The 72,089-nt window shown below is 33.0% G+C and overlaps 1 protein-coding gene across 1 annotated transcript; it reads left to right on the top strand.

The window, feature by feature from the left end:
* Nucleotides 1-39,199: 39,199 nt before the first annotated feature.
* LOC149223849 (proline transporter 3-like) lies at nt 39,200-63,353 on the top strand. Its single transcript, XM_089385944.1, has 7 exons — nt 39,200-39,707; nt 40,418-40,642; nt 50,147-50,241; nt 50,957-51,146; nt 51,300-51,424; nt 62,574-62,789; nt 62,882-63,353. Exons 1-7 carry the CDS (start codon nt 39,584-39,586, stop codon nt 63,260-63,262), a joined length of 1,356 nt encoding a protein of 451 aa, XP_089242070.1. The 5' UTR covers nt 39,200-39,583; the 3' UTR covers nt 63,263-63,353.
* Nucleotides 63,354-72,089: the final 8,736 nt, after the last annotated feature.

Below are 72,089 nucleotides of genomic sequence, written 5' to 3'. Positions count from 1 at the left end.
ACAATATGCCCCATGTAGTAATGCATTAAATATTTTCCTGGGTGAATATTGCAGTAGCTACAGAATCAGCAGGTTGCAACATAAAATATTTTGGGAGAACTACAGTGGTTTTGGTGATAATGGGTCGATTTAGGTGTCTAATGTTTGTTGGAATTAGAATGGAGATATTTATCTTCCTTCTCCTTATTGGTATGGATCCTTAAAATGGTGTGAAAGCTTGGGGAAATGAAGGACATTATTCTATTTGTAAGATAGTTGAGGTAGGTGTTTGGCCATTCATGGACAAAAGTGCAGAGTTTGATGTAGATTTTTGGGTGTTGTTTCCGTAAGTGGAATTTTCAAAAAAATAGAAATCCATCGCTTTTGTCTTCCTCTAGTTAAATTTAAAGATACGACTATCTAATTTAATTTATAGACCAAACAATCTAGCGAGATTTCCTTGCGGGGGGGGAGGCCATGTGCCAGTAGATACTGAGTATATCCCCATCATCTTTGAACTCAACTTCTCGACTTTGTCTATAATTAACACAAAGTCTCCTATAATTATTAGTTTCATAATGGTCTAATCTTTCAATAGAATCAAACCTTTGCTAAGGGTTATTATTACTACAAATTGTTGTCGGTTTTCCTATACTAGCCCTGTCAGAATTGCCTCTCGAGGCTCTATCAATGGTTATTTTAATTAATAATTTTAATTATCTGATTGCATTTTGTTTAATCCATGACCCTTATTACCAAGTGTGTGCTTTTTAATACTTTATATGTTACATATTCTTTTATAGGAATTGCATTTTCATTCTCATTCTAGCTATTTATTGTTTCTCATATACCTAGTAGTCATTTCGACCTATTTATGATTACTGGTTGGATGTTATTAAATTATTGGATCTTATATAATACCCCTTTCAATCTTCTTCTTGTGACCTTCTTTAAATCTTTTTTTGTCAACCTTCTTGATATACCGAACAATATTCGTAAAGATCTTATCTTGGATATACAATAATGATTTGTTTTTAATATGTAATAATGATTTACTTTTCCAAAATTTTATAGAGTTTCTTTCTGATCATTTATTCCAAGCCACCATGTTCGGGATTCTTGCCCGCACTTTGTCCCTTACTTTCTACTTGAAGTTTCCTTTAGGCCACCTGCGAAGACTATTGCTGTATTATCTTGGGAGGAATGTTAAATCATTTCTTGATGAATTCATCTGAAATTGACTGTTTCAAGGGATGATGGATAAATAATTGGTCTAGGGGTGTCAAGCTTCTCGAACACATTACACATTTCGATGGGCCTAAGAATTCTCCCTTTCATATGTGTAATGCCCCACTTATATAGCATTGGATGTTTTGTGATGCTTCTTCTGTAGCAGTTTGACTAGTATTGAGTTAGACTCGGACATGTAGGCTTGTAGCACATTCTAACAAAATTGATACCAAAAGAAAATACAACACTTCTGGTAAAGAAATATATCCTATCATTCAAAAACCTTATATTGGCAGCATTGTTTCCTATGTAAAGAATTTGTTTTGTCTGGATCATCAAGAACTACGGTATATAAATTCCCAAGAAAAATTATCACATGGACATGGCAATTGGTTCCCATTATTTCAGATTGTCACTTTTGTTATTCAACATATAATAAGCAATACAATGTTGTTGTGGAACCTTTAAGTAGGGTTGCATTTAATTATAACTATGCAAACTGAACCATGGGCTTTAATGTAATTGAAGAGGCACAACTAGAAGCACTTTTGGAGAATATTTGTTGGTGGATGGATTTTGCCTTATGCTAGACAATTGGCTTAAATGTAACAGAAAAGGATTACGTGAATTATGCATATTTTGAAAGAAAACAAATTCGAAACTTACCAACCAATTCAACACTAGAAGCAATTTTGAAGAATATTTGTTGGTGGATGGATTTTTGTCTAAAGATAGAAAATTATGTATTCTGGCTAGATCAATGAGAGAGAAATTGATCCAAAAATTGGATTCAAGTGGGTTGAGAGGAAGCTTTCGGCAAAATAAAGCATTCAGTTAAGTGAGTTGAAGGTTTCATTGGCCACAATGAGAGATGTGAGTAACTTATTGTTGCTCGCAAGATTTGTTAAATTGCAGAGGATAGAAAAGCACTAGTTTGCATAAGCCTTTGCCTGTGTTGAATAAACCATGGGTTGATGTTACCATGGACTCTGTTTTGGGGTTGCCTCAAACACAAGAGGATGTGAACACTGAAAAGCTATTTACAGTTGAATGTGATGTTGCTGTTGTAGCAATTGGAAGAGTATATATAATACATTTTAACGAAAAGTTGAAAGAGGCCAAAGAGAAAATACAATGATGACTTTGCTTTAGCGTTATCATGATCCTGAGACCACACTAAAGCCTAATTCAATTCAGTCAATGTATTTGTAGTTAATGTTTTGTGAGTAACTGAGTTGTTCATTTATCAATATGGATTTGTCATTCAATAATAATAGTAAACGTCCTTTTTTTTATATAGGATATATACCAGCCAATTTTTTTTTTGGAAGGCTACAACTGTGAAGGTACTTAAAAACTCTATTTTTGGCATAATATGTCTATTTAGTTTTCTTGGAAATTCATAACCACTATCTCTATGTACACTTCGTTGTTCAACAATGTTGCAACCCTTTATAATATAAATTCTCTAGTTTCTGTTATAAAGAAATAAACATGTACCTATGGTTTGATCTTCCTCATCACCTCCATCCTATGCATTGGAAAATGATGCCAATGGGGCAAGGCCTTTCCTTCCTCATCAGAGACAAAACATTGGCCAACAGGCATATTGATATTGATCTTAAGTTCCCCCCACCCCCCCCCCCCCCCCCACAATTTTTTTTTGAAAATTCTTGTTACCAACTTGTAGCTTCAGTGTCCCCATCTTCAATTGGCCTTTTTTTGGTCAGAAATGCATCATCCACTTCGTCCTCATTCCTGGATCTCAATTTCTTATAATCTCGGGACAAAACACTGGTATCCTTATTTCTAGAGTGATGATCTAATTTGGAGTATTGTTTTACTTGTTTTGACTTTCCATTTGTAACCTTTCGTAAGAAGTCCTCATCTGCACCATCTACACTGCCATCTTCATTCTCACTTCCTTCACTGTCTGCAGGCTTGTGTCTGTGCTCAACACATAGAGTGTCCATATTTTTTAGTTTGTTTCCACTCTTTTTCAAGAAATGTATCTAGAGAAAGGTAGAATTTGATGATGAGGAAATATCATACGAATTTTACCTGAATTTTACGAAGTTCTATTCGAGAACTACTTCCTTGAATATACTTGGAAGTGGCTATTTTCCGTTCTCAACATTTTTGGATGAGAATCCATTGAATGTTTGCCAACGATTGAGTTTGATGATTAGAGGGTTAGTAGATCCCTTAGCCTATGCATTTGCTCATTTTGTAACTATGGGTAGTTAGGATCATCCACTTGATTGTTGGGTAGAGGCTTAGTTAGAAGGGTCTAGATATGTGTTTCCTCACAGATTCAGCCATTTAATATTTATACACAAGTCAAAAAAAAAAGTCAGCATTATGCTAAATCGAATGTTGTTTCCTTCATCATTTTTTTCTTCATAGATTCGGTAGTATCTTCTCAGCCTATTGCAGAACATCACGTGGAATAAGTAATGTAATCTTATCATTGCAGCTGAATTGACACAGAACCTCCAGGTGATAAATAGCATAGCAATTTAGGTCAGAACCTTGAATAAGAATCGTTTTCAAGCACAGTTATGCTATTTAGTACTGACTTTTGTAGTAAATAATGCCACATAGATTTTTATAAGAGACTAAAAATTTGGACAGAAGAATAAAAGTGGACTCGGTTATACTGGTAGTTACTATTCTGGTGCCCAGAATTAAAATCATATCCAACTGAATGGATTTAGTCTTCACTATCTACTTGTCCCACTGTATCTTGCAATGTTTGGAAGACACATCTAATTCCGTTGAGCACTCATCTTGAAGTTTTCATATCATCAGTTTAAGCAAGAAATGAACCCACTTAATAATCATATATGCTCTCTGTCCAAGTTATTATCTCTTTCATGTGATTGATCACGGGAATGTGCACTATCTTTCTTTGTTCATATTGCTGGTAACACTGCAGGTTTATGAGTATAGTGAATGACATCATTTCTCTAAGGAACAAAGTTTGCATTTGTAACATCTTTGATGTGTTCATGGCATACTTGACTCATTGATGTGAATGATTTCCTTTGCACACAAATCGTACAGTTATGGATACATAATAATTTGAAATCTGCAATCTGGAATTGACTTTACAGTCACATAGATGACTCTCTTGACCCAGTGCTACATTTGTTAATAAAACTTGCTTATGAATGAATTGTATTACTGTAAATTATCATTTAGCATTGAAGCACTATCTTGTGATTGAAATTCATGCCAAAGTTGTCATAATTCACTTTATATTTCCAACATATTGTGTGTATGATTCTCACTTGTTATATCTCAAACACACTCATCCTTTCACATTTCAATTGCTAGTAATAAAAAAAATCTTGGAGCTTGAAGTTCTATGTCAGACTTTGTTGTATTTGATTTGCACTCATGCTTTTGGATAATCTAATAATTTATCTGCACACTATATCACACTTCCTTCACATCTCTTAAAGGCAAATCAATTGACTGTGTCGATCATATATGTTATCAACCTAAGCTAAGATCACACCCACACTAATGAATTGGCTAGATTGAACCTTTAGGGACATCCCACTGGGCTAAAATTTCCATTTCCTTAGTCTAAAGTGAGGAACAAAGCCACTGAGCTGACATTGGGCGGTTTTCCTACTAGTTGCCTCTAGGCTCTCATGCTTTCCTCGTATGCAACTATGGATGGTCCAGATTTGCACTCACAGGATCGGCTTGATTAATTAGGCCATCTTAATTTTTTTGATTTTGCGGCAGATAATTGTGGTCGGGGACTTTCTATGCTTTTATTTTGTCAGGAAGGATAATTGTCGCTGGGAAATTTTCTTTGTCTTCATTTTTTATATTAAAATCAGTTGACAAATACGCAGAATTGAGGTTTCCACACAGACATGGCGGGGAGGAGCGTAGGTCGGCAAGTTTGGATGAAGCAGGTGGAGGACACCCGGCACAAAGAGGAAGAGAAGAAAGCACCCACGGCCAAAGCTGCCTTCGAGGCCACATTTAAGTCTCTGGGTAACAATGCTCAACAGCAGTAGGATGAAGATGGTGAGGAAGCAGAGGAGGAGGAGTCCAATAAACCCATAGGACCAGTTGACCCGGCTAAATGTGCCGTTGCCAGCACGGGAGTTAGAGGCGGAGTTGTGAGCTCGGCGGTTTCCTTTATGGTCGTCACCAAGGATTCCGATGGGCAGTGCCTTCCTCACAGTGGGCTCGAGATCAAGGTTCGAATCTGGGCGGCCACAGGGGAGACGAACAGCAACAAGAATCCCTTTTCAAGGACCATGGTGATGGCACCTACACTATCAGATACGTTGTTTCCAAGCACGGCGACTACACTGTCAGCATGGAATGCAGTGGCCATCCCATTTCCAGCAACCCATTCCCCATCTTCTTTAGTGGCAGCAGAGGGGTTCCAGTCGGAGGAGGGACTTCAGGGTTCGTCAATGAGGTTTCGTACATGAGTTTCCCCAATACGACGATGATGTAGCCGGGCATTTTTCCTGGTATGTTGGGGATGATACTGGGAATTCTCCCTAATGCCAATGTTGGAGCAGTGTTTCCTGGTCTCGGGGCGGCATTTGGCGAGATTTGCAGGGGTTATTTGAATGGGCGGTGTGGCAGGAATGATTGCAAACATAATCACCCTCCTTATTACCAGTTGATGGCTACTCTGTCAGCTGGGGACACCATGGGCACTCTCAGTCATAATCCAATGGGACCTTCTGCAACTGCAATTGCAGTGGCACAGGCTATTGTCGTGGCGCAAGCACTTTAGGCCCATGCTTCATCTGCTCATGGATAGTCTGCTAGAGAATCAGCAGGTTCTTATCATTGACTTGGATCTGACCATTTTCCTTTTTGCCCCTCTGGTTTTGAGGTGATTAAGGCTTTTTGTATAGTTGGCTTTGATTATGGCCATCTCTGGATGTTAATATAATGTTGCCTGTGACTTTCTCCCTGAAGCACATCAGCTTCAGTCTAAGGATTATTGTAGTACTCTAAACGTTGATCATCAATATTCTAATTGTAGTATACGTAAAAAATAATAGTAGTTACTAGTACAGAGACAGGGGTATTGAGTGTAGAAGAGTGATGACAACCTTAAACATAATTAAACTTATCGAAACAATTGTCATTCATATATCAATCGGATCAATAATAGTTCAGTTTCTGGTTTCCTTCGATACTGCAGGTGTCTGAGAGGCGACCCCCTTTAACAACAGGGTTATGCCATCTTTGATGACATAAAACGGAGATTTGACATCCTTGATCCGGCATGTGCAGTTGTAATTGAAGTAACCTAATTGTTTGGTTTCTGGCATGTGTTATTCGGCGTACACAATGGTGATAACATAAAACATACTTAGACCTATAGAAACCACCACCAAAACAATCACCGTGCATATATTATTTGTATCACTTGTTGTTCAGTTTCTGGTCTTCTTTGATACTTCAGATGTATGATAATTGACTCCTTTACCAGTAGACTTATGGGCATACGAATAAACCAAAATTCATTCCAATTCCTCATGACTACTTTCATAGGATGGGAGGACTCACCGCTTTGGTTTGAAAGAGTGTTGGTCACTCAAACAAATTAGATCTCATTGTTAATCCCTCAGGCTTGCAAGATGCATAGCTCTGATACCACGTGTGAGGACCCAACTATAGGGTCCTCTAACTACCGCTCCACTCATTCAAATAAATTTCGCTAAAATTCATAACAAGGAAAATTTCAGGTTTATAAAACATCATAAGCATGAACATAAGTTAATTTAATCTACAGCATGTATAACTTGTAACAATTTATCTAACATGTATAACTTGCAATAATTTACATAACTAAAATAAATGATTGATAATACATGTTCCAATCACTTAGTTGAGATGCTCCTGAGATCCATGCTCTTCTTGACTACCCAACCGGAATTCCCCCCCTAGCCAATTAGGAAGTATTTCCTAGCCCAGGGAACCTCTACAGGTTCCCTAGCCCTCTGAACCCAAGTCCAACCAGATGTAGTGTGCCTAAATTGAATAAACACTCTCCTTCTCTCCTTTCTCTTTTCTCCACCTTCCTCCCAAAACAAAATCCTATAAAACCACCACAAAAACCAAAACCAAAACCAAAACTAAGGATCCCCCTCTCCTCCCATCATCCTTCCCCTTTTATGCCTCTTTCTCCCATCCACCTCAACCACCTATCATTAATGTCATAACTACCCCCCTCATCCTTACATTTGACTTTTCTTATCATATCTTCTTGCAAGTAAATTTGAGAGGACATTTTGAGGATGATTTATGAATATATAATTTGGTAATTAATTGGAGAGGACCATATCTTCTCCCAAGTAAATTTGAGAGGACATTTTGGGGATAAGATATGAATATATAATTTGGTAATTAATTGAAGAGGACGATACCTTCTCCCAAATAAATTTGAGAGGACATTTTGGGGATGAGATATGAATATTTAATTTGGAAATTAATTGGGGAAGACCATATCTTCTCCCAAGTAAATTTGAGAAGACAAGTTGGGAATTGAATAATAACAATAATAAATTTTATATCAGTAAATAAAAATTACAGTTTTCCAAATGTAGGTATTTACCAATATTTCTTGATAATTATAAGTGAATATTTTTAGGTAATTTAAAAACTAATAAAATTTGCATGATAAGATTAAGTGGGGCATTACATTCTCTTTCATTTTTGCTATGTCATTTAGTAGCTCCATGGTTATTACCATAAACTGTCTAGAATTTGAGAAAAGAGAAAAGGTGCTTCTATATTGTGTAATCATACTTTTCTTGATAATTGACCTTCTAAATATAGTTTGTTAATTAAGAACTTATTCTAATGACAGTTGAAGCATAACAAATTTTACTCTATCATTAAGTGTTAATCTCCAGAGTCTAGTATTAGTTCTAGGAAGAAAGTGACTATAATACTTATCTATTCCACTTGCAATTTCCAATAATTCTAGAAAGTCTCTCCTCCCAGCCACGAACCTGGAAATTACGTCTAGGCTCTCCCTCGAGCACTTTCTCTGTTGGAATAATTTCCAATTACAATCAGTGCCTTGGGCCTCCGAACTTTACTGTCCAACCTCAAGTCATGCACTTAATTTGACTGTTCATGAGCAACTTCCCATTGGTCAGACTTTCCAAGGATAGTTTGCCCTTCTTCATCTTTTCCCCTTATATTTCCCTTTCCGAGGGCAGGGCATAACTATTTCTTGTAATTGTAATAAACAATTTCTTTTAATTAATCATGTCTCAACTCCTAGTCACTCACAATTAGGTAACAGTTTATTACCTGGCTTTCAGTCTTAGTAATAACATAACATAAAATAAATGCAGTAAAATATAAACCAAATTAAATAACCACAATAAATCATTTCAAAGAGACACGGGTGTGTTGGTTTTGCAGTAAAACATAAACCAAATTAAATAACCACAATAAATCCTTTCAAAAAGATACAAGTGCGGGTGTTACAGTAAAATATATTTAAAATTTTCATGAAATTCAAATTCCTCTTTATCATTATCAACCTACTAAAAATAATAAAGCACATTAAATTATGTTGAGAACATTAATCCAAATTTCCCTTAATCATTATAAATATTTCCTCTTACAAGGATAAGGGGATTAAAAGTGATAAGACCTTCTAAAATAGGTTTAAAACTTATAAGGATAAAAAAATGAAGCGTGATTTAATTGGTTAACTTTTTTTTTTAAATAAATTGAATTATAATTATAAGTTATTGAATGTATAGAATTTTAATATTATAATTTGTTTTTAAATAATGATTAATTTATTTTATATTTTAATTAACAAAAAATATTATTTCACTTGAAATTTCACATTTATTCTTGTTCTTTAAAAAATTGCAAATTAAGATTTATTATTATACTTCTATTTAAATTTATATATAAATTAATAATTGGTAAATTTTAAATTTTAAATTCATAAATATAAATCTTTAATAAATTGAAAAACCCTATATTTTGATTTTTCATTTTGATGATAAAATTATTTTAATAATAAAAATAAATTGAAATATATTGTGGTTTAAAAAAACATCTTACTTTACACAAATCTCAAAAAGTTAAAAATTTGACAAATTTTAATATGTTTTGATTAAAAATTTTACTTCATTAATAAAATTTAATTTTACAAGTAAAATTTTTGAAACTAAATTTAAATATAATAATAATACTAGTAATTTAATTTAAAATCATGAGCTTAATTCTCTTGCACACTTCCGAGTGTCGGTAAACTATATTGAAAAAAAACATATCAATTAATTGATCAATAAAACTATATATATATATATATATATATATATATATATATATATATAACAAATTTAAAATAAATTTATAAATATAAAATAAATATAATAATTATATTGAAAACACACCAATATGACAGTACCATAATTAATATATTAATAGGAAAAGTTCATGAAAAATAAAAAAAAATTGTGCGCAAAGATTGTAACCACTGGACTCCTAGTACAACATCAAGAGCACCCATTAGAATGGAAGCATTGGACTATTCAATACATATTCCCCCATGGTTAGATTGATATTATAACGCTTCCCTGAGCAATTTAAAGTTCCTCCATTTGCAACCACCACTTGGCACTCTGGTGTTGGATATATAAATCAATTCAATTCATTGGTTATTTTACAATGAATGAAATTATGGGTAATTCTTGAGATTTTGAGGAGTGGTAATTCCTACAAATTACAATATATGGTCGGATTCATTTCTTCTTTCTCTAGGGTTGGTTTGTGGTGTAGATCCTCTTATTTTGATGTTTCTTGTTCTTTCTCTTCCTCCTCTTCACAATCTATGTAAAGTAATTTCTTCTCAGCACACTTATGACCCTTAGTGTATTTTCTATCACAACTATAACAAACCCTTTTTTCTCTTTTTTCCTCTAGTTTTTGTGGTGTCAACCTTGTAGGTTTTGGGATGCTAGGAGAAAAAACACTTCCATATTGATAGTTTTGAGTGGTAGACTTCCTTGTTTCCATAAGTTTTCTTTCAATATTTATTGCCACCTTGAATGCCTTCTCCAATGAATCAAGTTCCCAAAGGTGAACTTCCTGTTGGGTGTTATCCTTTAAAGCCTATATGAAGACATCAATGTTATGCTCCTCTGGAATATCATCTACCTTGATATTTAATCTTTGGAAGTCCTATATGTGCTCTGCCATTAAACCATGTTGTTTGAGATTAATCAATTCGCTAAAGAAGGTGTTTATCTTTGTATCCTCATAATCTCTACCAATTCTTCCACAAATATTGTCAAAGTGGCATTTGACTTACAAGAAAAAAGTCATCAATGCCACAAAAACTAATTTTTTTCTACATATAAAGATTCAATGTGCACCTTTTGTATGTGTGGTACATCATGTAGATCAAAGAATTAGTCCATCTGAAGTATCCATGTTACCAAATCATTGTCATCAAACTTAATCATGCTGATCTTTGGAATGTGGTGGTTCTTAAACCAAATGGTGAAGTATCTAAAATCATAATTGATATTCCTTTTGTCTTCATCATGATTTTCATGGATTACCTTATCACCACTCGGAAGCCTTTCTTGCAATAACTTTGTCAACCCTTCCAATTTGGCATTCATCGCATCCAAGTCTACTTTAAAAACTCTCATATATGCTTTTAAACAATCCTTCAAGCCTTCTATGTTTCCTTTTATTTTTTCTTCTAAACCATCCATGTTAGCTTGTAGTTCATTTTTGGTTACTCCTTGTGAGAGTGAAATTTGTTGCACTTGGTCTAGTAATTTTGATATATCATGTTGCATTTCTTTCTCTTTTTCATGTGTCATAATAGAGCTTTTTGGTTGCTTACTACATGTGTCCATTTTTTTGTTTTGAGGAATTTCAGAATCAAACAATGATATATATACTTCATTATTCCCTTTGAATCACTTCAAACTAATTTCTCAAACAAAAGTTATGCAAAATTTAAAAAAATACACACATTTTTCTTTCTTTTTAGGAGCTTGATATTGAAATTGTTGTATCTCTGTAATTTCATATCTCAAATTCTAAAATTTCATCCTATGGTAGCCCTCCAAGTCTTCTTTCCACTGCCACTAGTCATACCAAGATTGAATTCTTCAAGAAAACTTTATGCCCAATCTCCCACGATATCTTGATTATAGACTGGTTCAGTAGAGATGACTTGTTCGGAATGTCGTGTGTATTTTTTGACCTTTAGCTCTGAAAATGAGATACAAAAATATAAAGTTTGTGCCTTTTTAGTCATTTTTTACAAAATTTAAATACAATGCTCAGAGACAAAGTTATGACGAGTTTCCCTAAGTCACTTGTTTGAGATTGAATCTTGGAGCCTACAAAAACCTTTAATACTTCAGACCATATCTTAGAAAATATAGTGAACCAGGATCTAAAATTTTTACATGAAGTGCACCAACATTTCGGCTCTATGTGATTGAAGTTTCTGCTTCTAAAGCCTTGTATAAAAAAACACATAGCGAAAATTCCAATATGATATGTTTGAAGTAGTGAAACCCTAGAATCCAAATCTCTCATACCAAATGTTATTCAACCAGATCACAAAATAAAATAAAAGATAGATCAACAATTTGAGAAATAGCCTCTTCGTGGGGGAAACCTAATTTACATCAAATAAATAAACAATTCTTAGATGATAAAAATGACAAGACTTCTTTCTATATATAGGAGTCTAAGGGGTCACAATATAATCAGATCCTACACAAGAATAATAATGTAAGGGCACAAAAATCACAATATTGTGGCTACATTAACAATAACAATAAGGGGGCTACACTAACAATAACAATAGGAGTGCTACACTAGTATTATAGGGACCTAACAAATAACAAATGAAAATAATATAAAATACAACTATCTTTTTTATCTATATTTTAAATGCATTATACAACTCCATGTCTATTTACTTTTGTTATTAAATATATGAAATTTTATTGAAATATCCCAAGCTAATGAACTATAGTATTGGTTAACTAACAATATTATAATTTATTACTTGGAATATACTATTTGATTTAATAAAATTTAACTAATACTATTTCCATTATCAGTTAAATTCTACCTTTCCATTATCAGTTAAATTCTACCTTTGTGCACAAGAACATAGGTAATATTCCATAACAAAATAAATCATCATAGAGTTAACATTACTTTATGAGTGAAAATCATACCTCTAAATCTTTGCATGAATTTTTTTAATAGTGCTTTTCATATTGGATTGGGACTAATTATGCACAAAGGAACCAACCAACACAATTAGCCATAAAGAATCCAATAGCTTGGGGTGACAACTTCATTATTTATTTCTTAGGACGAGGTTTATTATTGCCTTGTCAATATTCTTTCCCGAGGTCATTGCCCATAAATTCTATTACAAAATGAGCTACCAATGAAATATGGACAAACTTTCCATTCAATAAGAGGCATTAACATCTCAAAATATATAGTGACAATATTGGCCACTTTGCTCAAGATTACCACAAAAGAAATTTGTCTTATGCACCAAGTTTGGAAGAACCTGTCGAGTCTTGGAATGTGTTATTTGCTTGGGCCTAGAACATTCAAAATATGCAGCTAGAAATAAATCCTCGACATTATTTCCTCTAAATATGTTGCTAGTAATAAGTACCTAAGGTCGTGAAATATTTCCTTTTAAAAAATATTTTTTTTTTTGAGAGCTTAGGTGATTATCCCACACACAATGCCCGAAAGGTCGTGAAATCTTTCTTTCTAAAAAAAGATTATTTTTGTTGAGAGTTTAGGTGATTATCCCACACACAATGCCCAAAAGCTTGATATTGTAGCTTAGATCATTTCTAGAGGTTGGAAAGTTAAATTATATTTACCAATTTGATCCCTTTAGCACCCGACAGTAAGAAGTTGGGGGAGAATTAGTCACCCCTCTTATATTTATTGAACCAAATAATTTATGTTGAGGACGTGAGCCATGGCAGGTAAGACTCTTGCAACCTTTGAAGAGAGGAAAGGCAAGATATATGGTGAAGGAAGAATGATGTCAGTTGGTTAAACGTCCTCCCCCCTTCAATATTTGAGCTTGGAACAAATAACCATATGGTATTTATCAACTGTTCTAGAATCAAGTGGGGTTTTCTATAGATTTTTCAACTCCATAATTAATTATTGATGATAATCGAATGAAACTAACCATTTCAAAACACATTAATCCAAAATTGGTTTTCATATTATTAAAATTATAATGCTCGGTTCTATGGATTTTACATGAGGCCCATTTTTGTGTTTTTTTGGGGGCTTTATTAGGCCTCTTTACAACTATTTTGAATTTTTTTCTTGGGTCAAAATTTGAACCATAAACTAAATTTCATGTGCAACTTGAGAGGGTCGAAAGGGACACATTTCTTAATATTGTGTTTGTAAGAAATAACGATTTGGACATTAGGTTGTTCCTTCCTTTGGGTAGGAGTGTTTTCTTCTCTCTAGCGCTCTTGCTTCTTGAATAGCACTATTTGAATAAATTGATATGGTTGAAGGAATTTTCCTTTCCATTGGAATCCTTCTTTCTTGAGTGAACTTTTTCCTAAGGGTATTCTATCTAATGGTTTGTAGAGTCTTTTCAAGATTGAAAATGGCTAAAAAATACTTTTGATAGGAGCAATAACATACTTCCTAGTTTGTATTTTGATATATTGCAAGCATTTTTTTTTCTTTGTTTTCCTTTTTTTTGGTTTGGCCCACACAGAAATTGAACTTTGAATCTCATGATTTACACAATACCTCATAACAAGGTGATCACCAATTGAGTTTCCCCCTATGGTATTCACCTATTTAATTGTTATATATATATATATATATATATCAATAGGGCCCATTTTTACTCCAACTTTGTTTAAATTTATGGCACTTTCAGTTCATTTGGGTAATATTAAAGAAAACAAAAGCCACAGTTAATGTTAGCCTTCAGAATTATTAGGCTGAGTTTAAATATATGTTTTAAATTCTAAATTCTATTGATAGGTTTATATTTCCTTTGAGCTTTGAAGGGGTGTATATGTCTAATTTAATCTCCTAGTGTGACTAGTTATGCTACATATTCTAGAGGAGTTTTAAGTGAGAGGCTGTTTAAAAGTAACTTGTTTTGGGAACCTTGTACTAAGGGAAAAAAATAAACCTTGAGCTAATTAACACATTTTATTATGAGGTTGTTCAAGACAAAGCATGGAAGCATGAATGAATTTGGGATGAAAGAATCTAGTTTATTCAACTTTCCTATGTTCAATGCTATAATATTAATCTCATGGGATTTTTGAAGCCTAGATAGACTACTGACATTTAACAAGAACTTGATTATACTTCAATATTTAGATAATGTTATCATTCTCGTGATCATATAATGTGAATGGGATTTCCTCAATTGGAAGCAAGTTGTTCATTTATATCATAAATAACAAGTTATTTATTTAACAGTGAGATATATATGCACTTACAAGATCACAAGTGATGGCATGCCCATCCTTCAAGTCAAAGATTACTTTAGGGTCATATAAGTGGATGTGTCAATAATAGATGCAATAATATTAAACCACTATTGTAATTTTTTCCAATAAAATTAGCCAATCAAATAAATAAGTTATTTAAAAACAATGATATGATAGAAAACATGAAACTTTACCCATTAGTGATGTTGGGGTTCCATGGAAACATAATATCAATATCAAGATGCATTAGAAAAAAATATATATGTTTTCATCCACTTGTGGAAATACAATAACTCGATTGAATAATTAGAACATATTAGCATTACTTGCATTAGCGAAAGATACAAATTACATTCAATATTCACTATTGTATTTATATCAATTAATGGAGTGGGTTAGGGAAGTTCTCTACGTGATGGAGGAGTATCATCAATTACCAATTGAATATGTGAAAAAATATTTAAATGATAGTAAAAATCTATTTTAGAAACAAATCTATGTGAATTTTAAATAAGAAAATATGTAAATATTGATGGACTTACACACTGAAGAAATCTATCCATAGGAATTCTAGGGTAAGGATTACAGGAGATTCTCCCACAATATATATTGGATATGGGAGAAAATGATTCTTGTTAGTCCTACCCTATGTGATGGTGGATGGCTCCTCCCTACCATGAGCTGCATTAAATGACTCCTCCCTCCCATGAGAGGTATCATATGAGTTCCCTTATCATGAGAAGTGTTGGATGACTCCTCCTTAGATGTACCTGAATTGCATGATTGTCAACAAATATGAAATGACCAACCATTATTTGTAACACTTATAACAATGTGCCATATATTATCAAGCAACCTAGGTGTATGAGGATATATATAGGGAGTATTTCTTGTGTGAGGAAGGTGATGTATATAGTTTGGATTAAACCTAGCATTATGTCTATATTGGGGAATCCCTCACCAACTCCTTAGAACTCTAAAATATCAAGATATTTGACATGTTTATGTAGGATAACATTGGCATACAATTTCCTAAGGAATTACAATATCATGACTCTATTGTCATGATAATATTCATTAAACACCATTTACCATAGAGTCCACATACTATCCTTGATATTTTTTTCTTTGCATTAATCAATGTAATATGTGGTTTATTAATCTCAAGAATCAATTCAATGCTAAGGTCTTGAAAATGGTGAAACGTCATGGATTTTGTTATTTTTTTTTTCACTTCTTTATAACTACGCTCATTTGCATGAAAACCCCTTTTCATGTCTCTATAAGAAGTAACGTTGTGTAATGCTCATTAGGAACTAGCAATCATGAGAATAATAAAGTCAAATATTAACCCAAGTAAGTAACAAAAATGGTCTCCCTCTATATGCAAATAACTTATTAGGGGTCTCAAAGATGTCAATTTTCTTAACAATTTTTCAATCTCAATGAGAATTAGGATTTTGAGCTTATTAGTTTGCAATTTCTATCTCTTATATGGTAAAACTTTGGTTTTCATTTCTACACTAAGAATTATAGAAATTCTCATCCTTAGCATTTTTAGGATTTAGATATAAATATTTTAATTTTGAAAATGAATATTTTGATAATCTATTAAAAAAACAATATAACTATTAAAACAAAAACTATTCTTATTAAACCCAAAACTTTATTTAACCAAAAAAAATATAAATTAAAAAGACTTTATCAAGATTGAACATTTCAATCATTTTAATCATATCCTCACTAATAGTAAAGGTATCTAGTGAACATAATATCCTTTCATCACTTGTATGAAAAGCATTAATAAACCTACTATCTTACGAAGGTTTATTAAAATGGTTATATCAATATAATACAACATGTGCGTTGTTTGTTGTAATATATATATATAATTAATTCCTGAATTTTTTTAATTATTTTAATTTATTTTAATTAAAGTTTACTGAAATGAGAATCAAATCTGAAGATCAATTTTTATATAATAGTGTCACCTGAATCATTGAAAATTTCAAGTTGAAGTACCTTGTATTTAAAAACCATATTAACACTTATCGCTACGTTAACACTTATCAGATTATTGTTCTGAAGGTATTTTAAAACTTGCAATGATTAGGGCAATTTTTAAAATATATTTTAGATGAAGGAAGAGAGATAAGCTTTGACTTTGAAAGGAATGGAATCACATGCTAATGTTGAATTATGAAAAAGCAATCCATAATTTTGAAAGGAATGGAATCACATGCTAACGTTGAATTATGAAAAAGCAAACTGTGATTAATATAATATTTTAAATATGTTATCATTATTCTTATTCAAGCATAAATTTGATGTTCATTAAATTTGTTGAATTTATTGTTTATTAAGAGTGATTTTATCTCATATAATTATAATTGTTAATTTATCTTTCACTCAATTGAAAAATAATAAGTTAAAAATATTAATTAATTATTTTTATTTAATAATAAATTATGATTATTAAATTATTAAAACCATAAAATTGGATGAAGAGTTATTTTGAAATTTTAGCTTTGCTCATACAATAATTTTTTTTTTTTTTTTTTCATTTTCATGATGAAGGATTCACATTTATAATATGTTTACATGTAGGTTAAGAGTATTTAGTTTCTATATATAAGTAAAATATTAAGTTTATATTTTAACAATTTTAATACGTTAAATATAGTTGGCTCCCAGCGTTGCAAAGATAGCTGCTAGTTCAGTTTCGTCCGCCTCTGGGGGGCAAGCTCCTGTGATGGCGATCCCGAGACGATTGTGTGGCAAGACTTACGTGGCAGTTGGCCCGTCCTTGGTCCTTCCTGTGCTGGCACACACCGAGGTTTGGTGAGGGTTTATGGCGCCTTCAATGCGCATTCGGCCCGAGGTTGGTCTCATTTTGTGTGAAAACAGTGTCTATGATATGGCTCGACTTGGGCTCATTTGCATTGTTGTTTGTCTGAGTTATGCTTCCATTCCTTTGTGGCTCGTCTGGTTTGGCTCTGGAAGAAGATGGGTCTATGTTGCCCGCTATCCTCTTGGTTCTTCTCTGGTTCCGGTCCTCTATCGTTTGCTAGTTATATGAATGTTTTTCATTGGACCTGGTGGCTGTTGTACACCTGGTTTTCCGTGGAGGTCTCAGGTTTGGTTTGTCATTCTGGGTATGCCTTATTTCAATTGTCTGTGAACGATTCTTTTACAACTTGTAGGTGATGTTTTCTAACTGGATTTTGGTCGCATTTCACAGGCCCTCCGCCTGTTATTCTCGTCGATGGCTTGGCTGCTTATTTGACAGGTAAAAACCCTGTTCTAATTCCACTGTTTCACCTTCCTGTAGTTTTTATTAACGGCCTTGCTCCTAGTGAGCAGGTTGTGGTATCATGGCACTTCAGCTGTTGGTTGCGCTTAGGTTGGGGTTTCAACTCGTGGCTCGGTTGTGGAGTCTAGCCTCCCCTTCAGGTATTCGCCGTGGGTCAAGTTCCTTGTTTTTTCTCTGGTGTTGTTGTGTGCTATATAGCTATGCTTCCTCTCTGACAATCTTCTTGTCACTGTGCAGGTATCCCTCTCCTCTTTGTTGTGGCTGCAAGGGGCTGGCTCTCGGGGATGAAATGTCATGGTCTCGTCCTTGAAGATTTGGGTCCAATGTGCTTAAATCGGGTAGGGTCCTTCCTTGACTGCGCTCTACGGTTGCATTTTGGTTTCGGGCTATAGTTGTTTAACCCTTGGGGTTTCAGTTTGTTGGTCTGTCGATACTTGGTTGCCTCCTGTGCAACGAGCCCATCCTGTCGATTTTGTTTTCTATTTTGGGAATGTGTTTCGGCCTTCTGCTGTTGGTTGTCGTGTCTATTGTTTCATCTGTGTATTGCTTTGTCTATTTGGGTTGTGGAAACCCTCCTTGGCCTATCTTATTTGTATGAAGGGCTGTTGGTTATTTTTTTGAGGGCTCTGTGTCTAGAGGCCTATGTGGAATCTGGAAGTTTTGTCCTGTACTTCCATGGACCTGATGAATATATATATATATATATATATATATATATATATATATATATATATATATATATATATATATATATATATATATACTGTAAATTTATAATTTAAATCAAATAGTATGTATTTGGTAATGTACCTAGATGGTTTGGCTCTATCGTATTTGATCCTTTCAGTGTCGGTGTGCAGTTTGAATGTTAATCACACAATTTGTTGATTAATTGCTTTGCACAGTAATTTATACTTGTTTCTTCTGAAACAGTGAATACCTGTAAGCTTTCTTTAAATTCATAAAAATAAATAAATTGTGCAGAGTTATGCTTTCTTTCCTTTTCTTTCATCTAGATGGCAGCAACCCCTTTTTGATTCTGGGTTGCCTATTGATTCTTGCTGGCAACCTCATACTGTTGAGGAACCACCCTCAATTACATTATAGTTATTTTCTAGTTTCATTCAGTTTCATTTCTAACTTATTTTAAACAAATCCTATTCTAGCTACTATTCAATTTATAAATAAAAACATTGGCTATAACATCCTTCATTTAAAAATTAAAAAAAAAAAAAACTAATTATAAGTGAACTTAATCAAAACAACTTGTCCAGTTGTTGCCTCCCTAGTCGGATGCTCCTACATCAGGCTCCCAGGGTGAATGAATCTCATGGCTCCTGTCCATGAGCTCTTCAATCGAGTACCCAGCACTTTGAATCTGGCCTGCATCTAACCAAGAATTGTCCTCAATTGGATGGTCCTTCCATTTGGCCAGGTACTCTAAGTACTCTTGTCGTCGAGTCCGCCTGGCCACCTGAGTATCCAAGATTTGTTCGATCTCTAGAGGCTTGGCTGGAGGCATCTGTTTGACCCATGACTCAGTCTCTCCTTGGGTGTCCCGTGTGTGTTCTGTCGAACTGTCCTCCACATTAGCAGTAATGTAAGGGTACAGGTCTGCCACATTGAAGATGGGCGAGATCCCTATGTCCGGGGGTAGTTGCAGTTCATATGCATTTGCAGAGAACTTTCGCAATATCCTTCAAGGTCCTATTTTTTTTTAGTTTCAGTTTGTTATATTCACATTTAGGAAACCTTTCTTTGCGTAGATGTGCCAGTACCAGGTCCCCTACATTGAATTACACTTCTCGCCATTTTAAATCTGCCTTCTGTTTATACCTTTAGCTGTTGTCCTATAATTTTGATTTCACTTGTTCATGAAGTTCGTTGATCACATTCGCGAAGTCTTCACCATCAGCACTCCTTCGTTCCAACCGATCCAAATCCCATAACTCTGCACACCACGGGGGTGCATCCTGTATAGGATCTGGAAAGGACTTCTACCCGTACTCCTATTGGGTTAATCATTATAAGCAAACTCTGCTTGTGCGAGTACGTGATCCCATTGTCATGAATTTTCACCAACCAGACTACATAATAGATTCCCCAAACTTCGGTTTACCACCTCAGTCTACCCATTAGTTTGTGGGTGATAAGTTGAGCTGAAGTTTAGTTTGGTATCTAGATTTTTCCACAAAGTCCACCAAAAATGACCTGTGAACTTCACGTCTCGATCTGAAATAATAGACTTTGGCAAGCCATGTAATCTGACAATCTCTGTGAAGAACAAATGTGCTACATGTGTGGCATCATTGGTCTTCCTACAGGGAATGAAATGTGCCATCTTGGTGAAGTGATCCACCACCACCATGATTGAATCGAACCCTTTCTGTGTTCTTGGCAAACCTAAGACAAAGTCTAAACTAACTGAGTCCCATGGTCTGTACGGAATAGGCAGGGGTGTATATAATCTTGTATTTTGACTATGTCCCTTCCCAACCTGACACATCTTATGCCTAGCCACAAATCTGTGTATGTCTCTACGCATTTTCGGCCAATAATATAAGTGGCTCACTTGACCCAAATTGTTATCAATGCCAAAATGTTCGACTAAACCCCCACTATGTTTCTCCTGGATTAAGTTTTCCCTCATCGAACATTCTGGAATACACAACTGTCCTCCCTTGAATAGCAATCCTTCCTGTATGTTATAGTCTAGCCATGAATTGTTGTCTCTCAACAACGGATTCTGGCAAGCTTCGTATGCTTCCTTAAAGTCTGCATCTGTTTCATATAGATCCTTAAGATGCTCAAATCCTAACACTTGCACTCTGCTTTCCTGTAAAATCAAATTTCTCCTGCTTAACGCATCTGCCACTTTGTTGGCTTGACCACTGATGTGTTTCAATACAAATGTAAAACTCTGGAGGTACTCCACCCACTTCGCATGTTTATGGTTCAGCTTGTGTTGTTGCATAACATACTGCAATGCAGAATTGTCTGAAAACAAAACAAATTCATTTGCCATCAAGTAATGTCTCCAATGTTTCAGTGCTTGGACCACTGCATAAAATTCCTTATCGTAAGATGTATACTTCTACCTACTCTCATTCAACTTCTCACTGAAATAGGCCACTGGCTTGTCCTCTTGGCTGAGTACTGCTCCAATGGCTGTCCCACTGGCATCACAATGAACTTGAAAAAGTTTGTTGAAATCTGGCAACCTCAAAATTGGTCTTTCGGTGATATTCTTTTCAGTAACTGAGAACTCTTTTCCGCTGACTCTGTCCAATGAAAAGGTTGATTTTCCTTTTAACGGTATCCACCATGGGTGCACAAATCCCACTGAAATCTTTTATAAATTTTCAATAAAAACTCGCCAACCCATAAAAACTCCGCACTTCAAACAAACTCCTCAGGGATGGCCAGCTAACTATGGCTGCAACCTTTTCCGGATCCATATTTAATTCATTTTCTGAAATCACAAATCCTAAATAAATCATTTCTTTCATAAAAAAGTACACTTCTTCAAATTTAACAGTAATTTGTTTTGCTGCAACTTTTCCAGGACATACCTGACATGTCAGAAATGTTCTTCCTCCGTCTTACTGAAAATAAGGATATCATATAGATATACAATCACAAACTTTCCAATGTATTCCTTTAGCATCTCGTTCATCAAGTGCATGAATGTGATAGGTGTGTTTCTCAGTACAAATGGCATGCCTAGCCATTCATACAGGCCTTCATTGGTCTTGAAAGTTGTCTTCCATTCGTCCCCTTCACAAATCTGAATCTGGTGATATCCGCTTTTCAAATCAATCTTCGAAAAATATGCCACTCCACTCAAACAGTCCATCATGTCGTCTATCCTTGGTAAAGGAAACCTGTGCCCAATAGTGATCTTGTTAATTGCTCGAGAATCTGTACACATCCACCATTCACCTCCTTTCTTGGGAGCTAAAACAGTTGGGACCGCACAAGGACTTAAACTCTCCTGAATCAACCCTTTATCCAACAACTCATGTACCTGCTTCCTGATATCTTCATTGTCCTTTGGACTCATCTGGTAAGTAGCTTTGTTTGGTAAACTAGCCCCTGGAATGAAATCAATATAGTGAGTGATATTCCTTTTTGGTGGCAATTTATCTGGTAGATCATCCACCACAATGTCACTAAACTCCTACAGCATATCTTGTATCTCCTCAGGTAAGTCAGTAATCTCAGTATGGATTAACACCGCTGTTGGCCTTCGCACAATTGTGTAATTTACCTTATCATCTCTAATCTGATGTAGAAACGTTTTTCCTCTTAATAGTAATCTTTTGTTCCATCGTTTTCTGTCGTATCCTCCTCTTTCATGGGTACTAGTGTATGCTTTATCCCATCCTTAGCAAACTTGTAACAATTCTTCTTCCCATCGTGGACAAATTTCCTAACATACTGCCATTGTCTGCCCAACAGTATATGGCATACATCCATCGGCATGATATCACAAGTTACTTTATCCTTATACCTACCAATGTGAAACTGCACTTCGCACTACTCATCAACTAGCAGTTGGTGTCCTTTTTGTAACCAAGACACCTTGTATGCTGTTGGGTGCTTCAATCTTTTTAAACCCAGTTTTTCTACCATTTCAGTGGCTACCAAGTTGTCAGTGCTCCCGCTGTCAATAATCAATTTGCAGCATTTCCCATGTGATTTACACACAATTCGGAACAATGCTTTCCGCTGTGTCTGGTCAGCTAACTCTTTAGCCAGTTTCAACAATTCCTTCTTTAACACTAAGGCTTCTCCCATTTCAGGCATGTTCTCCACTTCTTGTGGCAATGCCTCTGCTTCTTCTAGTTAAGCAACATATGCTCCTCTTTGCCTTGCTTGATCACTTTCAGGACATTCAAAAGACCTGTGTCCCCACTTGTGACACTTGTAACACTGATAGGCATTTCATTTTCCTCTACCATTACCTCTTCCTCATTGGTAAGGCCTTCCTCTTCTAGTGTTACCTTCTTTTTCAGTTGGTCCTGCAGTTTTTGAACTGCTGCCCTCTTCATTGCTGTTGACAGTTCTGCGTCTGCTAAAAGACTGTCTTCTTCCTCTGGCAGATCCACGTCCTCTTCTGGTATTTTGCTTTCTAGCAATCTTTTCTTCTGTCTTCGAAGCACTTTGATAGGCTTCCTCTATGGACTTAGGGGAAAGAATACTAATCTCATCTAGTATCTCCATCTATAATCCATTCACAAACCTTGTTATCTTTTCTAGGGTATCTTCGACATAACCCGCTCTTAGGTTCACTCTGTAGAATTCTTCTGTATACTCCTTCACAATCATTTCTCTTTGCTCTAGGTTTTGCACCTGCCTATACAAAGCAATCTGATATTCTTTGGGTAGAAACTTACTCTTCATCTTGGCAATCATCTTGTTCCACTTTTTGATCAACGGTTTATTTGACCTTCTCCTTTTTGTCTGCACACTGTCCCACCACAGTGCTACATGTCCCTTCAGTTTGGTGGCTGCAAACCTGACCTTCTTATCTTCACTGATTTCTTCACACTTGAAATATTTATCTGGCTCACTAATCCAGTCCAACAATACCTTCGTAGATGAACTGCCATCATAATTCAAAATCTTTGGCTTTTGCTTGCTACTTGCCAACAAAATTGATCTCAATAATTTTATCTCTGGTCCCTCTTCATCTGACCCATCCATCGTGGTTGCAACTTCTTCTTCACTGTCATCACCACCTTCTAGATCCCTATGCCTCCCTGCTTCCACTACTGCCAATTGGGCACTTAGGATCCTGATTTCTTCTCGTAGCCCTTCATCGGCTACTCTCCTGATAGCTCTACCTCGACCTCTTCTTCCTACTTCCATTTTTTTCTTTTGAGAAAAGAACTTGCTCTGATACCAAAATTTGATGGCGATCCTGAGATGGTTGTGTGGCAAGACTTACATGGTAGCTGGCCCATCCTTGGTCCTTCCTGTGCTGGCACAGACTGAGGTTTGGTGAGGTTTTATGGCGCCTTCAATGCACATCTGACCCAAGTTTGGTCTCGTTTTGTGCGAGCACGACGTCTATGGTATGGCTTGACCTGGGCTCATTTGCATTGTTGTTCATCTAAGTAATGCTTCTGTTCCTCTATGGATCGTCTGTTTCGGCTCTGGAAGAAGATGGGTCTCTGTTGCCCGCTATCCTCTTGGTTCTTCTCTGGTTCCAGTCCTCTATCGTTTGCTAGTTATATGAATGTTTTTCATTGGACCTGGTGGCTGTTGTACACCTGGTTTTCCGTGGAGGTCTCAGGTTTGGTTTGTTATTCTGGGTAAGCCTTATTTCGACTGTCTATGAGAAATTCTTTTACAACTTCCAGGTGATGTTTTCTAACTAGGTTTTGGTCACATTTCACAGGCCCTCCGCCTGTTACTCTCGTCGATGGCTTGGCTGCTTATTTGACAGGTAAAAACCCTGTTCCAATTCCACTATTTCGCCTTCCTGTAGTTTTTATTAATGGCCTTTCTCCTGGTGAGCAAGCTATGGTATCATGGCACTTCGGCCGTTGGTTGCACTCAGGTTGGGGTTTCAACTCGTGGCTTGGTTGTGGAGTTTGGCCTCCCCTTCAGGTATTCATCATGGGTCAAGTTCCTTGTTTTTTCTCTGGTGTTGTTGTGTGCTATATAGCTATGCTTCCTCTCTGACAATCTTCTTGTCATTGTGCAGGTATCCCTCTCCTCTTTGTTGTGGCTGCAAGGGGCTGGCTCTCAGGGATGAAATGTCGTGGTCTCGTCCTTGAAGATTTGGGTCTGATGTGCTTAAATTGGGTAGGGTCCTTCCTTGACTGCACTCTACAGTTGCATTTTGGTTTTGGGCTATAGTTTTTTAACCCTTGGGGTTTCAATTTGTTGGTATGTCGATACTTGGTTGCCTCCTATGCAACGAGCCCATCCTGTCGATTTTGTTTTCTGTTCTGGGAATGTGTTTCGGCCTTCTGTTGTTGGTTGTCGTGTCTGTTGTTTCGTCTATGTACTGCTTTGGTCTATTTGGGTTGTGGAAACCCTCCTCGGCCTATCTTGTTTGTATGAAGGACTGTTGGTTATTTTTTTGAGGGCTCTGTGTCTTGAGGCTTCTGTGGAATCTAGAAGTTTTGTCCTGTACTTCCGTGGACCTGATGAATATATATATATATATATATATATATATACTGTAAATTTCTAATTTAAATCAAATAGTATGTATTTGGTAATGTACCTAGATGGTTTGGCTCTGTCGTATTTGATCCTTTCAGTCTCGGTGCGCAGTTTGAATGTTAATCACACAATTTGTTGTTTAATTGCTATGCACAGTAATTTATACTTGTTGCTTATGAAACAGTGAATACCTGTAAGCTTTCTTTAAATTCATTAAAAAAAAAAATGTTCTGAGTTATGCTTTCTTTCCTTTTTTTCATCTAGATGGCAACAACCCCACTTTTGATTCTAGGTTGCCTATTTATGCTTGTTGGAAGCCTCATACTATTGAGGAACCACCCTCAGTTACATTATAGTTATTTTCCAGTTTCATTCAGTTTCATTTCTAACTTATCTTAAACAAATCCTATTCTAATTACTGTTCAGTTTATAAATAAAAACATTTCCTGTAACAGCCTTCATTTAAAAATAAAAGTAAAACTAACTAAAAGTGAACTTAATCAAAACAACTTGTCCAGCTGTCACCTCCCTAGTCAGATCCTCCTGCATCATCCTACCCATATTGTCAGTGAAGCCCCAGCTCCCACTGTCCAGGTGTTCTAGGCCTCACTCGATGAGGCTTTGAATTTTTCTGAAAGTGCCCTAATCGGCTGGCTCAATGCTTTTTGGCCGCAGTTGATGGCACTCCACAGTTGGATCTCGAAGGTATGGAAGACTATCATTTCTGATGAAATTAATATCTACCCCTATGCTAGGGGTTTCTTTATAGTAGATTTTGAAAACCCTGAAAGCAAACAACGCATTCTAGATTTCGACCCTTGGTTTTGGGAAAACTCGGGCCTATTCATGAATCCATGGAACCCATTATTTGATCCCTCAACAACAGTCATAACCTCAGCACTAGTTTAGCTGAGATTTCCATACCTACCCTTGCATCTCTGGAATTTCTCCTCGCTAAAAGCCATTGGAAATGCAATTGGAAAATTCTATTGTAGGTGCCCAGAAACAAAGGAATATGCCAGAACCACCTATGCATGCATCTATGTGGAAATGGACTTTAGCACCAGATTCCCAGCTAAAATAAACCTAACAAGTAAAGACTATGTGTGGAACCAGAAACTTGATTATGAAAGTGTCCTCTTCAGATGTCGATCCTGCTTTGAGATAGGCCATCTAGCCAAAATTTCCCAAAAGCCTCCTAGAAAAATTCTGCTAGAATGAATCACCATAGAGCTATGTGGTCATCAAGGAAGAATACTCTCCAAAAAACTCTGAATTGCAAGAAATTGGGCAAGAAAGAAACAACTCTCAAGACAAGCAGGCGGAAACCCCCGCCCAACAGCAAAAAAGTGAACTCAGCAACCCCTCAAGCATCAACAGTTATGAGGATTCAAATATCACACAAAATAAATCTTCATATAACATCAGAGCAAATCTCCCAGACCAAAATTCTTCTCCGACTATATTCAAAAGGACGAACACAACAGATAACGAAGCTAAGATACCAATGTCCCAAGAACCAGAAGAGATGAAGGAGATGCAAGATAAAGGAAGTTGGAAGACCGTAGAGAAAAAAAAGAAAGTTACAGCACCAATCTCGCCAAGAAAGATGACAAGCCAAACAATTAAGAACTAATAAAATTATAGGTCTAATAGACCAATTTGGTCTTAGTGGACGTTAACCCTCATCATCATCATTAAATATCCAATTAAAAAAGATATTTAGAATTTAAATATAAGTTAAGAACATTTAGGCGGATGGATATGGTTGACACTTATAGTATGTTTACATATGTTAAGAACATTTAGAAATCTAAATTTTAGTTTATATTTATATATATATATATATATATATATATATATATATATATATATATATATGTATGTATATATATATATATAATATATATATATATATATATATATATATATATATATATATGTATGTATGTATGTATGTATGTATGTACATATGTATATATGTATGTATATATATATATATATATATATATATATATATATATATATATATGTACGTACATACATACATACATACATACATATATATATATATATATACTTGTACAAGTAAAATATCAATTCTTTACTTTAAATAGACTCTTTTAAGCTATAAATTGCTAGTTATATTAATTTCTACTGGTTTAATATTTAGTCTTCCTTATTCTAGAATTATTGGTTATTGTAATCTCTATATAAGTTGTTTGGGTAGGATATTTTTTGTTGGCTCCTAGTTTTAGGTCTGGTTGACATATTCTCTAACTTAAATAGATTATATGGCTAAGATAATAAATATTCTTTAAGGTCAAGATCAATGTATCAATACGCAATCTTGTGCTAATAATAATATAAGAATAATATTTTGTGTGCAATAATTCTAATTTGGTGCGAGAGTTAGTCTAGGTGTAACCCTAATAAGAGAGCCTAGAAATAAATGGAAAATGTGAGATTAATCTATTCTAGGTGTGTTGGGTGTGGAGCATGATTATCATCCTAATTTAGAGGTCTTTGTTTTAGCCAGATGTATACCCCAGGAAGATTGTACACCCCTCCATGCAGGGGGTGCGGGGGGATGTAAAGTTGCCTTGTAAAAGTATAGTAATTTCTATCCAATCTAGGTCGTTCATTAGGCGGATGATTTGAAAGTAGAATTTATGTTTAGTTTATGTTTTTTTGCCCTAGAAGGCAACCCCTCTCTTTGTATGAGGGTATTGTACTAAGGCTATGGAATATATGTGTATTCTCAAAGCGAGAAATAGGGAGGTGAGACTGTGAGAGAAAACAAAGGATATTACAGCGGATTTGTTGTAGGTTGTGTCTCTTCATTTTGCTAGATAGTAGAAAGGAAGGACTGGCTGTTCGGGGTGGACTTAGCTCAAACTGGGTGAACCACGTATATCTGTGTCTCTCTGGTTCTATGTGTTTGTGTTTTTCTGCATATTATATGTCTTGCATTTCTTTGTCATATATAATATTTTTCTAACAACTGGTATCAAAGTCGAAGGTTTATTGGGCTGATAAACTCGCAAGAAAGAAGGGTTTCTCGTTCGAGTGGGAGCAATGGTAGAAGATGGTAAGTTTAGGGTCGAGAAATTTAATGGCCAAACTTCCCATTGTGGAAGATGCAGATGGAAGATTATCTATATCAGAAAGATCTATACCTACCATTGAGCGGACAAACAAAGAAGCCAACAGCTATGACAGACGAAGAATGGAACATTCTCGATAGAAAGGCACTTGAAATAGTACAGTTGTGCCTCGCAGCGTCGGTCGCCTTCAACATTTCGAAGGAAACAACGACAGAGGGTTTGATTCATACATTGGCTAAACTATATAAAAAACCCTCAGCCTCAAACAAGGTATTTCTTATGAAACAGTTATTTAATATGAAGATGTCGAAAGGTGGATCTGTTGCAGACCATTTAAATGATTTTAATACAGTTACAAGTCATTTAAGTTCTGTAGGGGTAAACTTTGATGATGAAGTTAGAGCTCTGTTATTCTTGTGCTCATTGCCAGAAAGTTGGAATGGTTTAGTAATGGCCATTAGTAACTCTGTTTTTGGATCTAGTACTTTAAAGTTTGATGATGTTGTGGGTGTTATCCTTAGCGAGGAAATGCGATGGAAAATCTCCAATGAGATATCGGGTAATGCTTTGAGTGCAGAATCTAGGGGAAGAAAAATGGAAAGAGGAAAGAGCTCAGGATATCACAGTAAATTAAGGAAAGGAAGATCCAAGTCCAGATCAGGGATAGTGTGCTAGAAATGTGGAAATAAAGGACACCTAAAAAAGACTGTAGATCTCCGAAGGGAAAAGAAGGAGATGCACAGCAAGAAAACAATCATGAAGCAAATGTGACAGGTGAGGTGTTACAAGATTCTTTGATTCTTTCTTTCGAAAATATTACTGATTCGTGGGTGGTAGATTCAGGGCCCTCATTCCTTGCCACACCTAATAAGAAATATTTTCATGACTATGTTCAAGGAGATTTTGGACAAGTTCGTTTCAGTGATGATAAACCCTATAAAATTGTTGGAATGGGCAAGGTTCTTGTAAAACAGCAGAATGGAAACCAATGGCTACTAAAGGAGGTAAGGCATGTTCTAGATCTGAAGAAAAATCTGATTTCAACAGGGCAGTTAGGTGGTGAAGGTTGTGTGACAACTTCTACAGATAAAGCTTGGAAGGTCACCAAAGGAGCCCTGGTAATAGCACAAGGCGAAAAGGTTGGTACATTGTATTTATGCAATGGTATTTCTAACTATGTTAATGCTTTAACTTCCAAAGGAGTGGATGCAACATTATGGCATCATAGGCTCGGACACATGAGTGAGAAGGGGATGAAGATTCTTCACTCAAGGAATTTGTTGCCGGGTTTGAAGAATGTTGATTTGGATTTTTGTGAGAATTGCATTTATGGAAAACAAAAGAGAGTCAGATTTCTCAGAGTTAAGAAAGAAAAGAAGAGTGAAAAACTAGAGCTTGTGCATACAGATGTATGGGGACCTGCTCAGGTATCATCTCTTGGTGGCTGTCGTTATTATGTTAGTTTTATTGATGATGCAACTAGAAAAACTTGGATTTATTGTATTCAGAATAAATCTAATGTATTTGATACTTTCAAGAAATGGAAAGCTTTGGTTGAGATTAAGACAGGAAAGAAATTGAAGTGTATCAGATCAAACAATGGAGGTGAATATTGCAGCAAAGAGTTTGATAGGTACTGTTCAGAGCATGGAATTTGCAGAAATAAGACAGTTCCAAGAACACGACAAGAAAATGGTGTGTCAGAAAGGATGAACAGAACAATCATGGAGCGTGCAAGGTGCATGAGATTGCATGCAGGATTGCCTTTAAAATTTTGGGCAGATGTTGAAGATACTGCTATTTATCTAATAAATAGAGGGCCTTCAAGTTCCTTGGATGGTGGTATTCCAGAGGAAGCATGGACAGGTAAAAAAGTAAACTACTCCTTTTTAAAGCCTTTTGATTGTGAGGCCTTTGTCCATATTAATGAAGAAAATAGAACAAAGCTTGAGGCAAAATCAAAGAAATGTACCTTTATTGGATATGGTGTTAATTTTTTTGGTTATCACTTATATGATTATGAAAATCACAAAATCATTAGGAGCAGAGATGTAATATTCAATGAAAAGGTCTTGTATAAGAACTGGTTGCAGGAAAAGAAACAGGAAAATAAAACAAGGAATACACAGTGCTTGATGGGATCACTGAAAAAGTAAAGGTGCCTGAAAATAATAATAATCAACAACCACAACAACAACAACCACCACAACAACAACAGGCACGCCAAACACCTGAAAGTGGTGTTAGAAGATCTACCAGGATAAGTATACCCCCTGAACGATACTCTCCTTCATTATATTATTTATTGTTGACTGATTCTAGTGAACCCAAATGTTATGAAGAAGCAATGCAGGTTGAAAGCAGGAAGAAGTGGGAGCTAGCCATGGAAGAAGAGATGGACTCCTTAATGCATAACCAGACTTGGGACTTAGTCAGGTTGCCTACAGGTAAAACTACATTGTAGAATAAATGGGTTTACATGTTGAAGGAAGAAGATGGAGGAAAACAGAGGTACAAAGCTAGACTTGTGGTGAAGGGGTTTGCACAGAAGAAAGGTATTGATTTTGATGAAATATTTTCTCATGTTGTTAAAATGACTTCAATTAGAACTATTTTAAGTCTAGTAGCAGTTGAAGATTTGCATCTTGAGCAGCTAGATGTAAAGACATCCTTTCTCCATGGGGATTTGGAGGAAGAGATATATATGCAGAAGTCACAAGGATATGAGGTAAAAGGGAAAGAGAAATGAGGGTGCAGGTTGAAGAAGAGCTTGTATGGCTTAAAACAGGCTCCAAGGCAGTGGTATCTAAAATTTGACAAGTTTATTTTTGAACAAGGTTATACTAGATGTCACTCTGATCATTGTGTTTATCTGAAAAAGAAAAATGATGGCAGCTATATTATATTGTTATTGTATGTAGATGACATGCTTGTTGCAGGGTCTAACATGTAGGAAATAAATGTGCTCAAAAGAAAATTAGAAAATTCATTTGCAATGAAGGATTTGGGAGCTGCAAAACAAATCCTTGGTATGAGAAGAACCAGAGACAGGAAAAATAAAAAATTAACATTGTCTCAGAATGAGTACATACAAAAGGTGTTGAAAAGATTTAATATGCACAATGCAAAACCAGTTAGTACACCTTTTGCTAGCCATTTCAAACTTAGTAAGGAGATGTGCCCAAAGACCCAAGAAGACATGGATTATATCTCTAAAGTTCCATATGCATCAGCAGTTGGAAGCTTAATGTATGCAATGGTCTGCACAAGGCCTGATATTGCACATGCAGTGGGAGTTGTAAGCAGGTACATGAACAATTTAGGAAAAGAACATTGGATGGCAGTGAAATGGATTCTCAGATATTTGAGAGGTACCACAAATTAAGCATTATGATTTGGTGGTTCAAACATTTCTCTACAGGGATATGTTGATGCAGATATGGCAGGTGACAGAGATCAAAGGAGGAGCACTACAAGATATGTATTTACTATAAGTGGAACAGTTGTCAGTTGGGTTTCAAAAATCCAATGTGTTGTTGCACTTTCAACAACAGAAGCAAAGTATGTTTTTGCTACAGAGGATAGTGAAGAAGCATGATATGGGCATGTTATACAGTGATAGCCAAAGTGCCATTCATCTTGCAAAGAACTCAACATTTCATTCCAGGACTAAACACATACAGCTCAAGTACCATTTCATACGATTAGTGTTGGAAGATGAAGAGTTGAAGTTGGAAAAGATACACACTAGCTAGAATCCTGTAGATATGTTAACAAAAGTTGTAACTAGGGAGAAACTGAGAATATGCTCAGTTTCAATTGGTCTTCAAGGATGACAATGAAGATGAGAAACAACCAGGTCCAAAGAGGAGTCATTGTCCAACATATGAAGCAACGACGAAGTTTCTACAATCATTCTCCAAGTTGGAGATTGTTGGGTGTGGAGCATGATTATCATCCTAATTTAGGGGTCTTTGTTTCAGCCGGATGTATACCCCAAGAAGATTGTACACCCCTCCATTCGGGGGGGTGCAGGGGGGATGTAAAATTGCCTTGTAAAAGTATAGTAATTTATAGTTAGTCTGGGCCGTTCATTAGGTGGATGATCTAACAGTAGAATTTATGTTTAGTTTAGGGTTTTTTGCCCTAGAAGGCAACCCCTCTCTTGGTATGAGGGTATTGTATTGAGGCTGTGGAATATATGTGTATTCTTAGAGCGAGAAACATGGAGTTGAGACTGTGAGAGAAAATAGAGGATATTACAGCGGATCTACTGTAGGTTGTGTCTCTTCATTTTGTTGGATATTAGAAAGGAAGGACTGGTTGTTCGGGGTGGACATAGCCCAAACTGGGTGAACCACGTATATCTATGTCCCTCTGGTTTTATGTGTTTGTGTTTTTCCACATATTATATGTCTTGCATTTCTCTGTCATATATAATATTTTTCTAACAAGGTGTAGATTAGATCAACATAGGAGTGCATAGATTGTTTATGTGCCTGCATTGACATATGCAGAGATTTGTGTGTGAAGGGAATTATTTTGCATAATGCCAAGGGTTAAAATCGATACATCAGTCATTGAAGAGAGTTTTGGGTCTCATGGATTGATCCATTCACGCATCTCCTTTACATTCTCAAACATAATAAAACCAAACTATGAAGAAACCACACGATCTTATGCCATATGCTCTGCCAAAACTAGAACCTCCATAGAAATAGTCATGTTGGTATCTACCACAAAAAACACTACCACAAAAATAAAATGATGAGGTTCCAACGATACCCTAAAAGACAGGTGTAATATGATTGAAAAAAGGGATTTGAGAGCTACATAATAGGAGAAGATGATCAAACCAAATTTACATGGCTCTATTCACATGGTGTCCATGCTTGTTCTACTATGTAGCAACATATATGATGGTGGGGAAGCCATAAATGATGAAGTTTCAAATAAATTTGGTGTCATACCTGCATATACACTTCATGCTTCCTCCTACAATTTTTATCATATCTATAAAGAAAACTTATGATGAGTAGTTGTTAGTGTTAGATATCACAAAAAATGCATTTGAGCCCAAATCAATGTCAGTGAAGTGCAATCTGAGGCACCAAAAACACATGGCCTACTACCTCAGGCATAGAGGGGATGAGAAAAAGCTAATTAATTAACTAACGCCTGATCAAGTTCAATCCATGCACATGCTTCTGAGGCGTGGTCACTTGTGAGCATTAGTTATAATTAAGTTAGCATTTATCCAGAGCTATCTAATGTCGTTCTCATGGGAAGGAATGTCAAGCATCTTTTCATTAGGAGGTGCAACCTATGCATTGGGTAATTCACTCAACAATTGCACTTAATTTGGCATAGACATTATAACACTACACACCTATTTTAGTTAGTAGATTATTTTAGTTACATTTATGTTTTTTTTGTAAAATAAATGGTGATGAATCTCTAAAATTATATAACAAGGTCATGTTGTAAGATTAACTTGAGTATATTGAATATTTGTACTACTTTCCTAGAAAACTGGCAAGTACAACACATGGCACTGAGGTATCTTAGTAAATGGGAATAATTTAATCCATTGGCCAATAGTTTAGTCATTACAAAGAGAGAATTAGTTTAGTGCTACAAATCAATTGCATTTTCATGATATCAAGTGGAATTAGATCTCTATATGGATGGTTGTCTAGTTAGTTTGAAAGTTTTGGATATAGGGAATGATCTCTCATTAGTTGTAGAGACATATATGTGGATTGCAGTCTACTAGGGAGGTTATGAGACGACTTGTGGAAGGTTCTTCAATAGTTGAATTTGGGATATCCATGATTCTAGAGTTTTGGGAGGTGGAATCTAGGAACTCGAAAGTTCAACTTTGGAACTACCATTATGCGGGTTAGAAGGTAGCTTGATTGAGTTCAATTTACAATATTTCAAAATGATTAAAGAAGTTGGTGAAGACAATAAGCGAGAGTGTTGTAGATATTAAGTCTTATTTGTCTTGTGCTTCATATTTAGTCATTACATAATGTCTTCATTATTGTAATCTCTATGTAACTTCTTTGGTTATGAAGTTGTTTGTTAACTCATATCTTTAGATGTAGTTGAGATATTCTCCCAAATAAATAGACTATATGAATAAAATAATCTATTTATATTTAATAGCAAGACTAATACACAAATATACAATTTGAGTATGCAACAATTCCAATTTGAAAAAAGAAAAAATATATTACAATCTCATGGAGGGTCAACACTCAAGATAATTTTAAATGTATATTAAGAGTATTTTGGAAATCTAAATTTTAATTTAAATATGATTTTATAAGGTAACTATCAATTCCCTACTTTAACACTTTTAATTTGATCGTAATATATTTAAAGTTTTTCAAAATATTTTTTTTCTCATTAGTGTATTTGTTGTTGCATATTGAAATTTGACATATATTCGTGTTCATTAAAAAAAATTGAAAATTAAGATTTATTATTATATTTCTATATAAATTAATAATCAATAATTTACCTGGATGCGGGTGATTTTATGAGCCGTTAATGCCCATACGAGCGACGCCGGCATCTGGCATCACCGTGGAGCAAGTAGGCGATTTCTGGCAGCGCATTAAATCCCATTAATGAGGAATTGGGTGTACAGCATGCGGAGTAAGTTCTTCAGGATGGTGAGCATACGATTCATTTCAATTGCCCAGAGCTCGACATTCTCTCTGGCTCATTCTAGCAGAGACATTCCCGGTCGAATTGGTTCACAGGAGTTAGGTGCAGAGCTGAGCATTTGGAAGCCATCATGGCTCCATAGAAGCCCGCATCTGGCCAGCCTCAAGCATTTAATTACGGTTCTTCTGGCTCGCATCTGGTATGGTCAATGTTTTTTCCTTTGGTATATAACTGTAATAGGTCGTGTTACGGTGTCTGTTGAAGCTGCTTGGGCAGGGTGTGGGACTCATTCAGACAGTTCTGGAATTTATTTAGGGGTTCTGATTTCTATCTGTGCGGTGCTTTCCCTGGGCGCTTTCTACTCTGAGTACTGTTATCCTCTGTTTATTTCAAATTGGGGCGGGTCGTATTTCTTCCTCCTTCAACCCTTTTGTTCTCTCAGTTTATCAATCATCGCTGCTATGGCCCGACGTCGAGGAATTTCCCGGAGGGGTAGTAGTTCAGGCACTCGTGGGGGTGTTAGAGGAAGGGGAGGTCCTGTTCCACGACGCATTTCCCCGCTAGCTTCTGTCTCGCCGGCCTCACCTTCATCCGACCACTCTGGTCCGTCCCTCAACAATTCTTTCCACTCCTCCCGTTTCACATTTAAAAGCAAGCTAAACAAGCCTACTATCTCTGCTATTATCACAGTCATCTTCTCAGAGGAAGAAGATGACCTCTCTGGCTCTGATGAACAATCCATGGACAGGACTCTCTCACAGAATTCTAAGGATTCTCAAGGAAGCATGGCAGAGGATATCCTCAATCTTCCAGAGGTGCAGCAGGCCGAAGGTCATGAAGAGGACGCGCGTCTTCAGCAAACTTCTTCACACGAGGAGATCATTCCTTGTGCACTGGCGCATTTCTCAGGCACTGTTCTGTATCCGGTGATGCCTCCTGGTCGCAATATTATGGATGTAGAAGACAATGTGATGATTGAATGGGTCAGCTCTCCTTGCAAAGCCAACGATGAAGATGCAGAATTACCACCTCAGGTTGAAACAATCAACGGCGGAGAATGATGGAGCAGATCGGACGGCGGTGGAGGATTTCGGAAGGCCTCTTTTTGCTGAACTTTACGTCCCGAAAAGTCAGAGATGATGACGTATGTAGAGAGCCACGCATCAACAGGAGATTGTATCGGGCTCGATCATACGGAAACTGCTTGCTGGTCGACGGTGGTCCGATATGCTGGTGGTTTTTGCTAAGCGGTTTTGTGCTGCCGTTGTTGTCCACGTCAGCATTTTTCAGTATAATTCTCTTTCGTCTTCTAGTTTTTTGGTTTTTGGAGGCGGTGTCTAGTTCTACAGAGTCTTGGGCTCTCGTTTTTCATCTATGTAAACAGACAGTTAAGAGCTCATTGCATAAGTTTTCTTAACAGAGGGCTGGCTTTAGCCCCCTCAGAGGTTCCAACCTCTTTGTAAATATTTTCCTCTTTTATTTATACATAATAGAATAGTCTTTACTCAGAAAAGAAAAAAAAAAAAGAAAAAACAATAATTTTATATTTAAAAATTCATAAATATACATTATTAATAAATTGAAATACCCTATTTTGAATATTTATTTGGATGATGAAATTATCTTAATAATAAATATAAATTGAAAATATATTGTGGTTTAGAAAAACATCCTATTTTACAATTTTGACAAATTTTAATATATTTTAATTAAAATTTAAATTCATCAATAAAATTTAAATTTACAAGTAAATTTTTTGAAATTAAATATAATAATAATACCAAAATATATCAATTATATAACTTTAAATGTTAGAATAAAATTCCCTTTATTAAAAAAACTTTACTAATAAAAAATCAGAGAATTAATTATCTTCCACAATCCCTAAACTACGTAAACATAAAAAACATATCAATCACTTAATTAATAAAACTACAGTGAAATATATATAGATAGATATAATTATAATTTATATACATATTTATTTATACTCTAATATACTCTAATTAATACCGTTAAAACATTCAAAATAAATTTATAATATAAAATAAATATAATAATTATATTAAAAACCCACCAATACTGTAATTAATAAAACTAAACTGTATCGGCCTGGAGTATGCCATAAAACTACTTCTGCTTGGCTAAGAGCTCGTCTTCCTCGGACGTAAGGAAACAGGTTAACGGCCCAAGACCCAGAGGCATCTGGTAGGAGTGAAAGCCTGCTCCCTTACGGACCACCAACGGGTTATTACAGGTGGCGTGGTTTTCCTTAATAACGGTGATGAGTCAAATCGACATTCGCGGATAGCAGCCAGAGATGGTTGTCCTCACTGTTGGTTTGACACCTGAGTTTGATAAGTTTTGCCACCTTCAAAAAAAAAATAAAAAAATAAAAAATAAAACTAAACTGCATATGAGGTATTTTATTTTATTTTATTATTTTCGTACACATTAACTTACAAAGTAAAAATAACCTACACGTAATTATTATATCACAAATATAATTAGAAATTTTCGATATCCTTGCAAGTATGTTTAGAAATTTCCCATATCATTATAAGCACATTAGAAATGATGATAAAATAACTGAAAATATGTTTAGAACTTTTTGAAATCCAATAATATATTTAGAATTTTAGTGAAATCCAAAATTTCCCAAGGGCATTTAATCATCATAAGAACATTTATAATTATAGGAATACATTAATCAAGTAGATTAAATTATAATTTTAAGTTGTAGAGTGTGTATAATATGATTATGAATTTGTTTAATTTATTTTGTATTTAAATAATTAATTTTAATAATTAAATTATAATTTTAAGTTGTAGAGTGTGTATAATATTATGAATTTGTTTAATTTATTTTGTATTTAAATATGTAATTTTAATAATAAAATATTATAATTTTACTAAAAATTATATTATTAATTTTTAAGAAAAAATAGTTTGTTTATTTGATTTTTTAATTTTTGTTGGTTAGAATTTTTGGATATATAAACAAAATCAATATAAAAAACCTACCATTTTCAGAAACCCTCATTGCATTTAAGATAAAATGAATATATCTATATATATTCTAATTCTAGGATACATTTCAAAACTGTATATTATGAGGAGTTGTCAGGAAAGTTATGGAAATTTCGGTCATATTTAGAGAAAATCTGGTAAAGATTTTTGTAAATCCAAATTATAGTTGTTAAACTTCAAAATTTTAGGTCCTAAATGTTTTTGATGCTGCTGAATCTATTTCCACCATCAAAAACACGATTCAAATACTGTATCTACAAGATTTTTTGGTATTTTCTTTACCCAGATTCCACCCACTTTTGACCATCTTGACAATTCCTATCCTCGTTAAACAACTCCTTTCATTACTACCAATCTCAGAAACCCTGGCCAGATTTGTACACTATTTTTAAAATAATAATTGTACCGTCTTCACCCTACACGCGACACAATGGTGTACTTTGGGGAATAAAAGGAGACACAGTGTGAACCTAGAGGAATAAAAGGTCGTATACAGTGAACTTTGAGGATTTCCATCTCTCTGAATAGTAAACTGCTCACGGGATTGATCAGCTGCTGGTAACATGTTCATGTTCTGAGCTTGTCCGTACCCACATGGAGCCGAGGATTTCTGCACAGTACCGTATTATTATGAGGTTACCTGTCCCCTTAATTTTATTGAAAACAACTTGCTGGAATAAAAATGAAGTCTTCGATGTAGCTTGAATCCTACTCTATCACCTAACGAGCGGATATTATTAGGTTCATGTGGCGCCGTTCATGTAGTTGGTAGTCTGGCAGATAACAAGGAAGTCTTGGATGTGACCTGCAATCTCTTTTATTTCCACAGCTCTCTCATTCGTTATTGGATGATAAATTAAATGAACCAACGAATCTTTGACCCCATAAAATTTAAAAAAATAAATGATACAGCCTAAAAAATATCATTCAGGATCTCGAACTACGTACGCTAGGGGATATGCACGAATTTTCATATTTACCATATGCGTGGAGAACGTGGACTTGTTCATAGGACTCGACATACTTTTGGGAGCTACTAGTCAGGGAGACTTAACTACTAATCAACCCTGTTCGTCGGGATTCACATTTTGTTTTTTTTCAAACAAACAATTTTTTTTGTCGGAGCACGATGGGTGTGGATGATGACACTCATGCTTGATCCGATTAGGGTTTTCTAGGGTTACCGGGATCTACCGGGCCCTCCGATGACCCAAGCCCACAATGGGATTACAGTCATGGCGACCACTCCTTTGTTTTGTTTATGTGGATGGTAGGCGATCACTATTGCATTTTGTTTTCACACTGCCATGTGAGAAATCTTCCACAAATTCGCTTTCGTCGGCTGCTACTGTATAAACACGTTGGATTTTATTTCCAGATCTCTATAAATTTAATTGCATTAACAGAGCAGAATCTCGCAGGAGGAAGAGCATTACAGAGAGATTGGCTGATCTCTCGCCCTGTTAGACCGTTTGGCAAATAGAGAAACGAGCTGGTTTCTCGGCCTGTGAGAGGATTTTGCAGTCGATATGGCGGAGCATCATTTTAATATTGATTCTACCCAGGTTAATCCAACTATAGAGGACTCACCGGCCATAGCGGGCTCTGCAGAGTTCGATGACTGCAACGAAACAGCTCATCTTATTAGCAACGGTAAATCTCTTTATTCTCAATGGATTACACATTATCTATATAGATTTCGCTGATTGAGTTTATGTTAGATGGTTGGGAGGAATGATTGAGATAAGTTGAGATTGAATTCCTAAATTTATATCAGATGGTTGGGAGGAATGATTGAGATAAATCTAGATTGAATTCCTAAATCTATATTAGATGGTTGGGAGAAATGATTGAGATACACGTGAGACTGAATTTCTACCCAATACGGTTGGGAGGAATGATTGAGATAAGTTTAGATTGAATTCCTAAATCTATATTAGATGGTTGGGAGGAATGATTGAGATACACGTGAGACTGAATTTCTACCCAATAGTATAATGAAGAACTTTGATGTAATGATTTCTAGTATGAGTTGAGTTTATGTTGAATGGTTGGAAGGAAAAATCTAGATGAACATTTTATTCAATTCCTACCAAACATTTATATAATAAAGAACTTTGATGTGGTATAATGAAAAACTTTGATGTAATAGTTTTTAGTGATATTGTTGTTCTTGAAAATAATCTTATGGCTTTGAATTTTGTTGTTGAAAATGAATAATCTTCGAAAATCAAAATACATATATTCTCATATAAAATATAAAAATATTTTCAACATAAAAAACAACCTGACATACTGTATATTTGAGATTTAGACTCAAAAATATTGAGATTGAGACTGAAAAATATTTGTTATTGTTGCAGATGCATGGTACCAAGCAGGCTTCGTTCTGGTAACTTCACTGAATAGCGTGTTTGCACTGGGATATTCAGGAATTATCATGGTTCCATTGGGGTGGATAGGAGGCACTATTGGATTAGTAACAATGGCCTTATTATCTCTGTATGCAAATCACCTCCTTGCACGTCTCCATGAAATTGGAGGCAGGCGCCACATTCGATACCGAGACCTCGCTGGTCACATCTACGGTATGTATAATTTGCTGAACTTTTTAGTATATTTATGATTGAGATGAAAAAAATATTGGTTTATATTGAAAAATTTTAGTATATTTATGATAAGTTTTTTCACATTAGTTTATATAATTTACCATCTTATAGACTATAGTGTCTTCTCAAATTCACTTGCATAAAATAGTATATTTATGATAGTTATAAATGTGTACTGTGACTTTATTTTGCTTACCGTTTTGGGTTCAGCGCTATTGTCGTAGAGATCACTGTTGTGGTTGAAATTTCCATATATGGCTGGAATTATTCAAATGTATATATCATATTTAAATTGTTACGTGGCATCACGTGAAGTGTACGTTTCAGAATCTCTCACGTTGATATTATCCATTTAAGCCTGATATAAAATATAATATGTGGACGTTAAAATTTATGATAGTGATAAATATGACTTTAATTAAATAATATAATTATTAAAAAGGGTAAAAGATAATATTAAAGATCAAATTATATATATATATTTTTTTTATTAAGAAATTAACTAAATCAGGTCAACCATATATAGCAATCTTCTGCATATTCTTATTTTATTTTAAACATAAAAATATAAGATTAAAATTGTTTTGATGAAAAAGTTACATTAAATTAAACTTATTTAAAAAGATTTGTAATTATTTTTTTATAATTAAATCGATATAGCTCTCAAAGTATAATGAGTTGGCAATGTAATAAAAAAAGTCATCCATTCCTATCCACATTAAATCATTATTTTTCCCTGCAACATTAAATGAAATTTATGTAAAAAGATTTGTAATTTACGTTTTTTATATTTTTTAATATTTAAATAGATTTAATTTAGTTGTTAAGGTAATTGGTTTGAGAAATGGTTTCTAATTTAATATGATACAGATGTCGTAATGTAATATTTTGTTTTATTTTAACATAATCAAGATAAAAAACATAAAATTAATAATTATAGTTATAATTAATAGTTAAATTAATTTAAATCCATCTTAATTTTAAATCAATTTCTTAATATATAAAAAAATATATATATATTTTATGACTTAATAAATTTATAATTTATTTTTTAATATTTAAATTAAATTTATATAATAAAAAATTGTAATTTATTTTTTTATATTGAAATAAATTTAACTTTCAAAATAGAAATCAGTAAAAAAGGTAATCATTATATAAAAGTTATCCATTCAAATCCCGATTTACGCCTGTATTGTACTTACGCCTGTATTGTACTTAATAGTAATAGCAAAGTATCAGTGATGTTTTAATTTTATTATTAAAAAAATTACATTTATTTTTTTTTATTTATATATATAACATAATTCAACTACTTTTATATTTTAATATTTAAATTAAATTTATATAAAAAAAAACCTGTGATTTATCTTTTATATATAACCATCTAAATAATATTCTTATATTATTTTAAATATAAAATATAAGATTAAAATTATTTTGATGGAAGTTACATTAAATTAAACTTATATAAAAAGATTTGTTATTTATTTTTTAAATATTTAAATGGATATAGATCTCAAAGTATAAATGAGTTGGTAATCTAATTAATATATAAAGGTCATCCATTCCTGTCCGTATTAAATTATTTTTTCCCTTTTAATATTAAATTAAATTTCTGTAATTTATGTAAAGGAATTTGTAATTTATGTTTTTAAGATTTAAATAGATTATACTAATTGTTAAAGTAATTGCGTTGAGAAATAATCTCAAATTTAGTATAATAGAGATGTTGTAATGTGATGTCTTATAAACATTTTAATATGGTCAAAATAAATTAAAATAAAAAAACATAAAATTAATAATTGTAATTGTAATTAATTATAAATAATAATTAAATTAATCTAAATCTATTTTAATTCTAGATCAATTATATAAACTATAAAATAAATTTGATTTTTCTTGTTATTTAATAAATTTATGATTTATTTTTTAATATTTAAATTAAATTTATATAAAAAATTATAATTTATTTTTTTAATATTTAAATAAATTTAACTTTGAAAATAGAAATTAGTTGAGAAGGTAATTGTTATATAAAAATTATCCATTCACATCCTAACTTTCTCCTGTTCTATACTTAATACTAATAGCAAAGTAACAGTCATGTTTTGATTTAATTACTTGAAAAAAAAAATTGTGGCCTAATTGTTGAACTAATTTGCATTTTAATTAGGTAACTTAATACAGTCGGTCTTATGAGAGTTTTCTGGATCAATCTATCACATTCTTAATTCCAAGAACTTCCACATCCGTTGTAAATGAGAAAGGAAATAGTCATTATTATTTTGATGGCACATTTTTTAATAATAATATCTTAAATCAACTTTATTTTAATTTAATTGGAAATTTTCTGAATATTCAAAAATCCAAAAAGATGTTAATTCAATGTCCATATGTTCAACATATTTTTAAATATTATCACCTTTATTAAAACATTTCCCTCCCATGTGTGAGCCTCTCAGCATTATTAAAAAATTTCGTTTCGGTATCTTGCAAAGACAAGTAAAGTTCCTTTACTTGGAAAAGATGTCGATTGAACATGCAATCGAGCCAGAGACTGAATTATCTATATACATCCCCTACAGAAGAAGCTGCTCCTGATTGGTGTGCTGCATTATTACTTATACAAACAAGTCTGGACCAGAATTTGGGCGCAGATGGAATATTGGATCCATGGAGAAACATAAAAATGAAAGAGAAGTTGGCAATGAAATTAATTTGGGGGAAATATTTTTGTCTGTTTTTCTTGTTTTGTTTTGTGCATGAGATTTTAAAATATTTTTAGGATTTGCAATCTACATGATTCTCTTAAAGTTCTATTATTTCTTATTTAAATGGTAGATAAGACACCGTGAATTTTTAAGACTGTTGGGGAAAGATGAGATCAATTATTTAACTTAGTTTGGTTTTTTTAAGATCTATCATTTTTTATCTAAATCGTAGATAAGAAACTCATTTAGATTGCAGACTTTGGAAATATTTTGGATCTCATAAATAAAAGCCAGCAAAATTAGATCAATTTTTAACTTTACTACTATATATAACAAACATTAATCACCATGCACTAAACCAATCATTAACTCGGTACATTTTCATTTAATTCATTAAATATAATAAACTAATAATTAACTTAATCCATATCACTTAATAATATTTGCTATTTCAAAATAACCAAAATTCCTAATTCACCTTGAAGAAACATGCATAGCTCTAATGCGATGTTGTCATTTAATATATACAGCTTCCTAGTGTGTGGAGATAGGAATGAATCGTGGTAACTTGATACCATAAATGCTGCCAAAGGGAGTGGTATACGAGGGATCAAAATATCGAGCAAGATGAGTGAATTGCTTCATATCTAACTGCCTAGCGAATTGACCAATCATGACAAGCCTGCTGCAGTAGATCGGATTCAGCGATCCACTGACAAATCATTGTGAAGTCTGGATTGACTCTGGTTAAGGTTAAGGGATGATAAACCTGTTGCCAACTGCTGAAGGGCTATAACGCTGTTTAAAACGCTGTCCTGTTAAACGTATAAGCGATCTGAAGAAATGTAATGGGATGTTTTTTCAAGTTGTTTTTAGTGTGATTTTTTGGAAGTTTTTTCCGTAGGTTTTTTAAGTTTAATTTCTCTAAAATTTGGTAAGAATTTATTGAAATCACAAATTTGATAGGTAACCTATTCACAATAGAAGTACTTTAGGGTTTTTCAGGGTGTTAAATCTATATATACAATCAAAAAACCAGTTTAAATAACACAAATTAAAATTTCACCTCAAATTTTTCTATCAAATCCCGACACCAAAAAATTTAAAAATCACATTAATAAGTAAAAAACAACGACCTACCCATTAAAAACAACCCCTACTCCCGAATTTCTTTTAAGGGAATAAATCCAAAGCCTATTTCAGAGGAATAAATATTTCAGAAAGTCAACTATCACATGTTTAAAATAAAAAAATATACGTTGTGAAATTGAAGAGGACAAGTATGTAAGATTATAAATTTTATGTCGAGTATATAATTTATTAGTCAGCCTAGTTTATAGGGAGAAGCTCCCAATAACATTTATATTGGGTAAGCAGGTGGAAAGTTGTTTACATGAGTATCTTGTTTGAGATTGGTAAATCTGTGTAATTTTTTAAAGTAATATATAATTTTATATTTTATTTTATAAAAATAAAAAATTGTTAAAAAATGCATTGTGCTGGTTTATTTTATACATAATTAAAAATTTTGTTTTAAAATTTAATAAAGAAAAAATATTAAGAATATAGGAATATTTAATATTTTAGGAACATTGTATTTTAGATATGAAGATATGATTATGAAATATATTAACATAATCACATTAATAAGTTTACATAAGTGTATATCAATTACATGTATAATTATATTAGTAAATGTGGTTGGTATGTTATCATAAACATCAATAGTATAGATTTAATATTAATATTAATAAATATAGAGTTATAATAATAAGATTATAAAAATAATTATTAGTTTATAAAGCATTATTATTATTATTATTATAAAAAAAAAAATATTATTGATATTATTAATAATAAGATAAAACTAAAGGATTATTGATATTATAAAACTCAAAATTTATTGATATTATAAACTCAAAAAATTAATAATGTTATAAATCTATAGAATTAATAAATTTAAGAAATTAATATTAAAAACTTGAAAAATTAATCTTTACTTATTATATATATTTATTTTATAAATAATTAAAATATTTATATTAAATTTAATAAAGAAGAAAATCTTTTAAAATCTTTTATATTATATATATAAAAAGTGATGATCATTAGAGACATTATAAATTTGGAAGAATTAAAAAATAACAAAGTCTAAGTCTAATAAAGAAGAAAAATATCGTAAGAATATTGCGTTCTGGATATGAAGATATGATAATGAAGGACGTCTTAAATTTGGAAGATATATATCAGTCTGGATATGAAGTGATAATCATGAAAGACATTATAAATTTGGAAGAATTAAAAAATGCGAAAGTCAAAATCTAATAAAGAAGGCTGTAATGGTGGAAAAAGAGGCCTAGTCCAGGCTGAACAACTTGACACTCATAACTTTTATATAATATCTCAAATGTTAAACAATAAAATCAAATTGACATCGTCAAAATTTCAATTGATTGTAAATTTGAAATTCCAAACCCTGGCAGTCTATTTTCTATTAAAATTTAATGTAGAAGCATTGCCTACTGCTCATTAATGGGCCATACGCTGTGCTATTAAAAGTATAAGCTGTTTGTTTTCTTTTAAAGATTGGTGTGAAAGCATTTTAAAACGGATCGAGAAAGCTGTGCGAAGATTATCCAAGAACTACCAAGTCAGAGAATGCGGCGTTGCAGTAGTCAAAGAAGGAATCAACCATTGATTCGGAGTCCGGAATTTGTCCAATATAGAATTTACTTTTTCACATTATTAGTTATTATTTTTGAAATTATGTTTTTACATTGTTATCTATTTAAGCCTTTGCCATGGTTTTCCTCTTTATCTGATCCTATGATGAGTCACACTTTTGGTTCCAAAGGCGTCCACCAAAAAATGCTGGACTTTGTTTAATTATTATAGATCACACTGAAGCTTGAATACAGAGATTTTCACAATTTTAAAAAATATTTTAAATAATAAAATATTATAATTCTAAAAATAATAAGGCAATTATTTAAGAAAAAAATAAAAAATTTTGAAAAAATAAAAAATATATTTTGTATTTTATCATATTTATATTTTAAATAGATATAAATTAGTTTAACTATTAATTATAATTGTAATTATAATTATAATTATAATTATAATGATAATGATAATGATAGTTGTTAATTTTTTTTGGTTAATCTTAGAATAGATATAAATACTAAGCAATGGTTGTTTCCTTATGGCTAAGCCTTTATGATTTTTGTTGTTTCTCATTTTTTATGTTCTTGTAATAATTATATTTTTTCTTGATATTTTGGATAATGTAGGGTTGTAATTGGTTTTGATAATCAATGTTCATGTTTATCATGATATCTATGTAAAACTAGCAATTGTCCCAAAAGGTACAAAGAGAGGCCAATAGGATTATTAAATTGGAATTGTTGAATTTTTAGAAGAGTTAATTGGTTTGTGAAAAACCTTGTTTTCTTGGATTGGATCATTGTACAATTACTTTTCTTTAGATGTTTTGTTTATATCTATATTCCCAGGAACACATTGAATGTCTTATTTCATTTTAGAGTAAGTTAATTACCCAAAATCAAGAGGTTAAGTTAATTACTCAAAATCAAGAAACCTCTATAGATGGCCAAGCATATACGAAGCTTGCTAGTGACCAAGGCAATAACCACCATGACTATCCCCTACCAATATATTTCATTGAAAACCATAATTGTATATTGCATTTAGAAAGTCAAAACATAATATTAGAAAACATGTTGATATATTGCTATTAAAAAGTTATGCCATTAGAAACCATGATATTATTACTATATTTTATAAAGAATAATATACATATATAGAATGATACTACATTGAAACCCATAATTGTATATTGCGATTAGAAAGTCAAAATATAATATTTGAAACCATGCTAAATATGACATTGAAAACCTTAAATGTCAAAGGGAGAACTTAGAAGTTGGAAATTAAATTACCACAGCCATTCCGAAGACCATGTCTATAGAGAACCATGGTCAATGCCAAATTAGGAGGCTGGAAGGCAAAAACAAAAATAAGAAAATACCAAATCGTTGCTAACATTACATGTAGCAAGAATAAAAGAAGCACTTCTTCCCCATGGATGCCTTCCTGATTGTGATCTCACGCTCACCTGAAGACGACCATGCCTGAAGACGACCATCTAAACATGAACACGCACGCTCGCCTGAAGACAACCATGCCTGAAGACGACAATCTAAACATGAACACGATCGTGTTGGAGACTGGTTCATAGCACATGCTATTGTGTTAATAATATTTGACTAAATTAAATGTCGCACAACAAGAATTAATCATTATCTGCATGCATAAAGAAACACCATGGCAAATTATGCAGTGCAGTCAAAAAAGAATAGCATGCAGTTTTCAATAAAAAATTTGTTTTATATTGTCTGCATACAAGAAATGATCCAATGGGTGCAGCAAGACCTCTACAAAAACTTTAAACAGAAAACTTGGGTCAGCTAGCATGCGGTTGTGTAAAGCAGTGCTTCCTCAAATGGCTATCCCTAGAGGCCACGCCGCTTCCTATACAATCGAATCAGAATATAGCTGAGAGAAAAAAAGGCATCATTATGCTAGTAATAAAGGCAAAATAAATCCAAGTACCACAAATATAATATTAAGTATGATTTAAACACACGAGCATACTTGTAAATCCAAGTATCTAGAAAGGAGCAATTGGCGTAAACCAACAGCTTTGGCAACTTCTGCCATATCAGATGGAAGAACAGCCCCTCGAGCCTCTGCCTTTTCGAATACTTCCTCTGCATTTAAAATGGGTCCAAATTCATCTTCACCATCATTCCCACCTTGATCACCCTCATTGTCCCTACCACCACCTTTTCCCCCTTCTCCTCCTCTAAAGTTTCCATTGTCATTCCCTCCAAAGCATCCTCCATCACCACCATTATCAGCATTTGAACCATCTTCTTTAATATCCACACTATTTCCTATTCTTGACTGAGATAGGCTTAGATCTCCTCCAACCATTTTCAAAGGAGAAATGACAACTTTAGGATCTTTAACTGATTCAGAATCAAAATCCATCTGGCATTTAACCCTGAAAGGCCTACCTGCCTTAAATCTTCCTATTGGAAAGTTTATAATTAACTCTATTGTATTTTTCTCTCCTCTACAACGATTAAATCTCTATAGTTCTAGACCTTAAGCTAGGGGTGAAATTTATTTGAGCACCAACTTCAATAGCCTTGAAGTGTTTTGTTGGAGTACACAAGATTTACAAGGGCCCTATCATACAGCCAAAGACAGCTTCTCCCGAAAAGGAATACAACGAATCCGACTTTGGCCTTGTGAAATAAATGCACGAATACACCTGCAACTCGACACTCAACTCTGAGTAGAAAAATAAGGGATTTGATGTGCATAAAGTCACTAACTATCTTGTGTCGACTCGAAAGCGCTAAATTTTTTTTAACAAAACAATGTGTGATACTATAATTTAAATGTGCAGATTAGTTGGGCTTCGCTTCCTCTCAAACAACCTGAAATTCGAGATTTTGCCTAAAACGAGACATTCAAATCCAAAATTTGAGAAATGCTCTATCAATTTAGTTCAAATACGATAATGAACAACCCATGCAGCTATAGAACTTAAAAGCACAACTTCAAGATGCATCGGATCACGGCTTTGGGGGTTTGGGGATCAACATGTGCTGTGTGCCATCCTCTACCACTAACTAACTATCATTGCTCCCATCTCATGATGTGATAGGCATTATGTCTCACACCTTATTTATGAAATCACTAATCACAATGCTAATCCACTTAATATATATATATGTATAATACTTTAAAAATATTAAAAACAAACCATAGTTGATTTGCATTAGAATTCCATAAAAAATTCAAATTTATTTATTTAAAATAAATATAATATGTAACATTCATAATATATTTTTTCATAAAGTTATATTCTATATCTATGGGTGACCTAACACTTTAAAGTAGGTTCTATTTGTGGAGAGTTCACTAGGCATTTCCCTCTAATAGAAAAGATATGATAATCATTCCCTTTGCATTCTGTATACCCAAGTCTACATCACTATTTTTTTTGAATGGCCACAAGATGTATACCCAAGTCTACATCACTATTTTTTTTGAATGGCCACAAGATTTTCTAAAAATACTTATAGTGTTTTGATAAAGATATCCATTACTTTTCTGAACATACCTCCACATATTTAAAAAGTACTTAGGTTCATCGATAAAGATGTCATTACTTTTATAAAACTTACCACAACCTTTTTAAAAAGTACCGGTAATTTTAAACGATTTACGTGTTAAATCTTGTAAATATAAAATGAGTTTCTACCATATAAGATGTGCTTTCATCAAAACCGAAATTGAGCTTTGGGATTTGCATAGTGCGTTCACATGTTTTCAATGGTTGTTACGGTAATTCAGCATTGGAATGTGGAAAATTCATCTCGTCGCGAGATCGAATCACCATTGGAATGTGGAAAAAACCCTCATTGTGCCACATCATTACAAGTAAAGATAGTTTTAGAATTTCTTATAATCTTTTCCCATAATTCGATAACAAGACTATACTCATTACAACGCCTAATATGATATGATCCATTTGTCATGAACTCCATAACGTTGAAGGAAATATTATCTCTATTATCGAAGGGCTTTAATCGAAATATTGTTTGATTTATACAAAGTGATTCTACATCAAAATTTTATTCCATATGATTTAAAAATTCATCGTAATTTGCAGGGAGAAAAATGTACTACATCACATGGACTTTACAGTATATTAATCTCTTCATGGCTAATATTGGATTTATCATTTTTGCTGGACAAGCTATAAAGGTATGTTGCTAATACTTATCCAATCTAAATCCGTTGCTATTTTGTTATGTTAAGCTATATAATTTTGATTTTTTAAATTAATAAAATAATATAAATATTTTTATTTAAAAGATCAAAGTGAAAGATTTATGGTTTGGAAATTAAAAAAAAAAAATGAACAAATCATTTTTTAAAACATTTTAAATTTAAATTAAATTATATATATCTATATATATAATTCATTTTGAAAGTAATTTTAAGTATATTTCTCATAATAATAAATTTGGTTATAAAAATAAATAAATTAATAATAAATTATTTTTTTAATTTTATCATTAAAAAAATATTAATAAAGTAAAATAAAAATATCAATTTTTAATAATTAACTTAAATAACATACTTTATTATAGTTTCATTTTTTATTATTTTATATTTAGCTTATGAAAATATTAAAAAGTAAATAAATAAAGAAAATTAAAAAAAATAAATTTTATAAAATATAAGCATTTAGGATTATTATTAAATTTAAGCTTCTATGATCTATAAATTTAAGCTTCTATTAATTTATATATAACAAAATAAATATATGATATAATACATTTTTATATTTTCTATCCCTTTTGGAAATATATATTATGTAATGTATAACAAGTGCTTATTTGATTAAAATTTTGCAATATATTTATGCAATGCAAAACATGTGCTTATATATAATTTCTATTGATTATTTTTATAGGTAATATATAGCTTGTATACCACTGAAGCTTTGTTGAAGTTGCCTTATTGCATTATTATCGGTGGGCTGGTTTGCATTATTTTTGCATATAGCGTTCCACACTTGTCAGGTCTAAGGTTGTGGTTGGTTGTTTCAACAATCCTGAGCCTCATCTACATCATAACTTCAATTGTCTTATCTATAAAAGATGGTACTCCCCCTCTCTCTTTTAATTAATTGTATTTTATTTCTAATGTTTTTTAATAATTAGTTGTATTTTATTTCTAATTACTTAGAATCCATTTGCAAAATAATAAAAACTTTGGGATTAATCAACATTTATTATATTCGACTGGACATGTAGGTGTTAATAGCCCAGCAAGAGATTACGGGAATCCTAAGACAAAGACAACAGAAGTTTTTAGTGCAATTGGTGCTACAGCAAGTCTCGCTTTTGCATATAACTCAGGCATGCTTCCCGAAATACAGGTATGTCCATGTGTTTTTTTGTTTTTACTTATTTTATATATTATTATTAATATTAATATATAAGCATGCTTCCCGAAATACAGGTATGTCCATGTGTTTTTTTATTTTTACTTATTTTATATATTATTATTATTATATATATATATATATATATATATATATATATATATAGATATAGTATAATATATAGAAGTTGTTTTTAGTGTGATTTTTTTGGATTTTCTGTTGCTGGAATCTGGCCAAAATTTTTGAGGTGAAATATTGATTTGTGTTACTTAAACAAATTTTTTTACTGTATATATAGATTGAGCGCCCTAAAAAACCTCTAGGGCACTTCGATTGTGCAAGGGTTACCCATCAAACTTGTGATTTCAATAAATTCATGCTGGATTTTAGAGAAATTAGACCGGAAACCCCACCGAAAAACTCCCAAAAAATCACACTAAAAACAACTCATAATATATATGGTTCATGGTTTTATATTTATAAATATATTAAAATTTATTTTAAAAAAATTAATAATCGGTTGAAATTATTTGTATATTAAATTCATATATATATATATATAGTTTTCAAAAATAATGATGATGGTTAATGTCTATTATGGTCAATATGATTTATCAAATTCTATAGAAGTAAGAAATTAATTAAAATTACTTAATATAGTATTTCTATGCTGGAAGAGAAGTGAGAAAAACCTTCACATGTCGTCACAATGTGACAAATATTTTGAAAATTAAAATAGATTTAACTATAAATTAAACAATCTTAAAAAAATACTTTTAATCTTTAACCCTTTTAGTATTACACAAATCATAGTTTAATCTTTAACTTTTTAATATTACAAAAATGATAAATTCTTTTTTTCGCAAACATATTTTTTAACATTTTATAATAAATATAAAATTTTAATATATATTATTACTAACCATATATTGACTTGGTTAAATTCTAATATATGTGACTTGGTTTCATATTGGAATATTTTTTTTCCCTTTAAAGAAATGATTAATGGGTTCAAATAACTTGAATTTCAAATTTCTTAATTCTATTTTAATATATTGAAGAAACAAAAGAAAAAAAAACACCAACAACTTTTTCAAATACTTAAACTAAAGCCTAAATATACATATAACCATCTAAATTATAGGTTATATAAAGGAGCTAATCCAAATAGGATGAAATATCTATTTAGCAGTGTGAACTACTTAAGCTAAAATCCTAAATATACATATAACCTTGATGGTTATAGGCTATATAAAGACGTTCATCCAAATAGAAGTTCTAAATGTTTGCGAGGTAACTACCCTATATATTTTTCAACAACATCCTTTTGGGTTCCATAATTTGAACCTTCTATATCTCGCAATAAGTGGTTTGTGGAATTTGCAGATGCAAGTGTTAGTTTCATAACTCTCGACTAATATTGTGAATTGAAGTTGATACACACATTGTATATTATATTAATTAAATCCTTTTGGGTTCCATAATTTGAACCTCAAATATCTCGCAATAAGCGGTTTGTGGAATTTGTAGATGGAACTGTTATTTTCATAACTCTGGAGTAATATTGTGAATTGAAGTTGATACACAGATTGTATATTATATTAATTAAATTTTGATGTGTCTTTTAAATATTAAAGATGATAGGAAAGAATTGCAGCAAAAGCATGGCCAGGTTGTCTCACAGCAGTAGTGGATGTCGTTGGGGCATCTGGAGGCTTAGTAGTTATATGGGACGCTCGTACCATTATGCTCAATAACATCCATGCTAACAAGAATTTCATTCAAGCAATGTTTCATATCACAAGGACTAATATACATGGGAATCTAACCAATGTGTATTTTCCCCATGAGGCCATGCACAAGATAGAAATCCTGAACACCCTTTCAGCAATCAACACTGATAGGCTGCATCCTTTGTGGATTACTGGGGGCGATTTCAACATGATCACCAGGCTGGAAGAAAAAAGGGGAGGCAGGAACAGATGGGATAAGGAAGGGAATAATCTAAAAGATTTTATTCAGAACAACTGGCTTATTGACATGCCATTCAATAATGGACTTTTTACCTGGAACAACAAAAGAGCAGGGTTGCATCAGATTGCATCTCGTCTGGACACATTTTTACTACCAGACAATGCAATACGTATAGGAGGAGACTTTTCAGCTTCGATCCTGTCGCTTTCAGGGTCAGATCACTAGTCAATCTCTCTTCAATGGACTCGTCCTAGCAACACAACTCGAAGACCATTTCGCTTTGAGGCTTTCTGGATATCTCATCCGGATTTCATCAACCTAATCAACACAGAATGGAATAATTTTTCTCCTCCAAATGGTACAAAAATGTTTCAATTTCAGCAAAAGCTTAAGCACCTCAAGGGCAGGATCAAACAATGGAACCATTCTTCTTTTGGCAACATTTTACAGGCTCAGAGTGCCCTCGATCAAGATATGAAATGACTGCAGTAGAGGATTATAATTGAAGGCCGTTCAGATGACCTGTCAGAACAGGAAAAGCATCTTGAGTCGCAGATCATAGAAAGGGAAAAACAGTTAGAAACACTATGGAGGTAAAAATCGAGAATAAGATGGCTTAAGGATGGGGAAAAAACACAAAAAGTTTTCACAGAACCACCATCCAATGTAGAATGAATAACAACAATATCACTCATATTCAAAATGAGTAGGGGGCAAAGGTGGAAACTCATGAAGAAATTGAAAGCGAACTTTTAAACTATTTCAAGCAAGCTCATCAGGAGCCATAAATAGATACATCGCTCGCCATAGAAAAAATTACAAGGAGCATTCCTAAAGTTATTACAGAGGATCATAACCAACTACTTCTCAGGCCTGTCGACTTACAGGAGGTGGAAACGGTAGTTCGTCAACTGAAAGATGGGAAGGCGCCTAGCCCGGACGGATTCACCTCAAATTTTTTCCACAATTTCTGGGAGCTGATTAAAATGGAAGTCTAGCAGGTTGTTGAGGAATCAAGAACCTTGAGATGGATTTTTCCAGGGATGAATGCTACATTTTTTTTCCCTTATTCCTAAGGAATCTCAACCTAGCACACCTGACAAATTTAGGCCTATTTCCCTGTGCAACATAATCTGCAAGATTATCTCCAAAATCATTGCCTCCAGACTCAAACTGCTGCTCCCTCTCATCATTTCGCCTGAGCAATCTAGATATGTTGAAGGCAGGCAGATTACGGATGGCATCATCCTAACTCATGAAATCATCCACTCCCTGAAGCACTCCAAAAAGTCAGGTATGCTCCTTAAAATAGATCTCTCTAAAGCATTTGATAGCTTAAGCTAGTAATACATCAAAAATACTCTTATCGCTTTTGGTTTTTCCCCTCCCTGGGTAAGGTGGGTCATGAGTCTTATATCCTCCTTCTTTTCTATACTGATCAATGGCATTCCCTCTTCCCCCTTTCATCCTTCTCGGGGAATTAGAGAGGGAGACCCTCTCTCCCCTTTTCTTTTCGTTATTATGGCAGAAGGGATAGGTCGCAGCATTAAGAAATCTCAGCAATCACAGCTCCTAAGAGGTTTGTCTTTTCTTAACTCTTCCGCCTTTACTCACCAGAAATTTGTTGATGACAACATGCTTTTTTGAAATCCATCCGTCCATGAAGGTCGCCAGCTCAAGATGCTACGGATGGATTTCTCGGAAGCCTCAGGTGCCTATATCAACAAAACCAAATCCCAAATCTTCTTTTTTCATACCCCTGTGTCTACCCAAGCAGCCATAGCCCGCATTCTTGGTGTCTATCCACTCCATTGGTGTTGCTGAAAGGATCGATGTTGAGTGGGCTTTGTTGGCCAATTTCGCATCAAATCTCGGGTCGGTTAGAATCTCTTGTGCCACTAGATACCCTTCAATGTAAAATTTGACTTTTCCCTTTATTTGAATACCAAATAAATTTACATTCTTTTGAGAAATGGTGTAATATACTATAGGGATATTACTCTGTCAAAAAAAAGCCTACAACAAAAATATTACCTTTGTGCTCCTAAAATCCCTTCCCTAAGTCAAATATTGGTGGTAAGGTTACTGGGAGAGGAAAAACAAAGATGATTTTGTGATATTCAAGGTAGGAACCAATTGGGAAGCTTTTTTTGATGCCCTTAAGGAGTAATTTTACCTTGTAAGGAACTATGATGATTGGTACATGAGATGGACAACCTTCCAATAGGAGAGAGAGAGCAAGTAATGCTAGAGTACACCAATATTTTACATACCTTGCACTTAAAGTTGGGTATTAGAGGCTCTAAGAAACACCTTATTCTAAAGAATTGTAGTGGTCTACACAGGTATATACAAATGGAGATTAATTTATTAGACATATCCTCATTAGGAGCCTTTTATTGATATGCTATCAAAATTGAGTAGAAATTGGAGTTGAGGAATAAGTGTGAGTTCATGTCTACAAAATAATTGCAACAAAACACTGGAAAAGGTGGTGCAAACTCACAAAATGAGGGATAGGGAAAGGAGAGCCAATCTTAAGTCGACTAACCCAAGTCACAAGAAAATAATGGTAATGGGAAGTTGAAAAAGGATAGCGGAATGTTGTGTGACTTCCCCAAAATCTCATGGCACAACACCGATGAATGTCACTCAAAACAAGAATTGCTAGTAGAGCCTAATGAAAATGAAATATAATTTGGATTTCATTTTTATTCTAGTCATGGTAAAGAAAAGAGGATCGTCAATTCAAAACATGTGATATCATCATGATGGAAAGGATCCAACCAAAAGAACCAGATGCGCTTGAAGAGGGGAAGCTCCTCTTCCATTTATAGATGTGGGTGAAGGGGACCCTGCTACATTTCATCATTGAGATTAAGAGCCATAAGAACCATATATTATTTTAGGTCAACAATACATTGAAGCTTCCAATACTACCACACCCAAAATCTTATACCATTCACTGGTTGAGCCATGCAAGAGACATTTATGTCCATGAGAAATGCTTCCTATCATATGGAATAAATCCCTTGGAAGAAGTGCTACTATGTTATGTTTACACACTTGAAGTTTTTGATTTTCTTATAGGTAAACCTTATAGGTGGAAATGTCATGTTACTTATGATTCACATCCCATAGTTTCCTTATAACTTTTGAAGGTTAGCTTTAAAGGGTACCATAGGTAGTTCCAACTACTACAATTTCATTTATCTCTGCAAAATAGTGCCAAAAGGTAATATATTAGACTACAAATACTTTCCTATTCATAGTTTAACTAAAAGGTGAAAGGAATTTCATTGCAACTATAAAAAAACTCAACATGGGGTCCCTCTACACAACAAAAGAAATTGGACAAGATTTTGGAGACATACAAAGATATCCTCGCTCCACCTGTGTATGTCCCTCAACACTACCATGTCAAACACTCAATTGACTTGATACCTAGTGCTTCTTTACCTAATGGCTAAATATAAAGACAGTCTCTCTTGGATAATGAGGAAATAAAATGGCATTTTCACGAGCTCATCCAAAAGGACTGCATTGAATTGAGCTCTTCACCTTTGCAAGAGTCCAATTGCATTGGTACAGAAGAAGGATAAGACATGGAGACTCTATATTGATTATAGAGCCTTGAAAAAAATCATTCTCAAGAGTATATATCCAATTCCTTAGATTGGAAATCTTCTTGACTAGCTTAAAGGTACCAATTACTTTATAGATCTTGATCTAAAGTCAAGATACCACTAGGTTCTAATTGAACAAGTTGAGGTATGGAAAAAAACCTTCACATCTATAAAATACCTTTTGAGTGGTTGGTCATCCCCTTTGCATTCAAAAACTCTCTAGAAACATTCATGAGGATGATCAAGCATATCCAACATCCATTAAAATTTATTTATTTGTGTTGTACATTTTGATGACATCCTCATCTTTAATAAAAACTAGGTTGAACATTTGCAACACATTTAGTAGGCCTTCATCACCATACAAAACACAAGTTTGATTTTAATCTATATAAATCCTTATTTGGCTTGTACATAATTCAATGTTTGGGATATATTGTTGATGAACATGGGGTGCATGTGGACCCAACTAAGATCTAATTCATTTAGGATTGGTAAGGCCTAACAACTCTAACAAAACTCCATATCTTCTTATGACTTGCTACCTTCTATTGAAGGTTGATGTTACAGTTCTCTCATATTGCTTGGACCTTAAGTGACATGACCAATGTTGGAGGAAAAGAAATTTTCTTGGTCTCAGCCACAATAGAAAGTATTTGAGGATCCAAAACATTGACTTTGCTTTGCACCAACTCTCACACTACCAAACCTCCAATATCCTTTTGATCTTATGATAAATTTCTAAAACCATTCTATGAATGAATTCCTCACTCAACAAGGACATCGAGTGGCCTATCATAGTGAAAAACTCTTTGATATTGTTTTTATATACCCCACATATGAGGATATATAATCCATCATGTAGGCATGCCAACAATTGAAGTAATATATTTAGGGGAAGGAGATTATCATCCACATTATTCATAGGCATTTACAAATCATGAAAACATAAGAAAAGTCACAAAATGAACTACATTAGAAATGGTCCACGTATCTATGAGAAATCCACTTGAACATCAAATAGAAGTAGATTAGCACCAATCATGTTGCAAACTACCTTAGTCAGCCCTTGGTTTTGGTGCTAATATAAGTTCTTAATTGTCGTGGGAAACAAACCTCTAGGTGGCCATAATTATACAATATTGACTCTGACTTCACCACCACATACTATACATTGATCATAGGAAAAAGAGTTCTAGACTTCCACCTCCATGATGCGCACTTGTAATATCTTGGCAACCTTTATGTTCCATCAAGTGAGTGTACCAAGCTAATTTGTGAGGTGCACAGTCGAGTGGTAGGGCATTTTGGTGTGGAGAAGTTAATAGCAGTACTTTAGTAGTGCATCTACTAGCCAAATATTCGATAGTATGTCCACCAATATATCATATTGTGCACCACCTATTCCATTGTTAAATTAGTCATCAAGAAGAAAGAACTATAAAGTCTTATACCTATCCTAGACAAGCCCTGGGAGTTAGTCTTTCTCGATCACATGTCAAATTTTCCATCAACTAGGCATGGTAATGATTGTGTGTTTTTGGTTGTTGACGGGTTCTATAAGATGGAAATTTTTATAGCATCCAAAAGGAGCATCATAGGTAAAGTTGTTGCTAAACTCTTCCTTGAGTGCATTTGGGTTCATTTTGTGCTACTTCAAAACATCCTTTTAAATAGGTATATAAATTTTGTTATAACTTTCTAGTCTAGCATATGGTATCTGATAGATACTAAGTCAACCAAATCAATCACCTTTCATCCTTAAATAAATGGGGAAATAGAAGTGGTCAACGGGATTATTATGCATATATTTTGCATGTGCAACTCCAAGCATCTGCATACATGGGACAAAAGTCTTCCATACATTTAAGAGAGTTATAACATATACTTCTATAGCTCTATTGCCATATTCTTTTTCAAAAGTTCTTGGGATTCCAACCATTAGCCCAAATGGATGTAGTTGTGCCCATTTCATCTTTATTAGAAGAGTCCTCTCATTCTCAAGTCAAGGAAGAGAGAGTAGCCAAATTTTTTAAATGGATCCAACACCTCTAACAACGAGGTCATGATATCCTACAAAAATTCAATTCCAAATGCAAGTAGTGACACTATCACCATGGGGATCCACACACATTTCAAGTTAGTGATAAGGTATGGTTGCATTTACAGAAAGAATTCCTTAAATGCCCACATAGGAAGCTTACACCACCTCGATATGGAAATTACACATTCTTAAAGAGTGTGGATAAAATTTATTTTGAACTGAGTACTCCCCTTTCCTTTTCTTTCACCTACTATTTAATGTAGAGCTACTTCAACCATATTTTCCACCTTTGTTAGACACCTTGGAGGAAACCAAGAAATTTCCCCCCACATAACTTGATCTTGTATACTTTCTATTGGTTGGAGTGGATTGGATCATGAACCCCAACAAAAACTATACTCACCAATAACACATACAACTCTACTATGTTTTCAAAGCATGAAATCTTCTTCCCCAAGGAAAGTGTCTCAACAAGAGGCACATTCAATAGAAGTTTCTATATCTGATGAGGGAACTTGAAATAATGGATACTTTTGCTTCCTAAGGGGAGAGGATTGATCTAGGATTAGATTTTCACCACATTACTATGCTTTATATTATATTTCTTTGTGCATACTTCATTTCCTTTCATTCCTTCCATTTCATTCCATGTACAAACCAAATAAAAAAATATCCTTTTGGAATTGCACACTTCTCCTATAAGAGGATATTTAAGATTCTTAAGAAGTTACCATAGTATTAAGAAGGATATTTTATAGGAAGGTATTAAATCTATTGTTCAAATTTTTGAGGTGGTATGTGGGGTTTTCTAATAGAATAAGGGAGAGACAATCAAGATCCAAATTCTCCTACAAACATTTGCTATACCAAGTCAACATTGTAAATAAATTTCAATGAATTTTATTACAAGTTTACCCAAATCTAAAAGAAAAAATTGTCATTATGGAAATCGTATGCCCATTTTTTATCTCTTTCTCATCATTTGAAAACAAGCATAGTGGCAGAAACATTCATAGAAATAATACAAAATCCACATGGAATTTTGAATATTATTTTAGGTGACAAATCCAATTTTCATTGGAAAATTTTGGGCAATTTGTTTTCTTGTTTGGGTACATAATTTTCTCATAGCTCAACTTACCATCCTCAATCCCATGGGAACATGAAATTGCAAATTAATGTTTAAAAATATATCTCCAATGTTTTTCATTTTATAAATACACACAATAGGTCAAGCATTTTTCCCTTGTAGAATAATGGTACAAAGCATCCTTCCATACTTCATAAGAAAATGTCCCCTTTTATGACATTTTATGGATATCGTCCTCCAACCATCACATCACCCTTGAAAATTATTTCAAAGGTTCAATGAGTGGAGGACCATATAAGGCACCAACAAGAGGTTATCAAATTATTGAAGGACAACTTCGTTATAGCACAAGATAGGATGGAGCAAAAAGAAAATCAAAATCACAGTCAAAGGGAATTTTAAGTGGGATATTGTGTGATTCTATAGTTACAACTATATAAAAATATTTCCCTCGAGAAAAAAATAGGAGAACAAGAAATTAGCATCCATGTATTATGGCCTCTATAAGGTGTTGCAGATGATTGAAAGTTTTCCTTGAAAATTTGAGTTGTCTCCATTTTTGCATTTACATCTATTCCATATTCCTTGCCTAAGCAAGGTAATTGGTGATGATATCTTAGTCCAAACTATTTTTAAAAAGATTAATGAAGAGTGGAAAATCATACTAAAAAAAAAAAAAAAATTGAAACAAAGATTAAGCAACTTGGTATGAAGAAATTGTTGAGTACCTCTTCAAATGGAAGAACCTTCTGGTGGAAGAGGTTGCATGGGAGAAACACTCATGGTTAGTTAAATGTTGGGGACAACACTTATGTTAAAAGGAGTGGCATGTTAAGCATATAAAGTGCCTTATTCAACCCTATATATTGAGTTATCGCATTTTTATTGCTATATTAATAGGTCAACCAAAACCTTTCATTACATCATTTCATTATAATTATAATTATAACCATTGTCTCCTACATAGATACACACACACACACACATATATATATATATACATATACATATACAAGGATACCTAGTTATAGGATTATCTCATCTTGTCTTTTCTATTGGATTCATTGTAAAATAAAGTTTCCCCGACAAAATAGATTATATGCATTAACGTTTTATCATTTTTAAGAGACCTGGATCGTTGCACAAAATTCGCATATGCCTTAATTTTGTAAAAGAAAAAAATTAAAATTAAAATTAAAATCTCGATTGTAAATGATATTCTAGTGGCATTATAAATTGTAGGGACTATACTTCTCATATAGTCAACAGGTTTACTTAGTATCACTTCTTCGTATTTTATGGAGGATTCAAATGTTGATATTGATACTTAAATTGGCAAATATATCCATTTTCTTCCTATATAATGTTGATAGAGTTTATAAACTCTTCTAAATTAAGTTTATAATTTATTATATCCATTAAATTTAAATAAACATCTTATAAACTCATAGAATTCTTTTAATCGTTTCTTGCTTCAAACTAAATCATATAGCTTTCAATTTAATTCTTATTTTTATTTTTTTTTAAATCAGTTATAGTCTCGGTCAATTCTTCATTAATCAAAGCCCTTAATTTATGCCGCTCAAAAATATTTATTAATAAAATAATCCCTTATCTTATAATAAACATAAAACTCCACATTAAAGCATCATATTTTAATCCATTTTTTTTCAGAAAGAAAATCATGATATTAAAGCATCATATTTTAATCCATATTCTCATCATTTCCGTATTTCTTTGTTTCATAATATCCTCGAATAATTTGATTAATAAATAAATTATTAATTATCCTCGTCGCTTATCTATCCTTTCTTATATCTAAAACATACATACTTATATTTCTTATATCTAAAACATACATATTCATCAAATTGATATTAAGTTACTTGGATCAGTTTACACAGTTCTTAAAGGTCTCATTATTTTGAGGAGGTTGAAAACATCATTACTAACTATGAAAATAATAGCATACCTTGCTTTTTTTAAGTGTAATAATAAAATAGCATACCTTAGCTCCTTTTTTTTTTTTTCTTTTTCCTGGAAGTGTAATAATAAAAACCTTGTTCACTTGTTACTAGAAGTCTATATATATCAAACATATCACACAGAAATTTTAAAAATCTTTATTCATTATATTTAAAGAATTTTTAAGATAAAAAAATTTAAATAAAATAAATATATATATATATATATATATATATATATATAATATTTTTAATTTTGTATATATATGAATTTTTTTAAATAATTTAGTAAAATATGAATAGAAAAAAAAATTATATAAATTTAATTCTTAACTTTGTCGAAAACAATATTCCTATATAACATAGGGATTGTACAAATGACTAATTAAAATATCTTTATATATGATACAACTAATTTTCTTTGCTTTTGCTTTGTTTTTGGCAGGCTACAGTAAGAGCACCATATGTGAAGAACATGCAAAAAGCCTTGTATTTACAGTTCACTGTAGGAATTGTGCCAATGTACATTGTTACTTTTGTAGGATATTGGGCATATGGTTCATCAACCTCTTCATATCTTCTCGCTAATGTAACTGGGTCCAAGTGGGTTAAAACTCTAGCAAATGCTGCCACTTTTCTGCAAACCGTGATAACACTACATGTACATAACAAACCCTTAACCCATTTATTTTATATTTCAAAAATATATATATATTTTAACAAACTTAGTTGTAATTGTAATTGTGGTTGTAGATATTTGCAAGTCCTACATATGAATATTTGGATACAAAGTTCGGATGGAGGAATGAAAGCATATATTCTATGAAGAATTGGGCAGTGAGGTTAATGGCTCGAGGGACATACTTGGGACTTGCTACATTCATGGCAGCATTACTTCCATTTTTGGGGGATTTTGTAAGTCTGACAAGTGCGGTCACCTTGTTACCATTGACATTTGTGTTAGCAAACCATATGTACATTAAGGTGAAAGGAAAGTATTTGAATACATTACAGAAGTCATGGCATTGGGCGAATATATGTTTTTTCACCTTACTATCAGTGGCAGGAGTTATTTCAGCAATTCGCCAAATTGCTATCGACTCGAAAACATATCATGCATTTGCTAATCTTTAATTATGATATGATATTGAACATACCATGTATTTACTAATCTTTAATTATCATATGGTATTGCCTAGTTACCATATGGTATTGCTTTCTATTAGACGTATGTTCACTTGAATTTTATTCATTTTTCATATCAAGGCATTTCATTAACACCTATTATAGTTGTTAATGATACATTCATTTAATCTTTAATTTATTTGTTGTTCCTTTCACTATAAATTGTTGTGAGAAATTGATATATCTAGCCATTTAATACATGTATTTTTGTTTGTTTGTATATATATATATGAATGAGAAACTCTAGACAAATTGTCACCATTGATGGGTAATGTCTAGAATAAATTGTTAGTTTTTATACTCCAAAAATTTTACTGAAAAATATTATTAATTTCTTATATTTTTTAATATAATATTAGAATTATTATAGATTACAATTCTTTAATTAAATGAAATTATTATTATAAAATTTATATATTTAATTTTTTGCTAACCATAAATAAAATGTTTTCGCAACAATGTTAAATTCATTTAAAAAATAAATATTAACAATGTTAAATTTTATATATGATGAAGAGTTAGAGATGAAGAGAGAAGAATCAACAACGGACATTTCCAAATGTGATTACTATCTACTTCTGAGAATTGATAATCAAATTCCTGTGTAAAAGTTGTGTGACTTTGAGATTTGGGATTAAGATATAATTTTTTTCTTCTCACATATGGGTAACCTAGTACTTATGTTTAGAGAAAATAAAGTGTATTATTTAATGTTGTTTGTCAATGATAATGTCACTATTGATTAGAGAGCTTATTAAATGCATCGATAGCCATATAGCTAATTAGATCAATTGGTTGGTAGTTTTGCCTTGTTAACCCCTCACAAATGTTGGATTAGGTGTGGACATTTCATCCCCTCACAATTGTTTTATTTTATAAAAAATATAGCGAGATGGTTAACATTTAGTGGGAAGATATTTTAGCTGCTCCACATATATTGAATGAATAAACTGCCAAATTTATTTGTATATGCTTTACTTTTATGTATAGCGTGCAATTTATCTCTTACTTTTCAAGAACTACATTTCAGATGGAAATTGTAATCGAAAGTGCCCATTCACGATTATGATTTATGTTCTAAGACAAATTTAACTCAAAGATCTTGCAACTAGGAATTAAGAAACGATGGCCCTACCACTAAACAAAAGACCCATTGTTCTTCAGCAAGAAATAACCTTTTGGTCCTAAATTCTATTTGGAAGATTTAGTTGGATGAATTCAAAGGTTTTAATAGTATCTCTATTATGTATTATTAATTGGTTTTTAATAAAAAATTTATAAAAATTAATTATAAATTTGATTAAAAAAATAAATTCAATTTTTTTGGTTTCATACATTATATATATTAAATGTTTTTTTTTACTATAATGGTCTGGATTGAAAAACAATATTATGTGTTCAGACTATTTCTCTAGGTTAATATATTTAAAATTAATATATTTTATTTAAAATGTTATTTTATTTTATTTTATATTTTATTTTTATTTTAAAATAAATCATAACCCAAATTAATTTAATTACCATATTCTTAAATTTTACACACAACTTAATTTTCAAAATATTAGAGTTAATTTTCAAAGTTGTGAAGTATAAATCATAGTTTATTTTTCCAAAAATATATTTAGTTCTTTACACACTTATGTAGAGTAATATATTTAATTTAGTTTGTTTATAAAATTATTATATATTTATATTATTTTATTTATTGTGTTTTTTTATACCTATATAATATGGATTGATTTCTTTAAAGGAAAATTTTTTTTTTAAATATAAGATTAAGTTTTGAAAGGGTATAATCAAAGTTTTTTAAAGGAGATATCAAATTCCAAATTAATATTTATTTTATTTATAGTTGTTTGATATAATTTTATACACTACATAACTCATTTGCCACATATTACAAAGTTCAAATACATAATATAAACACTTATAAAGTTTCGAAGAGTTTTATCTATCGAAATTGTGAAATTTATGAAATTCTCATCCTATTCTATTGAATTATTAAAAACCATAAAATATATAAAAATTTAAATGTATAGCATATTGATTTTTTTATTTTATATATATATGGAAATATATATTCTTAATTACTAGGTTCATTTAAGTCGTAGAAAATTATTAATATTATTTAAGGGTATCTAGATCTTGTGTATTGATGTATTTTGACTAAATTTATTTTTAAAAGTCTTTTGAATGATGTGGTATTTTATTAATGATTTTTGCAATGAATATGTGTAAGTCATGAATACATTGATATCTACTTGATGTCAAAATACATTATGATTGGGGCATAAACATATGAATTTATTTGACAATGGATACATATGAAATATATGATTGAATTGATCATTTTTCACAAAACTAATGATGACATCTCATGTGTAGTAGGCATGGTTTATGCATAGATTCTATATTAAGGAAAGTTATATGGATCCATGTTGGTTTGAGGAGGTAGATATCTCAATTTTAATATTATGTTTCAAATATATGATTATGATTTATTTGTTTTCCACATTTTTATTTAATTTATGCCTATAGATGTGTGAGAAGGTAGGTAACATTATTTCTATTCAAACTTAAAAGTAATTAAAGAATTTGTAAAGGAGGTGTGGTTGCATGTGTAGCATCATGAGAGAAGGAGAGGTGTCCCTATTCCTTCTTAGTAGCAACTCCTTATTTAAAATAATTGTATAATAAATTTACTTATTTTTATTAAAGTTATGTTTGTATTTCAATAAAAAATATTTACATTACATAATACCATTTTATTGCTTTTGGCTTGCCATCACTGAAACCAAATTTGAGACAACAAAGTAAGGAGTTGAGAACTAACAAAAGTAAATGAGTGTTTATTATTAACAGAGGCCCAAAACAATTGTCCCCACCCAAAGGAGAACTATAAAAAGTGAGATAAATCACTTGGAGCGCGATGTATATGCTATCGTAACCATGCTTGATATTTAGGATAGAAGTTAGATGATTGTGATACAGATCACTTGGAACATGAAAAATCGACATGTGTGGCAAAGTACATATACATATATCTATATATATGTATATGTATATGTATATGTATATGTATAGATATATATAATTATCTAAAATGAATAAAATTTAATATTATAGAGAGAACAGATTTCAAAAAGAACCCACCACCCAAGCTAAAGGAAGATCCAGTTGAATCTAAAAAGCTTTTGAAAGATCCACTATAATGACCATGGCTTTGGTTTTTAGTTTAAACGAAACAAAGACATTACTTGGCTACCCAATAACCTTGTGAATATGCTTTACTTTAAGGAATTCGAGTAGTTAAACTAGAGCAAATATGAAAAGATAGGATGCCTTTCAATCTTTAGGAGATTATTTTTTATATGATTTTATAGATAGAATTATGAAGTTGTGAATATGATTTACTTTTAAGGAATTTGAGTAGTTAAACTACTCGAGGGAAATATGAAAATATGAAAAGATAGGATACCTTTCAATTTTTAGGAGATTATTTTTTATATGATTTTATAGATAGAATTATAAAGTGAGATAGTTTTGAATATTTCATATTTATTTGGGTTCTTCATCACTAGAAGAAGGCTATGAAGAGAAGTTGAATGCTACTAAAGTCTTTTTATATTTTTCCAAGTGCTCCACTACTATTTTAAGATCACTTTTAATGAAGTTCGAACAAATGTAAAAGAACTTAATGGGGAGTGCATCTAGACTAGGGATTTTATCCATTTAAAAGTTTTAAAGAGTTTTAAGTAACTCTTTCTATCCATACACTATTATAAGACTTAATGGGAGTGCATCTAGATTAGGAATTTTATCTATTTAAAAGTTTTAAAGAGTTTTAACTCTTTCTATCCATCCACTATTATAAGATTTTCATTATCTTCAAGTTCTATGAATTTTGGTAAGAAGCTAAAAATATAAATGATTACATCCATGGTGGCATGATTGTATTCTTTAAATTGAGTTTTAAAATATCTTACTCCCTTTATCACTATACCCAATAAGTTCTAGGCATAATTATCATCTTACTTGGTAATTTTCCAACAAAATTGATATGGAAAAAAATGGAAGAATTTAGAGTTATCATCTTCAACCTTAAGCTAGATTTCCCTAGTCTTATATGCCATTATTTTTCATTGTTTAATAGGATCTTGCTTCTTTTATTTTGTAGCTAAATAATCTCAACCTTCTAGGAGTCTGATAGAAAACTAAAGCCTTCCAATGAGAGCCTAGATGCTAAGGATCCTTCCCTTTCTCGAAAAATTATTTCATCCTTTTTTCAATTTTTGTTTGGACCATTTGATTATAGATTTTTTGACATTTTTTATATTTTATAAGAATTGGATGGCAGTTAATTCATTGAGGGAACTAACAAAGGGGTTCCATGAGTCTCTTAATAATTGAAGGAAACCATCTTCTTTGAGCAATTTGGGTTTTAATTTTAAGGGTATTGGTGGTTCTCCCATAGTAGGGAACACTTCTAAAAGCACTCAATATTGATCATATTCACCACTTACTAAAGAAATTGATGAAATCTTAGGGTTTTCTCCAAAATATCCACTGAACCAAAAGTAAACCTAAATGTTTATATGTTCTAGTCATTGTTTGTCAATGGTGGCGTGATATTAGCTAGCTCAATATCCATTACGATATCTTGCTCAAAATCCTTGGTGAAGTGATATCTAAAAGGTTATCTAATTATGTCATTGGCTTTCATATCTCGGAGGCACCAAGAGAGGAATTGAGGTTTCCTCCAATAGTGATAATTCCTTATTGTTGTCAATAATCATTAAAGAAGTTTTCCCAAATTAACAATAAATCAACTTAGGGTCTGTAGAGGTTCAAGAAAGTGATGGTTTTCTACAATTCAATACAAAAAATGGTTTTCCCCAAATCTAGGGGAAACAACCATGATTTAGAAAGTGTGAAGATGCATGTCTTTCATCCTATAGCTAGCCCCCAAATCATCCTACAGAATAAATGAAATTGAAGGACCATCATTTTAAAATCTTGGAGAGTTCAAGAGCTCCTATTTTTCTATCCATCGTCATTTTTTTAGGTATATGACAAATGGGTTGTGAGTTTCAATTAACTACTTTAAGGAAAAATTCTTAGAGAGATTGGCTACCCCTTTGCAAATCAAGTTTTTCTGACTAAGGGCCTAGACTAGTGACTATTGTCAACTACTTCTTACTTCTGAGATGGTCTTTTTTTGAGCTTAAGTAAGTGTGATTTCTTGTTTTACCTATCTTAGGATCATTTTCATCCAATTAATCATGTCATACTTTATTTCCTCCTTTAAATAACCTACATCCTTCATTATGAGGTCTAATATTGTATTTCAAAGTCTCAGATGAGGGGGGATTTCAATAAAAATAGGCATAGACATCTTCTCTAAAGGAGAAAGATGTGGATCTAGATGTTTGAAATCCATGTAGAGGGTCTCTCCTAAACCTTATAGACAAATAAAGGAGTTAAAGGTTTTTGAGATCTTAGATAAGATAGAGGAAAAGTATATTTTTTTCTCTAAATCATGCCCTATACCTACCGTGTTATGAAACCAACTCACAAAAAGATAGATCAACGCCTTATAATTCAGCTTCTTCGAGGGGGCAAACTCCTTTACATTACACAAATGAACAATTCTTGGATCATTCAAATCACAAAACCTCCTTTCTATATATAGGAGTCTAAGGGGTCACAATATATCCAAGCCAACCTAACAATAATAATATAAAGGCACAAAAATAACAATAGAGGGATTCTATGGGGCACAATAATAACAATATGGGGACAATAGGGGCACAACAATATTAATAAGGGATACAACGACAATAGTAATGGGGGAATCACTAGTATTATAGGGATCTAACATGCCCCTCTCCTTCAAAAAAATGTTGTCCTCAACACTTGAGTAGTTCTGGATGCTTTTGTATAAAATTCTCATCCTCCCATGTGGAATCTTCAACAGATATGTTCTTCCACTTGATGAGATACTTTGAAATTGATCGATTTCGTAGCTGTCGAGTTCTTGTTTCTATGATCGCTTCCAATTCCAATATAATTTTTCCTTCATCGTCAAGTTCTGGCAATATTGTTTGAGCTAGGAGCTTGTCGCCTATAACCTTCTTTAAACAGGAAACATGGAAAACTAGGTGCACTCGAGAAGCTACAGGAAGCTCCAATTTGTATGCCATAGTACCAATCTTTTGCAACACCTTGTACGGACCATAATACTTTGGTGATAATTTATTATCCTTCTTAGCTTGCTTGAATGACATTTGCTTATATGGTTGTAACTATAGGAATACCCAGTGACCTACACCAAAACTTCTTTCGTTGTGATGTTGATCTGCCTGTTGTTTCATTCTATTCTGCGCCAACGTGAGGTTATCCTTTAAGAGTTGGAGAACTTGTTGTTGATGCTCGATGTGATGTTCCACTGCTTAAACCTTAGAATTTTCTCTTAAATATGATGTCATGGATGGTGGCTAATATCCATAAAGTGCCATAAATGGGGTCATTTTTGTTGCCGTATGGAAGGAAGTGTTATACCACCATTCAGCCAAAGGCAACCATTTGACCCATTGCATATGTTTATTAGATACAAAGCAACAAAGATATCCTTCCAAACATTTGTTTACTGAGTACCAAGACAAGAAACTAATTTTGTCCAAAAATTTCCAGTGAAAATGGGATCTCTGTCACTTACAATAATATTTGGGTTTCCATGTAGCTTTTGAATTGTTTCCATAAATGCAGTAGAAATTGTACTGGATTTAAATGGATGTAATAATGCACAAAAGTGTGCATACTTGGTAAGTCTGTCAACTACCACCATGATGACACTCTTTCCTTCAGACTTGGGTAAACCTATGATAAAATCCATTGAAACCTCCTCCCAACGTTGGCTTGGAATGGATAAAGGTTGTAACAGACCTAGGGTCTTAATTGTTTCAACTTTATTTTGTTGGCAAACCAAACATTCTGCCACAAACTTTTGAATATCTAATTTAAGGTCATCCCAAAAAAATTCCTTTGTGGTAAGTTTTTAAAAATCCTGAGTGCCCTCCTAAGGGAGAAGTGTGCAATTCCATAAGAATCTTTTGTTTGAGTTGGGAATTCTTATAGAGGTATAAGCGATCTTTGTACCATAACGAATCATTTTTCCAGCTAATTGTATCAGATGTACTGGAATCTTGTTGTAACTTTCGAATAAGTGCCCACACTTCTTCGTCATTCTTCCATTCCTCCCGTGCTTCGTTTATCCAATCTGGTTGGATAATAGAAATGGTGCACAATAATGCTTCCACATCCTCATCCTTTCTTGAGAGTGCATCTACCAGAACTTTTTGCTTCCCTTTTTTGTAGATGATTTTAAAGTCATAAACCAACATCATTGTGACCCATTTTTGTTGCTCTTCAGAGGATAATATTTGTTCTAAAAAGTATTTAAGACTATCATGATCTGTTTTTACCTTGAAGTGTCTTCCCATTAGGTAGGGTCACCATTTCTTAAGTGCATGTAGTATTCCAACATTTCCTTCTCATAGATAGCTTTTTGTAAATACTTTCCCTTGATTGGACAACTTTCGAAAGCAATGGGTCTTTCATCTTGCATTAAAATAGCACCAATTCCATTTCCTTAAGCATCACATTCCACAATAAAGGTTTTTGTGAAGTCTGGTGTAGCTAAGACCGATGCTTGGCACATTGCCTCTTTAAGATGTTCAAAGGCCTTTGTTGCTTCTGGAGTCCATGAAAATGCATCTTTCTTCAATAATGTTGTTAGAGGTGCTACTATTCTCCCATAATTCTTAACAAACTTGCGATAATACCCTGTCAATCCAAGAAATCCTCGTAGATGCTTTATGGATGTGGGGATTTTCCATTCCTTAATGGCATTAATTTTGCTAGGGTTTACCTTAACACCTTCATGAGATACAATATAACCTAGATATACCACCTCTTGAACTCCAAAGAAACATTTGGATCTTTTTGCATATAATTGTTTCTCCTTCAATAGTTTGAGCACCCTGTCAACATGTTCAACATGATCCTTCCAAGACTTGTTGTAGATTAGTATATCATCAAAAAAGACTAACACAAATTTTCTAAGGGTGGGTTTGAAAATGGAATTCATCAAACCTTGAAATGTATAAGGTGCATTGGTAAGGCCAAAAGGCATGACCAAAAATTCATAATGACCCTCATGAGTTCTAAATGTTGTTTTTGGAATGTCTTCGGTCTTCATTATGATTTGATGATATCCTGAACAAAGATCCAACTTGGTGAAGTAAATTGATCCATGCAATTCATCCAATAACTCATCAATGAGAGGAATGGGAAATTTATCTTTAATAGTGAGTTTGTTGAGCTCCCTATAATTTGGACACATGCGCCAAAATCCATCCTTCTTGTGCACCAATACTACTAGAGCAGAGAAATAACTTTGACTAGGCTGAATTATACCAGCCTCTCGAATTTCTGCAACCATACATTGAATTTCACTCTTTTTGGCATAGGGATATCTGTACGGCCTGATGTTTGGAGGAACACTTCCTAGAATCAAATGAATAGCGTGATCATGATCACGAATAGGTGGGAGACCTTTGGGAGTCTCAAATACCTTGGAATGATTGTCCAAGACTTTTTGGAAATCTGGAGAAATAGATGATTTCGATGTGGAAACATCTAGTGAACATAATTGTGCAATTACACCTCGTTGTTCATTCTTTAGAAGTTTTGTCATACCGTTAGAGCTAATTAT

This window comes from Pinus tabuliformis, chromosome Q, assembly GCF_031772625.1.
Source record: "Pinus tabuliformis cultivar Carrire ecotype Pingquan chromosome Q, CPIR1, whole genome shotgun sequence".
In the NCBI taxonomy this organism is placed as follows: Eukaryota; Viridiplantae; Streptophyta; class Pinopsida; order Pinales; family Pinaceae; genus Pinus; species Pinus tabuliformis.
Note: the sequence above shows the minus strand (reverse complement) of the source record. Positions and strands in the feature narration are given on the sequence as shown.

What these genes read in the sequence shown, in the direction of transcription:
- LOC149223849 (XM_089385944.1), top strand. Translation starts at nt 39,584, where the DNA reads ATGGCGGAGCATCATTTTAATATTGATTCTACCCAGGTTAATCCAACT. An exon ending in TTGCTGGACAAGCTATAAAG is followed by an intron (nt 50,242 to 50,956) that starts GTATGTTGCTAA and finishes TTATTTTTATAG; the next exon opens with GTAATATATAGCTTGTATAC. An exon ending in AAACCGTGATAACACTACAT is followed by an intron (nt 62,790 to 62,881) that starts GTACATAACAAA and finishes TTGTGGTTGTAG; the next exon opens with ATATTTGCAAGTCCTACATA.